General features: G+C 31.5%; 4 protein-coding genes across 5 annotated transcripts in view; 2 read left to right on the top strand and 2 right to left on the bottom strand.

Annotated features, from left to right (window-relative positions):
• The first annotated feature begins 26,086 nt into the window (after positions 1-26,086).
• LOC124844661 (3-hydroxy-3-methylglutaryl-coenzyme A reductase 1-like) lies at positions 26,087-30,351 on the top strand. Its single transcript, XM_047321637.2, has 4 exons — positions 26,087-27,452; positions 28,213-28,394; positions 28,493-28,839; positions 29,664-30,351. The coding sequence occupies exons 1-4, from the start codon at positions 26,224-26,226 to the stop codon at positions 29,904-29,906; spliced, it is 2,001 nt and encodes a 666-aa protein (XP_047177593.2). The 5' UTR covers positions 26,087-26,223; the 3' UTR covers positions 29,907-30,351.
• Positions 30,352-35,622: 5,271 nt separating this feature from the next.
• Positions 35,623-38,285, bottom strand: LOC124844667 (thioredoxin reductase NTRB-like). Its single transcript, XM_047321645.2, has 2 exons — positions 36,823-38,285; positions 35,623-35,876 (listed from the first exon to the last, which is right to left on the bottom strand). The coding sequence occupies exons 1-2, from the start codon at positions 37,991-37,993 to the stop codon at positions 35,806-35,808; spliced, it is 1,242 nt and encodes a 413-aa protein (XP_047177601.1). The 5' UTR covers positions 37,994-38,285; the 3' UTR covers positions 35,623-35,805.
• A 16,854-nt stretch (positions 38,286-55,139) lies between these two features.
• On the top strand, positions 55,140-61,840 carry PP7 (serine/threonine phosphatase 7). The gene is made up of 5 exons (XM_047321641.2): positions 55,140-55,732; positions 56,639-57,133; positions 60,578-60,724; positions 61,245-61,352; positions 61,516-61,840. Exons 1-5 carry the CDS (start codon positions 55,169-55,171, stop codon positions 61,591-61,593), a joined length of 1,392 nt encoding a protein of 463 aa, XP_047177597.1. The 5' UTR covers positions 55,140-55,168; the 3' UTR covers positions 61,594-61,840.
• Positions 61,841-67,017: 5,177 nt separating this feature from the next.
• Positions 67,018-72,089, bottom strand: part of LOC124844662 (AT-rich interactive domain-containing protein 5-like) — a 9,302-nt gene continuing 4,230 nt past the window's right edge. For both annotated transcript variants that reach the window (XM_047321639.2, XM_047321638.2), the window contains exons 6-13: positions 71,863-71,955; positions 70,254-70,373; positions 70,114-70,165; positions 69,948-70,026; positions 69,698-69,764; positions 69,569-69,619; positions 67,541-67,633; positions 67,018-67,252 (exon numbers count right to left, since the gene is read on the bottom strand). In XM_047321639.2, coding sequence (XP_047177595.1) covers positions 67,151-67,252; positions 67,541-67,633; positions 69,569-69,619; positions 69,698-69,764; positions 69,948-70,026; positions 70,114-70,165; positions 70,254-70,373; positions 71,863-71,955 — 657 coding nt within the window. In that variant the 3' untranslated portion in view covers positions 67,018-67,150. The remainder of the gene's footprint in view (positions 67,253-67,540; positions 67,634-69,568; positions 69,620-69,697; positions 69,765-69,947; positions 70,027-70,113; positions 70,166-70,253; positions 70,374-71,862; positions 71,956-72,089) is intronic.

The following is a 72,089-nucleotide window of genomic DNA, read 5'->3' as shown; positions in this document are numbered from 1 at the left end:
AATGATCATCCGTGTGGATGTGAGCAGAAGGAGACGAGCTGCTAGAAGAGGCGCTAGAAGAAGAAAATTTGGTAGAAGTAGAAGTGAAGACCGAACAATAGGACGTTCGGTCAGTAGTTTAGTTTGAATGTAAGGTGGTCACCTTTCTCTTTGAGTAATTTGTCCGATCGGTAATTCATTTTGTAAACCGTTCGGTCATGTTTGCTGATTTTGTACATTTTAAGTGTGTTACTATTTTGTAAAGGCCGTTCGGCCAAGAACCGTACGCTCTTTTTAAATTTGAAGACTGATCTGAATTATGATTAATTGTAATTATTCTATCATATGGTTATACTGTATTTTTGGGATGTTACATCTATATTTTAACAAAAAATAAATAGTAGTATTAATATAGATATATAAGTATGATAATACTCAATTTTTTAACATGAAAATGTTTAATTATCAATTTGAAATATTTAATAGAATAAATCTTTACTTATTGACGAGTTCTTCTCTTTACAACATATTATATCATTCTTCCAATTCTTCTACCCTATCAATATCCACTAACATCATACACTTTTTTAACTTTCATGGGAAATTGAATTGTTTATAGAGTTGCTCCCTCCACCATCACGACATGCTTTCTGCACCTCAAATTTTTTTATTTTCAAAATTATCCCTAGGTTAAATGTTAAAACTTTTTACTTTTACCATGAATTTTTAATTTATTTCTCAAAACCCTAATTTTACCTCATTCATATTCCCTGAACCCTCAGCTGCACCCCCATTCCATGTCAACTCAATCCTCTTCTACCTAGTTGTACTTAATTTGACAGATCCGTTAGTTACTATGTTATCGGTTGAATATCTGAAAAAATATTATAGTATATTTTTTTATATCACTAGATATTCACATATATATTTTATATTTTTAATTTAAAAAAAATATAAACTTATATTAGATTAGAAAAACTTAAGTATAATTCAAATAAAATTATATGAAATATTAGTGCAAATAAATTTAACTTTTTTAGAAATTAAATTTAAATGAATTGCAACAAAATATAAATTCTAAAAATTTAATCTCTTACAAAATAAATTCAATTTTATAGGTCTACATAAAAAAATAGAAATACATGAACATAAATTTTAAATTATTCTTAAATGATTAATAGGTTTTCATTATTAATTTTATTTTCATCATTCAAATTTAAAAGATTAAACTAAAATTCAATAATAATTATTTGGTATAATCGAATATACGATAGTTTTATGTACTTCATCAACAAAAAGATAATTAAAAATCCATATTTGATATGGATACAACTAGGTAGAAGAAGATTGAGTTGACATGGGAGTAGGGTGTAGCTACTGCGTTCAGGGGATATGAATGAGGTAAAATTATGGTTTGAAAAATAAATTAAAAATTCGTGATAAAAGTAAAGAAGTTTTAACCTTTAACCTAACGATAGTTTTGGGAGGGAGCAACGCTCTTGTTTCCATTTGTCAAACTTTAAATCGTTTTGATTATCAAAGTTTACTAATAAATGAATTTCGTCTTCATGATTAGATAATGTTAAAGATTGTTAACGTGGCAAAAATATATATATTCATATGTTGTCATGCGTGTATTTCTATATTGTCACGTCTCTATTCCCATGTTGACACATGTATGTTCTTATGTTGACACATGTATGTTCTCATGTTGACACGTGTATGTCTCTGTGTTGACAAGTGTCTACGCGTCAACTCGTGTTAACACGTGACATCAGTGTTTGTCACATAAATAAATTTTTAATATCGTTTGGTTATGAAGACTGAATTCATTCATTAATAAAATTTATGAATAAAAATAATTAAAAGATTGATAAAGGAATGGATAAAATCCAATTTTGCAAAAATTAAAAGACAAGAAACATATTTAATATTTTAAACTTTTAAACAAAATATGTCTATTAATTAATATTAGATGAATTTTACTTCACCATCAAAATATTTTACATATTTTACATATGAAATATTAAATCATAAATCGAAAAGATTTAATATATCTATATTATATATATATATATATATATATATATATATATATATATATATATATTATAAGTTTAACTTTTTAATATATAAGAAAACGTCTTACTTTTTTCGAAGTAATTATAAAACTTGTTTTCAATGAGCATAATTTAAGTTTAAATATATTAAGTAATAATTAAAATTTGTATAAAATAATAAGTAAAATAATAAAAAAATTACCAAAAGTAAATTAAATTTAATAATATATATATGAGTATTAATGGAGTTGGTTAATTGTAAAATGAGGTAATTACCTATATTTTAGTTAGTTAATTATAAAATAATTTTTATATTAATTAATATTATAATCAATTAAATGTAGTAGAAGCATTTAGATTATATAACAATATAAAAGAAATAAAAAATAATTTAAAAAATATACAAAATTATAAGTAAATGAACTAAAATTTTAAATAGTTATATTTTTATTTTTATTTTATGTTTATAAACAACAAACTATTGATTACAACTTTTTTTAGTTTATATTTTTATAGCTTATATATATATATATATATATATATATATATATATATATATATATATATATATATATTCTATACTTTTATATTCTACGTGTATAATATTTTTGTTAGTTATGAAGATCTTTTAAAATAAAAAACATATTTAATTTTAAACTTTTTGTAGTCCTTTAAATTTTAAGAAACTTGATTTTGTTCCTATTTTAAATTTTTAATCATTTTCTTTCCAAAACTTTATTTATGAATGAATTTAATTATCTTAATTATATTACAATAAAGATTTAATAATGTGGTAAAGGACATTGTCACCTGTCATGTGTTGTATCACATAATACAATATACATTCAATGTACTTTTACTCTCTCAAACACAACAAAAACACACTTAATTCAGATTCATACAATTTTGGTCCTTAACTCAGATAAATCATTCTAAACAACAAAGAACTCACTACACAGAATCTAACCTATTGTTTCAACTTATTCATCCAAGAAAGAACATCAACTATCATTATTAAGAAAAAATGTCATTTTTCATTATTAAGAAAGAACGTCAATTTTCATCATAAAAATTACAACACTTTATTTGGTTCGGAGATTTTGAAAGACTGCCCCTTTCAAAATAAAGGTATGATAAAATGCAAAATACCTCATAGATCTAAGAAACTTTTTAAATATCAAACTAGTCAAACGGTTAAGAGATAATGAAAATTAAGGGTCAAATAGTATAAAGAAAATAAGTTTTTTACCTTACCTAGTAAATGAAGGGTCTATGTCATTAAACACTTGAGAATGAGAGTCAAACATTCTTGTGTAAATATATAAACAATAAATAAAAATATTGAAAAGGAGTAGAAAAATATTCAAATAAAAGACACAAAAACTATTTGAGTAGAAATATTCACTATAAATATAGAACAAAACAAACTAGATTTCGTAAATATAGAACAAGCCAAACAATTAAAAGAGAAAAGGAAAATGTGTGTAGTGAAAGAAAAAAAGAGTTACCTAATAAACTATGGTTACTTTAGTAGTAACTTGAGGACATAAATAACGGCAAAAATAGGTATTAAGGTGGGTATGAGAGTGAGAACTGAACAAATATATATATATATATATATATATATATATATATATAAATCATATATTACCTATATTCTTATGATGAATTTTCCGTCTAAATAGAAACATGTTCACACAATATTCAGAAAGAAAAATTTTATTTGTCATCCTAATTCAGTTTGACTTTAGGGATAAAGTGATGAGCTAATTTGCAAGGCCGAAAATATACCCTGTATTTATTAAAAAGTAGTAAAATGTTTGGGTTAGCCAGTAGGCCCAAAACATTTGGTTATTTTCAATAATCACTCTTATGGGAATCCTTTTTAATACTCGAATGACAAAGGAAAGCAAATAAAACATTTTAGGAAATCATTTGTGTACGAGGCTTTGTTCTCTAGCGTTTTTTTTATGACACCTATTAACGAAATGACGCATTCAATATATAATTGTCTGCCACCTTTTTGTTTCAAAATCCCAATTCTTTTTGTAAATTTACTCCAAATCATAACTCACGTTTAATGAACCCTTTTTCAAATAACTTAGGTACACATTTTTATAGGTTGATTTAGTCCATTATTTTATTCTTCAAGTTAAAATAGGTAATTGATAAATTTGAGCTTCAATCTTCAAGACATAAATATGTTACAAATTAATGTTTCAATTGTGAAATCTTTTCAATAAGCATTGATATACCAATTCTTTGTATTGTTTTCATGTCAATCTCGTCAAATTCATCTGCTCATCATCTCTTATAGAACACTATCTCTTATAGTCACTTCTGAGTCCACTCTTTTAAGTTTCTCTAACTCTAATGTTGATAATAGTATTATATCTTTTATAAATTACAACAACTAAATTGATTAAAACATACAGAGGTAATTGCACATATTGGTATTTGCTATTGTGATCGCTGTTCCATTATATCAATATTTTATTAATTGTCAAGGTTAAAATTTTAGAAGCAACGGTCAATTTCTTTTATTAAGAGCTGCAACATTCAATTTCTTCCATTGTAAGGTGTTTTACATGTTCTATAAATAGAACAACCTTTTTTCTTTCTAAAATACATCAAAAACTATTTCTCTCATCTTCTCATTTTCTCATTTTCTTCTCTCTCTTTCCTTCTAAAAATACTTTAGGTCCTCCTCATAAATATTCTAGGAAGTTCCTGTTGTATTCTAGGGGACTTGCACAATACATCACGGACACGCCTCAAAAAAAATTTATTCATATTTCTAAATAAGCTTTTATACAACATGTAAAAATTTATATCAATTAATCTTCGATATCTTTGTGTGTATTCCGTCACATCTTTTGGGATAACATCAAATGAAATATGTCTATATAAGTATGTTTCTTACATTTCTATGATTTCAGGTACACTTCTATACCTCTAATAACTACAAATACATATGTCAAATATGAAATTTGTAGTTATGATTTTCGGTATACCCATATATGGGTTAACCTTTGATAGATAAATACATATATGAGACATGTAATTTGCAAATAAATATAAATATATGCTTTCTAATCCAATGCATATATGATGAGCTTTATACCTAAAAACTTATTTGATTTTTAATTTCATTAGCTAGTTACTTATTTATTTAATTAGTTAATTACATTTTTATCCCATAAAATCGAAGTTGAGGGTAACATATATAAATGTTCAAACTTGTAAAATTGAGAGGTTTTGATAGATATAACAATGTAGGGGTGGACCTTATGGGTCAGCTTGTTAGTCTGTAAGAAAAAATGCTGAGAAAAAGTGTATGGAGGGTTGAGTACTTTAGGAGGGTTACTCCCTACACCACCCCACTTTGTTCCATGCACCACCACATTTTTTTAAAATTTTTAAACTATCATTTGTATTTTAAAATATCCTACACCCCCACCTCTTTTCTTCAATGGATGTCAACATATATGCCATATCCGTTGAGTTTTTTTTTTTTTTTTAGTTTTTAATTTATTGTATTTTAAATTAATATATAAATTATTTTTTTAAAAATTATTACTTAATTATTTATAAATTAATTTTATTTTATTTAATAAAATAATTATTATTAATTTAATTTATGTATTATTATTTAAATAATAATTAAAATATTTTTTATAAATATATTAAAACGGATGTCTCACGACATCCGTTGAATTTGTTTTTTTTTTCTTAGTTTTTAGTTTTTTAATTTTTTGTATTTTAAATTAATATATAAATATTATTTAATTATTTAAAAATATTACTTAATTATTTATAAATTAATTTTATTTTATTTAATAAAATAATTATTATTAATTTAATTTACATATTATTATTTAAATAATAAATAAATTTTTTTTATAAATCTACTAAACAGATTGCCATATCCGGAGGTGGCGACATCCGTTGAATTAATTTTTTTTTTTATTTCTTTTTTAAATTTTTTTTATTTTAAATTAATATATAAATATTATTTAATTTTTTTAAAATTAATACTTAATTATTTAATAAAATAATTATTATTAATTTAATTTATATATTATTATTTAAATAGTAAATAAAATATTATTATTAATTTATATATCTATTAATATTTTTTTAAAATAAAAACAATAAACTAAAATATAAAATATGTAACGGATGTCAACATCCGTTGAAGGTGAAACAGATGTTGACATCCATTTTATAGCAAGGACAAATTAGATATAGGATAATGCAGTCAACATCCATTTTATAACAAGGATAAATTAGATATGGGATAATACAGGGAGGGATTGGTGATGGTGGAGGGAGCAACTCTCGTACTTTAGCTCATTAATCCACTTAAACTCATTCTGCACAACTCAGAGCTTTAGCTCATTAATCCACTTAAACTCATTCTGCACAACTCACATCCCTGCAGGCCAATGATGAGGCGGGGCAAACTAACCCTGATAACTAACAAAAAAAGTACTATATTTTAAGCTTTAAGTAAGATATAACGCTTTTATTTTATTTTAATTTTATTTTGTTATTCCTTCACTCCATATTTAAATCTTTAAGCCAATTGCGTTACCTATATTTAAAATTGATTAATGGTTATACTTTTTTTAGGTTAGACAATAATTTATTTTTATTTTTTATTTATGAAAAGTTTAACTTTGACATATTTATTTGATGTGAGTCTTAATCTTATGCTTACTTAGTTTATTTCAATTTTATTGTCCATATTCATGCCATGCAACAAAGACGTGAAACATGAAAGCAAGATTATTATTACTATAAATTTTTTAACATTTTGTTTATATGGAGCTTGGAAGCTTGTTGGTCAATCATTATGCCGATGGGTCAACAAAACTAGTCCACAATTCTTACGTGGAATGAATTAACTCAACCAAATTTTTACAAGCCAAATGCGAGATAAACCAAATGCAAGACTAATAAGTCTGCATTGTCATCCCTAGATTCAGACATGTTGTTGACACAACTCACAACTTGAAAAAGACAACTTACAAAATTGAAATAGAATATGTAAATTAGAACACAACTCAAACGAACCACAAAATGAAAAAAATGTAAAAATCAACACAACCTATAAAACCTAGACTACAACCTACAAAATTCAAATAGAATATTCAAAACTAAACACAACTCACACACAACAAAAAAAAAACATAAAACATAATGAAGGAGGGGGGTTGAATAGTGTTTTAAACTCTTTTGCAAATCAACACTTAATGACTATTATAAGAGTTAGACAATTTGCAATAGTTGTTAGACGTATGTATTTTCAGTAAAGCGTTTAGGAAAACGTTCTAAAAAATATAAGCAAAAACACAAGTATTTTTATACTAGTCCACTCAACCTAAGCTACGTCTAGTATCCCTTAAGACCTCTTAAGGGGTTCCACTAATCTTTTTCAAAGATTACAAACGAGTACAAATCACTCCTAGTATACAAGTATTATCAACCACTTTTGATTTCCCTAGTCAACCTTATTAGTTTGAGTTTAACCAACCTTTGTCTAGACCATTTAACTCAATCGAGTTAAACAGTACAAGTGTTTTAATTCACTTATGAATTTACAAAAACAATGAGTGTTTTGAATAAAAGTACAGATTCAAATAACTCTCAAAGAGATGATAAATTCAATGCAATGAGATCCAAGAACTTGTAAAGTTAATTCTCTTATAATGAAGAGGTTTAGACGATATGAACTTTGAGGTAGAGCAGTAGAGTAAGTATTCAATGATCTATTATGTTCTCTTTTCTTTCTTCTCTTTTGCGAGTCCTCTTTACATAGCCTTCTTCGTGAGATTATCGTTGGGCACAAAGTTGACTTCCGGATAAACTTTATAGCCTTTTTAGGTAGTTAGTTAGACTTAGGTATATGTTGTAAAGTGATAATGCTTTATCAGTGCTTTCTTTCATAAGTAGTTTGTACGGTCTTTCAGAGCTAAAAGCTTTGAGGAAATATTGTAGGAATGTCTTCCTATCTCTCAACGTCTTTTTGTTCTTGTGCAGAGCTTCTGAATAAAACTTGGTGTTGTCATTACCTGCACAAACAAAGAAAGCAAAACATGCAAGAAAAGAAGAACTTTTTTGCACAACATTAAATGTTTTAAACGTTGATGATCGTTACGCACGTTGAATGTTTAAACCATTATGGCACATGTAAGCATCGTTTGATAAAAGCATCGCTTGAAGGAAAAACGTTTAATGTCTTACATTTAGATGATATGATTTTTAAACGCTTGTTTCATAAAGCTATCTAAGCTTCAATACGTCATTTAGTTAGGCTTAGCAAAGTTATTGTTCAGACGATTTATCATTTTGCTCAGACATTATATCTTTTATTCGAGCGATATGGTGATTAAACACTTTGTTAGGAGTTCTATAGCGTTCGGCGCTTTTTATGTCTATGCATTAGATGCGTTTGAGATATTAGATATTCAATATATCATTTGATACCATTTAGTGCGTTATACTGATATCTTAGATTATTTATTCTGTCAGACGATTAAAGACTCAACATGTTTGGATGTTAAATCTTAAGAATCCATATTTAGCTCAGCATTTACATAGACGTTTTCATTAGGTCAGATGTTGTTTGTTGTTGGACATACTATACTTAAAACATTACATTCATTATAAATGTTTATCTCGTTGAATAATTTTGATAGACAATTATACGATAAACACTTATTTCATTCAACATTATTCTTTAGCACATACAATTGTTAAACTCTACGTTCTATAAACAATATTTCGTTGAATATTGTTTGTTAAACTTCAAAATATGAGTTACTAGATAGTTTAATCTCTCTAGAAAATCTTATCTTAACACATAATACAACTCAGAAAACCATATTCACAACCTAAACATAATATGAAAAATAGATCAAATTTACACAAAACTAAATCCTATAAAGGCAAAACAAAACACAATACATAAAAGCTACAGTGCAACCTAAATGACCTAAATAGTGCAATAAATAATAAACAATATTTAGTGAAATTGAAAACAATGAAGGAAATGATACTCAATAACTATTTGGAATTGAAAAATATTTAAATAAGTTAAAAAATCCATAAAAAGTAAGACCACAACCTACAAACACATGAAAAAATTCAACTCACCCACACACAAAATAAAGAACATGAAAAACAATTCATCAGTGCAATCTAAAAGAAAATGGGAAACACAAAGTTGGAAACATGAAAATAGTCAAAGGAAATAACAAAGACATTACATATTTATGATGATCGCAATTGACACACATTCAAATAATATGACAGGGAAGAGCACAAAAGGAAACGAGAGTGAAGGAAACGAAAGTGAAGAAAAAGATAATAAGCTATCAACATAGAAAAAGAAGAAGGAAGGATAATATATTCAGGTAGTTAAGAAAGAAAACTTAAAATAGAGAACAATTGACCAAGTAATAGATGAAGCGAAAAAAGTTAATATATTATATCTATTTCAAAAGAAATTGTTCAAAAGTTTGACACATGCTAAAGTGTAATGATTTTTTTAAGTAGTAGTAATATATTATTAAAAGAAAAAAGATAATTTACTTGAGCGAAAATCCAATTCAAAGAATGTTGAACAATGTCAAACAAAACTCAACAACATTCAACATTCAAACTTCTTCTCAACCAACAACCGTTCATGCATACGAACCAAAATATTGTAGTAGTCAAATCACCTTTTATATAGAAATAATTTATCCTATGATTCTATGAAAATCATAAATAGTTTCCTTGTCTGAAATGTTTATCTCCAAAGCAATTTTCAAAACTATGATCAAATAAATTATTCAAAAATCTAAAGAACCTAGAATAAAGTATCCAAATATAGCAAAATTTCACTGTATAATCAAATAAGTTGAAATAATTATTTTTCTTAACTAATCTACCAAAATTGAGGACAAAAACATTTTAGTATGCTTTTTTGGAATTAACGCAATGTGTATTCGGATAGAAGATATATGTTAAACTCTTCATGGATTTTTAGTGCGAAGCACGTGAAATATCATTTAATAAATATATTGTTAAAATAAAGTATATTCTAATAAAAAAAGAAGATATATGCAAACTAAAAGAACGTTGAAAATATGGACATACAAGAACATGTTATTCCAAGGAACTTCAAGTTATAATAATATGATAATACATTTACTTTTGCCACGTGGCATATATTAAACTGTCTTCTTTTTATTAAAAAGTGGGTTTAAAGCTTAACTCATCCCCACAAACCGGCTTGTAGGCCTCATCTAGGATAAACTTTAACCATGACTCTGATACCATATTAGAAAGTGAGCTTTTAGCCTAACTCAACCCCACAAAACCGGCTTGTAAGGTGAGGTTTGCACCCACTTATAAAGTATGAATTGGTCTTATCTCTAGTCGATGTGGAACTTCCAACACATCCCCTTCACGTCGAGGTATAGACATCTCGTGCGTGATAGTAGAAATTGGGTGCTCTGATAACGGTCCGATAACGGGTGGAATAGAAGAATAGAATGCCCACTTAGAACTCGTTAGGATAGACTCTATGGCTCTGATACCATATTAGAAGGTCGGTTAAAGCCTAACTCAACTCCACAAAACCGGCTTGTAAACACTTATATATTATAATTTGGTCTTATCTCTAATAGACGTGAGACTTCCAACACTTTTTATACTATTTATCATTTAAATGTGACTAATTTTAGGTCACTATGTCGTTTAAATTATATATAATCACATGGATATTAGAGTGTTGATTAAGCTTATAATTTTTTTACTAAGTTACATCGGACGGAACTCCGTTGTTTTTGTGTTTAGTCAAACGTTGTATCATTCAATTTTGTGTTAAAATTTTTAATAATATTTTTTAACTCGATTTCCATGAGGTTGCGTTGACATATTATAAAATATGTCCCTTGCTGTTCACGAGTGAAACATGGAATTGAATAAACTAGTGACGTTTAAAACACTAACCTACCATTATTATAACATATTTACGCCTAAACTATTTTTTTTTCTATCTAATTGATGTCCTTATTCCCAGCTAAGTATACGGAAATAGATTGAAAAAAATGTTATAATAAGTTGTACAAGGAAAGATATCATAGTAAAACACTTTGTTTTCCCGAGATTTATTAGATAATAGATCAAGTATTAGCTTATAATTTACATTATTAGATTAAATAATTAGACATAATATCGATACTATACAATCTTATGTAATAATGACGAGTAAACAATCATAAAAGATGATACTCTTTTAATCATATTACTAATCATAGAAAAAGTAAACGATGTTGGACTTGATTTGAAAACACTTGAATAAAAACGTGATTTTTTACACATAAATAAACACTAACTTTACAATTACAAATAATAATACTTTTATTTTTTAAAGTTCAAATTCTAATATATATATATATATATATATATATATATATATATATATATACACACACACATACAAATGTGATGATGCTCAGTGAAAATATGTATACAAAATAACATTTGAGTCTCCATTAATATAACAAATTTAACAGATATTCAATTGCTTTTTTTTTAAGCTCGTGCTCAACCAAGTGAATAGTCATAGATACATAAGTTTTTGCCAACAAGAATTAGTTGTATTTGAGATATTTAACTATATTTTGCACGTTTTTTTGAGGAAAAACGGACCAAAATAAATTATATAGTATTCTTAAATGTTTGAAAGTGTGCCATTAAAATAACCTTCCAACTTGTGGTTTAAGTGTAATGTGCAATCTATGGATAGGGTAATTTTTAACTAAAAGGTTTTTATTTTATTTTTTAAATTGTACATTTTGAAATCACAATTATCAAGCCATGCAAATAACAGTTTGTTTCTTTAATCTATGAATATTTGAAAAAATATGTATATATTGAGAAAAAAATGGATGAAGTTACTTATAGAGTAACTTAAATAGACATGTTAAGAGTCTTCACTATTTTCTATAAATTTAATTGTTCATGTAACTACTATAATATTAACTATTAAAATTTCAAAATAAATAATTAATATTGGTATTAACTCTCTTCAAATTATTGAAGAAATAACTCGATCCCTCGTTTTAAGTGTGTGAGTATGTAAGGCTCACAATGGATGACCTATTCCAATGAATTGAATGAAAATATATGTGTGGGTCTGACTAGAATTATATTATAAATTGACCTAAAATGTTACTATATATCATACCAAGAGGTTATTTTAGTTTAATTTAAGAAAACTAAAATTTTCTATATTTGAAAAATAAAAAAGTGTGTATTTTTTAAATAAATCATATATAGAAATTAATTTCAAAAGTTAATCAAAGTTTTAGTATATAAATTCTAATATAAGAAAAAAATTGCAACAAAAAACATTTTTTACTTTTTTTAAATAATTATAATCAATATTTTTAAATTACAACTTACTAACCCAACCTATGTAACATCCTAATTTCTCACATTTGATAATTCATAGTTGATATATTGTAGTATTATACCATCCTTCATAAGGAATATAAAGCATTTCACACATGATACATATTTTAAATTTCAAATTTCAAATACAACACTTAAAAGATAACTCGAACTCTTCTCTACTATTCTTCTGTCTCTCTCTTCACTTGTACTAGATTAGACAACATTCTCTCATCTACTCCCGTATAACACACACGTTATACGATCATTGCACAATATATATATATATATATATATATATATATATATATATATATATATATATATATCAAGACAAACACAAACAAGTAGGAGTTATCTAACATGCAACAAATCATTTATAAAACATGCATAATTATATTACTACACATAACAATAATCATATTATCATGTACTAATTATACTAGACTTAATCATCACAACATATAATAATCATGTCAGACACACTCATCACATCATACAATAATCATGTTAGACGCGACCATCTCATCATATAATAATCATATCAGACATCATACAATAATCATGCTAGACGCGACCATCTCATCATACAATAATCATATTAGACACACTCATTCGGATGAGACGTTGCACGATCACGGGAGGTTGTGCACTTCTGGTGGCCTCTACTGCTCTTTACAGGTATAATTCCAATACAACACTCCATGTCATCCACAAGGTTGGTCTGTTAACACCTATGCCTAAAATCGACACATAGGCTAAGACCTCTTGCCCCTCTCACCACATAACTCATCATTCTCTACTTGAGACTGAATGATTATTAGAGTATCAGGATAACCTCCAATAAAAGGACCCTCAACATCAACGTGTACACTAATTAATTACAACCATAGAGTCTCTTTGCGAGACCCTTAACCAATCTCATATCATATTCATATTCATCAACCCATTCATCATACAATACATTTTTTATTCAAAATCATGTTCATAGCTTAACATAGAATAAATTTCAAGTTAATGATGCAATCATACATAAGAATCAATAAATACAATTACTCAAATATGATCGAATATTATTAACAATTTAACTAGTTATAGTATTATGTGGGGTGATTATTCTCATTGCAGCCTCTAATTAAATATCTGACCAATCAAAGTAAATAACAATATGTTTAGAACCTATTGTAAAAGTTTTAGTTCGATCAAACGGTTAATGAAGTAGAAATCTTAATTTTACCTAGCTAACTCAAAAATAGAATTTAAAATGGGATTGAGTTTTCTAATAAAAATCCGAGTGGTCAATGTGGCTAAATATGTTGTAGGAACTACATATTAAAATTTTAGGTTAATCTAACGGTTAACTAGGTTGAAATTGAAGTTTTACCCAAGTAACTTAAAATTTGAAATTTAAGTGGTTTTCAGATCTATCCAAAATGAAAAATTAATTACTCTAAGCACAACCATCCAATTGAAAATCCAAGAGGTCAAGATTATTTTATATGTCTTATGGGCCATATATTAAATTATCAAGTCAATCTATTGGTAAACAAAGCGAGGATTAAAGTTTTTACTGAGGTAACTTAAGGACATAATTATAGTGTTAATCAGGTTATTCAAAAGTGCGAAATTTATTTCTCTAAGTACAGATCTTTAATTAAAAATCTGAACGCTCAAAAGGGAGTAAGATGCTTCGAGAATCATATATAAAATGTTCAGTTTAATCTAACAATAAACCAAGTGGAGATTAAAACTTTATTGAAATAACTGAGACACAAATAAAGTTGTGGTGAATTTAGTCTAAATTGCGAAATTCATTTCTTTAATTAAAGACATTAAATTAAAATTTTGAACGGTCAAAGTGGATTAACATATCTCAGGAATCATATATTAAAATTTAGGCTTAATCAAATGGTAAGCGAAGTGAGAATTAAGGTTTTACTCGGTTAACTCCAAAAATGAAAAACACAAAAAACATAGTCAACGACAATCAAAACCTAAAACCTATGTAGGTAGACTAACAGGACATTTCCTCTCGCTCGAAAATTGCTCCCAAAGAGCCTTTCGACAACTCTCCTCTTCTTACTATGAAATTAACAACTAAAATTTTCTTAACTTTGGTTTCTTATTGTCATTTTCTGAAAAACAACCCTTCCTTATTTATAGGCTAAAAAAGGTCTATCTTTTTTTTAATATTATTATTTTAATTCACCATCATTATTATGTTTTCAATCCACCTTATTTATAGGCTAAAAAAGGTCTATCTTTTTCTAATATTATTATTTTAATTCACCATCATTATTATGTTTTCAATTCACTAAAAACGGTCTATCTTTTTTTTAATATTATTATTTTAATTCACCATCATTATTATGTTTTCAATCCACGACCTAAATTTTGTCCTTTGTTTTTTATTTTTTTTAATTAATTAATTAATTTATTTTATAAAAATATATTTTGAAGAAATGTATTCCACTATATTTTTCCATTCCTGCTTATTACATTGCTCCTTCTACACTCTCTTGCTTAGGTTAGGTTCTCCCCATTCACCTAAGCTACTATAACTTTGTTTGCTTTGCATAACCTATCCACCAAAATCCCTTATGTAAGACCATTTCATGTCAGTTTGCATTCTGGCATTAATGTAGCAAGTTTTGTCAATCTCTTCATCCTTACAATGACAATATCTTAAATTCGTTTAATAACTTTTTTAATATATTAATGACTCACTATTATTTTATATGGTAGATATATGATTAAGAAAGCGTACCAAATAATGAAGATAAACAAAATTGATAATTGTTATTTTGAACATGTTTATTTTAATTTTTAGGATTGAACAAATAATTGCATTTCTAACATTTTTTATATAACAATATTTAATTTTGGGTTTCAGATTATTTAATTTTAGTTTATTATTAAAATATTTTTTATGATCATTAAATCATTTAAATAATAATAAAAACTAAATTTTTTACATTATTGATGGTTCTGAAAATGCTAACTACGTAAAGTCAGTAAAGTCAATAATTATCAATGATTTTAGAAAAGTACTGGTGGTTTTGTTCAACTCGCACCGGCGATTTTTCATAAACCCCGTAAGTAGCAGAGATTTTAAAAAAAGCCAGTAAGAAACAACAGTTTTCAAGAACTCCTACAAAATGATTACACACAAAAACCATAAAAAATTATTTGTCGACGATACTTTTTTCTGTGATTTTTCAACCGTAAGAAATGTATTTATTAGAGGTTATAATCGTCGATAATAATAAAAACAAAAACCCTCTTAAAATCTTATATTTTTGTTATGATGGATCACACAATGCTAACACTACTTAGAAAAATTAGGGTTAGTTATATAATATAAAGTCTATTTAGAGAAATTTCTCTAAAGTAATTTATATAAGAAAAAATTATTTACAAAATTTTCTCTCTAACTAAAATTATTTTATACAACATTAAAAAAATAAAAATTTGAAATATTTTATATAAGATAATTTCTATAAATTAAAATTATGTACGAGCTAATTTTAAATTATATATATATATATATATATATATATATATATATATATATATATATATATATATATATATATATATATAACTAATTGAGAAAAAGTGGACAAAGCTAAATTATTATGAATATGAAAGAAGTTATGATATTTGGTTCGATGCTAGACATAGACCCGCAAATGTTTCTAAAATTGAAACATTTCCCATCCAATTGAAAGAAACTAAATTAACATCACAAAATCGTGTATGTCTAAAACTGTCACTACTGAAGTTTTATTTTATTAAATTAAAAAAAAATATTTGTTTAAAAAATATTGACGAGTTACTGTCACTGCAAAATTTTATTTCTAAAGGTAAAAAAATAGTAATGGTATACAATTTAAAAATAGATATTTTAGCATAATAATGATTTTTAAGCACTACCACAAGATTTTATTTTTCAAATACTTAAAGAAATACAACATTATAATACAAAGTATAATTTAATAAATGTACTTATATATAAGAATTTTAAAGTTATGATAATTTTCATTGCATTAAATTAAAATACCGCAATAAAATAATAATTTAATATATTTTTATAAAATGATTTTAAAATATAATAAATATTTCAATAAATTTAGAAACTACAATTTAAAATTTATTTATTAAGTTAGATTTAATGTTTAAAATGTTAAAATCAGGAATACAAACTCACTTAAAGTTTTCAAAAGAACAATCTTCTCAAATAGATGAAAAAGAAAGTCACATGTCTAAATATTTATATGCATTTGCAATAAGAAGCTTATGTATGCTAAGATTTGTACCAAATCTAACATAACATGTGTAATGAGAGTTGTGAGTAAGTTTCTATCAAATCTCATAAAGGAGAGTATTGGGAAGGTGTGAATTGGATGTTGAGATATTTGAAGAACACTTTAAAGATGCATTTGTCTTTTAGAAGAAGTAAAATCATTTACAATGATTTTCTGATGCAGACTTGGATATGGATGGTAGAAAAAGCAAGATGACACTCATTTGTTCAGTGACAGTTAGAGTGATGTATGTCTTTCTAAAAATTCAATTCTTCATTCTAAATGCAAGCACGTTAAATTGAAATATCATTATATCATAAACCTGATAAATGATGAAGACTTGTCTTTGTGAAAGATTGAAAGAGGAAGTTCACTAAAGAGACACAACATCAATGAGACCTAAATCGAACCACATAAGAAATTGGCATTACTCTCAATCTTAAAATAATGAGTTTATGAGTCTTCATCCTTATGTAGTGCTTCACTTTTTTATTTCTAGCCAATGTAAAACTTAGACTCGCACTTAAATTTCCAACACTATTAAAATATTTTTCTATTAAATTCGTTTAACAAGTTGAATGAAATTACCTTATTTTCAAATACATTATTAATTGTTTTCTATGTTAAAATGCCAATGCTTATTAATACGTTTTATAGGTTAATATTGTTATTTCATATTAAAAATCTAATTGAAATTTTGATATCTTGGTTCGAATAGTTTTTGAAATCACATATAAGATAATAATAATACTTTGGTCATTTAAAGCATTAATCATAAAAGTTATTCGAAGAAGATATTATTATTTTAGTGAAAGGTTAAATCATATAAATTGAGATATAGGTAAAGAAAAGTTGTCACATCACTTAAACACAATATTAATACAGAATATAAATTTATATACACTTGAGATTTGAAGACATAAAATACTTAGATTGAGTATTCAAGAATACATCTATTTTATTATTTCTGTATTTAATATTCATTTCAAATTTAAAATCTACTTCTAGATCTAAAATTTTGAAAATTAAGTCAAATGAAATTTGCTAAATTGTTAATGTATTCTCAAATATGACTACTTGTATAAAATTATATATTTTAATCTTATTCTTAATAACTTTTTATTGTGTCGTTACATATTTGACATATATGGACATATAATGTTATAAATCTAAAAAAATGACTTTAGATAATTACAATCATTTTAGGTAAACATGTACATATGTATATTTGATTTGGAAAAACTTTTATTTTATAAACTCTTTGTTGGGTTTGTATGAATGATTATTAAAATAATATGGTGCCCAATGAATAATTATATGTTTTTGTTAAATTAATCACTTTCATAACTTAATCAATTTTAATAAATATTAACTAAGAATAAAAAAAATATACTAGATAACTCTTTTGTACGTTCGCCGTAACTAAATCTTCACGTAATCTTATTGAATAATGAGAATTATATAGATATTATACTTAATTGATGAACTGTTATCCCCCATTTAGTTTCATTTGAAATTCACTATCAATTCTTTTATCTCTAAGTTGTAATAACATTCTTCCATATAATATATCAAACATATATTTCATAATTAATAAAAAAAATGTCATGTAAAAATAAATATATCAGAAAAAGAATTAATTAATTAAAAAAATTACCATATTTTGAATCTAAGTTTGGTATTCAACCAATAAAATTAATTAATATATTTAAATTTAGTATTCATGACTACCATAATGTACTTCAAATTTGAGTATCTCCGATATTCAAAACAGCATTCATTTATAGGTTGGTGGTCTGGGTTAATCATATGAACATGTGACTTCAATTACTTTCTTTTATTAATAGGGAATTTTTTTTATAATAAAAAATAATAAAATTATTACATTATTTATTATTATAATTATAAAATTAAATATAAATAAATTTTCAACTTTACTGTAATAATTTATATTTATTGTATGGATAGTTTTATAATTAAAAAATAATTAAGTTAAACAAAAATGATTAAATATAAAGAAATAATTAATTAAGCAAAATTGATAAAATCGATATTTTAGTTAAAAAAATAAACTTTTATTTAAAGAGAAAAATGAAAAAAAGAAAGTAGATAAAAAAAAGGAAAATATGTTCATATATAGATATAGATACCAATACAATAATAGAGACAAATCAATATAATTTAATTAACTCACAAATAGAAATACGTAACTTTTATATCACATCATTTTTTTCAAACACATAGTTAAGGTCGATCAATTACATCTCAACTTAATTAAAATATATCGAAATTGAGTGAATTACTCATAATCCAATAATTTTTAAAAGGTATTTAACCATTGGTTGGTTGAGGTTTGACTTTTTCAAAGATAAATAGAACGCTAAAAAATAGATCCAAATTCTATAAGTCTAATTGGACCAAAGTCTTGTAAGAAGTTTTGATTTAATTAATAGATTTTGTAATTAAAGATATATTTTAACAAAAAAATATTTTATATTTTATTATTGTTTTTTATTTTGTAACTAAAATATATTCTTATTTCAAATATATATATATATATATATATATATATATATATATATATATATATATATATATATATATTTCGTAACTATTTTATTTATAAATAGAAATACATACTTAGAAATAAGGAACTTCGATGTCTTGACTTAAAGTATTGTTGATTTTGAATTAGATTATTTTTTCTCTATTTATTTTCATGTTTAAGGTACTAGGTTATCAGAACAAATTGACACTCAATGTAGTGCTCGATAAAACTTGATCATAGTTCACTTGTTATTCAAATTTGTAACAACAACGAGGAACAATGCAAATCATTAAGTTGATGATAGAAACGACAATGGTCTAACAATATAATAGATCTTGCAAACCATTCAAGAGTTGAGGCTCAAGCTCGGTCTAATACTGCCCAAGCTGAACATGATTCATTGCATAAAGAAGCAGGAGTAGTAAGAAAGGAGGAGGATGCCTTACATGAGAAAGAACAGTTGTGGAAAGCAAACGAGGAGTTGAGACAATGGATTGAAACCTATGGGAGCTCGAAGAAAGGATCGAGGGTTAATCAAATGAGAAGAGCTTGCTCCTAGAGACGCTCCTCGGGTTCCGGTTCAATGCAACAAACTGGAAGAGAAGCTCCATAAAGGGGACTACATCAACATTTGTACTCATCTTAAGAGGATGAAACTTCTAAACAAGCAAAGCGACAAATATGTCATAAGCTAGGGCAATTTCGAACTCGATGATAACATATGTTTTATGAAACCTAAATATTGATATATTTAATATAGTTTTATTTTAACCCACTCTGTAGTAATATTTTATTTTAAATGACTTAAATATTTTATGATAAAATTTAGGTTTAATCATACGGTAGGTTCCTATTTTTGGTGGCTTTTCTCAAATTGGTTCTTCACTTATTTTTTGTCACAATTGGGTCCTAATTGTGCAAAATTGATGCAATTAGATATTTGTCGTTAAATTGGCTGAACGACTATAAATTTATGCTAACATGGCACATTGACGTGACTTATTTAAATGACATGGCAAAGTGTTGGGACTTTGACAAGTATACCAAATCGTTTCAAGTAATAAAACCGGTAAGACTGAATATCGTTTTTCGAGAGACTCGTGTCACCAAACAATCGTATAATTTCCAACTAACTTAGACTAAAGAATGCTTCATAATTTAGGTTTTAGTGCAATTAAAGTAAACATGAACACATAAATGATAAAAGTGATCTTAGATACTCAAACACTTGGAAATGGAAAGATTAGAAATGATATGGAATGGTATTGTTGGGGGTATGATTTCACCTACTTCACTCTTATGTATAGAAAATCACTTCCTCTTCATTAATATGCCAATGTCAATCTACTAAATTACTCAAATCCAATCTCTTGGTAGAGAGAGCCTAGACTTCCTTATTAGGCTCCAATCCCTTGGAAGACCTAACAATTATTTCCGCATTAAGAATTGAGATCTAAGACAACCAAATGTCCTAGTTCTATCCCTAGATACTATTTCCTTTAGGTGTTTAATCCAAGTCCAGATTTACTCAACATTTCCCAATATCAAGCAAACCCTAAAATCATGTCATGGGTAGCAACTTCACAACAAGCATTAAGAAAAGGAATTAAACACTAACAATCAATGAAAGAGGCATATATTCATTCAAAACATAGTAGTTTACATAAGAGTTCAGTGGCTACATCAATCCCCCAACAACAATGAAACTAGCCCTCCATGAATGGAAAGCTCAAGCTTACAACAATGGTGGAAATGGAAGAAGGAAGAAGACCCAAGGGTGAAGAAGGATTGTTCCCACAGCTCCTAGCTCGCCTCTAGGAGCTCCAAATGAGAGAAATCGTGTTTGGGCAGCAAAAGATGTAGATCCCCTTGCGTTTCAGCCCTAAATAGACCAAATTTGCCACATCAGCGTCGCCACCGCTCAGCTGCACGCCAGCTACACGCCAACTACACCCAGCGGCAACATTCCAGAGAGTTGGCGCTCAGCTGCACGTCAGTTGCACCCTAGTGGCAGCATTCCAGAGAGCTAGTGCTCAACTGCACGCCAGCTGCACCTCAGCTACAGCAAGTCTGGACGACTGCACGCCAACCGCACCCCAGCTTCAACGTTTATCTTTGCTCTCAAAACTTCTTCTTTTACCTTCATTCTTTCTTATATGGTTCTTCAGTTCTTCAGTTTGACATACAAGCTTGGATGTAAATGACCAAAACATACTAAACAATGGGGATTAATGATGAAATTGAATCATTAAAGTTTAAGATGCAATCACTTAAGAAACTAAAAGAAAACTAGGATTTACAAGGCAAAAAGCTAAGAAAGAGTTGAAATTTTCTCTCAATTCGACACTGAAATCATGGTAAAATATGTCATTATCACAAAGTAAGGACATTTTAGGTGCGACATATGATGACATTTCAAGTGGGACACATGATGACACATTAACAACATCTTCATCTCCATCTTCTCTGTCAAAACAAAAACCTTAGGCAACCATTGAAACCACTGCAGTTTCGTCAACCACGAAAAACCTCCACATACAGACCTACCTGTAGTAAAACACATCTTCATCACATCGCAAAACGCGAAGCAACCCTGCACCATAGAGATGATCATCGCGATGCATACCCGGAACATAACCCTAATATTTAACCAACTTATTTTTTTTATTATGATGCTTTATAAAATACAAATTATTTATTTTAACCAACTTAAAAATTTTATAGTAATATTTTATTTTAGCCATTTAAATATTTTATATTAACCAACATAAATATTTCAGTGATATTTTGAAAAAATTATTTTTTATTTACTTTTTTTATTTATTATGATTTTGACATATAAAACTTATATGATTAAAGTTAAAATATTTATAATATTTTTTAAATATAAAAAAAATAATTATAAATAAATTTATTTCAACAAAAAATATCAATGTATACTTTAAATTATATATATATATATATATATATATATATATTATAATATAATATAATATGTAGATCTCTAACTTTGAGATTATATTTAAAGATAAATTCCAATTCACCAGAAAGCAAGTTATTGTCCAACTAAAAGTAAGATAATTTTCAACTTGTTTAAGAGCAAGTAGACTACAAACAAGATGAATTCCAATTCACTTGGAAGTGGGTCATTGCTTGAGTAAAAGTAAGATAAATTTCAATTTAGTTGGGAGCGGGTTATTGCATGAATAAAAATAAGATAAATTTTAGCTCGATTATGAGTAGGTCATTGTCCAATTAAAACAAGATAAATTTAAGTTCGCCTAAGAGCGAGTTATCCCCTAACTATAAACAAGATAAATTCTAGTTAGGAGGGTCCTTGCCTAACTAAAACACAAGATAGCTTTTAGTTCAACTAGGAGTGAGTCATTGCCCAACTGAAAACACAAGATAAATTCCAACTTGGCTAGGAGTGAGTCATTGTTCGACTAAAAAGAAGATAAATTCCAACTTGACTAGGAGCGGTTCATCGCCTGACCAAAAGCAAGATAAATTCTAGTTCACTTGGGAGTGGTTCATTGCCCAACTAAAATAAGACAAATTTTAGCTCGGTTAGGAGTGAGTCATAGCCCGACTAAAAGTAAGATAAATTCTAGTTCACCGAGGAACATGTCATTGTCCGACTAAAAACAAGATAAATTCTAGCTTTGTTGGGAACGGGTCATCACCGATTATAAACAAGTTAAATTGTAGCTCGGTTGGGAGTAGGTCATCGCTCAACTAAATAAGATAAACTCCAGTTCACCTGGGAGAAAGTGATCGATAGACTAAAAACAAGATAAATTCCAACTCGATTGGGAGCGAGTCATCGCCTGACTAAATCCAACATGTGCTTTCGGAGGAGAGCAACAATCAAACCTACTCGTTTGGGCCAACTTTGCTAGCAAAATTGTCGAGGTAAAATAAATCAGACCATAAATTATTATGCAACTACAAACAAATGTCGAATTTAACAAAAAGGGAGATAGTTACCTAAAGATAAAGTGAGAGAAAATGGAGTATTAGAATGGAAACTAAAGTGACTATGTGCAAAAAGAAGACACCAAATTTAAAACTCACATGACAAAAGAACCAGTTAAAACAAAACAAGTGAAAAAGCTTAGCAAGAAAATATCCATAATGAGCTTAATAGATTTTTTCAGCCTTTATGTCTCACACACTTCGACTTACAAGTGAGAGACGATATATTATCTTAGTTGTCCAGAACCTTTTATATCTCATACACTTTGACTCACAAGTGAAAGACTGTATATTATCTTAGTTGTCCAAGGCCTGACCATATGAAAAAATAGATAAAAGATCGAAAGGTGAATCCAAAATCTATAATTCTAAAAATTGGAGCTAAGTCTTACAAAAAATTTTAATTTATCTTACAAATCTTGTATTCTAGAAAATATTTTAGCAAAAAATAAATAAATATATATTTTATTATTATCTTTGTATTTTGTAACATTATCTTTTTATTATCTTATTATTAACTTTAAATCAAATTATTCACTTCTTATATTTATTTATTTTTACAATCAGTTTTATACTAAAACATGTATGTATATTAAACACTTGTATCATAATTTGTTTTATCAGCAATACACTGCTACCACATAATAACATCTAACTCTATTTTAGAACATGTTAGCTAAAAAGAGGCTCGTACCGTAACTCCACTTTGTATAACAAGCATTAGTGTTGAGTTCTCTCAAATATCTTTATCTGTATGACTTTAAAATTGGCTAATCTTGGATACCACATATGTTTGAAAAATTAAGAAAGTTTCTTACCACTCTTACACCTACACTATAATAAATCCAGTAATATTCGACTAATTTAGTTCTATATTTTGAGTCTGGTCATCTAATACCGCCTCTATTAAGAGATTATGTTTCCTGATAAAATTTTAGCATGTGATATTAGTATATCGAGTTAAATATGTTTTTCGTTCCTTAAGTATCACACGATTTTGGATTTAGTCTTTACTCGAAATTTTGATGGTTTTTAGTCTTCATAGTTTTAAAACTCTTAATATTAGTCCTTAAAATTGGACGGCGTTAACTTTTAGTAGATATGGCAAACAGAGGCCACGTCTTATGCCAGCTTGTCACTTCACTCTCTGCCATGTTGCTTGTGTCGTTCGTCTTCTCCGGCAGAGCAGAGCCTCCATCGGACCAGCCGCTCAGTCCAACGTCCCAGCCCCAACGGTCATTATCCAGGGTGCAACATTTGCAAGTGAGGCCTTCTCGGGGCCGCTGTTCCCGGCGGATCAGGAGACGAAGATCCCCTTTGCCACCGCTACGAACGTGCCTATAGCAATGGTGTCGTGAAAGTACGGCGCGGAGCCGCCGCCGAGGGAGAGTGAGAGCACATCGACGCCGTCCTGAATGGCGTGGTCCATCCCGACGAGAATGTCTGACGCAAAGCAGCCGTTGGTCCAGCAGGAATCTCAAGCATACTGGCGTCAGTAAAGCTTGGAGATTCAGGCCACACTCCTGTGTCCAGCACCCCCACGATAACGTCGTGCGACGCTTGGTTGAGGTCCTGCGCGGTGTGACCCTCCCACAGCCCCGTCTCTCTCTCTCGAGCCCCAGAAACTGCGGCGTGCGCGTGGTGTGTAGTTGGTAGACTGTCTCCTCGTACACTCCAAGAACATCCTCGGATCTGAGAAGCTCCTGTGCCTGGTCCTCGGCCAGCGACGCCGCAAAGCCGTTGTAGGCATGAGTATAAGAGTAAAGCAAGGGATCAGAATCAGTGGTTAAAGATTGAAGATTTGCGGTGTACCGGTCGGTGTGAGTGGGGTAGATTGAAGGTTTGTTGTTCTGTTTCATGTGAACTATGTATGTCTTCTTGGGCGACGTTAGACACCAGCAGCATTGTGCCACAAGCAAGAGGGACAAAACGAAGGTGAAAAAGGAAGCCATTTCATGAAGAGAGTGAAGGTTTCTAATTTAGTGAATGAATTGTGCAGGGAAGAAAACAGAGAAAAGGAAGTACATATTAAAGATTAAAGTTTGTGGCTCGCGAAGGCTCGGCTCTCTCAGGCGGCGATTGGCGGAGGAACGAGAGAGCTTCTCTCGCGCGGAGAAACGACAAGGAGGGAGAAATCGACGCCGCGACCGGCAATGGTCCCGGGTGGCGATTGGTGTCGCCGGCGACGCCTTGGATTGAGCGACTGGTCTGATGGAGGCTCTGCTCTACCGGAGAAGACGAACGACACAAGCAACGTGACAGAGAGTGAAGAGGCAAGCTGGCATAAGACATGGCCTCGCTGTTTGCCACATCTACTAAAAGTTATCGCCGTCTAATTTTAAGGACTAATATTAAGAGTTTTAAAACTGAGGACTAAAAACCATCAAAGTTTCGAGTAGGGACTAAACCAAAAATTGTGTGATACTTAATGAACGAAAAACATATTTAACCCTATATTTAGTGAATGTGAAGAAAATGTGTAAAATAAACATTGAATTTACCACAATCAAGCTTCATTGGGATATATTTATTTGAGGTATTGAGAGAATATCCTTTGAATAAATTTCCAACCTAATTTTAAAGGTAAATTACCAATTACATGTGAACCAACTTAGGTACTAAAATAAGGTGAGGTTTCATTTACTGGATTGAAAATTAACCATAAGATTTGGGACAGCCAAACAAGACAGCGATGGTATAATTTAGATAATGAATATTGCATAAGGAGAAGAGTATATTCTGAAAGATTATTTGGTGATTTAAAAATTGAGGGATGGAGGGAGAGAGAAAAGTGAAAGTGAAACAGAGAAGAAGAAGAAGGTGGAATTGGAACATGTGAATATTGGAGAGATAGGAGGAGGGATATAATAAAAAAGAGAAAAAATGGGAGAAAGAAGGGATGCACGCTGTCCGCGTGGGCAACGGTGGAGCGCGGCAAGCTCAGAGTTTCTATAAAAAACCTTCTAAAGTCTCGCTCTTCCTTTCAACTACAATTCCATTTCTAGCACTCTCGCTCTTCCTCCTCCATCCATCCATCCATCCAGCTTCTGGGTTTCACATTTCCCTCTGCATCTGCATTCCCTCCGTCACTTCCACTCGGGAAATGGACGTTCGTCGTCGATCCCTTCCCGCCTCCGGTGACCGCGTCAAAACCCAGAAGCTCAATAACAACGATAGCCTCACCGCCCCATCCACTCACTCCCACGCCCCATCGCAAACGCTCCTCCCTCTCTACCTTACCAACGCCCTCTTCTTCGGTGTATTCTTCTCCGTCGCATACTTCCTCCTCCACCGCTGGCGCGACAAGATCCGCACCGCCACTCCCCTCCATGCAGTCACCCCCTCCGAAACAGCCGCCATAGTCTCCCTCGTCGCCTCTGCTGTCTACCTCCTCGGCTTCTTCGGGTTCGCCTCCCGTGCCTCCCTCGACGAGCTCTCTGATGAGGAGACTATCCTCCGCGAAGACTCTCGCACCCCTGGCCCCTGCCCCGCCGCGCTCCACGACTCCCCTGCCTCCAAGATAAAACACAATCAAATTCCTCTCCCACGCTCCAAATCCGTCGACAAATCGGTGGAGTTATCAAATCCTCCACCTCTAAAATCTTCTCACGAGGCAGCACTAGCACCATCACCGATTTCGTTGTCTCCCGAGGACGAAGAGGTCGTTGAGGCGGTGGTTTCGGGGTCGGTCCCGTCGTACGCCTTGGAGTCGCGCCTTGGGGATTGCGGTCGGGCAGCTGCGATCCGGCGTGCGGCAGTGCAGAGGCTGACGGGTCGGTCGCTGGAGGGTTTACCCGTGCAGGGGTTCGACTACGATTCGATATTGGGGCAGTGCTGCGAGATGCCGATAGGGTTCGTGCAGATTCCCGTTGGAGTGGCGGGGCCGTTGTTGTTGGATGGGAAGGAATACACTGTGCCTATGGCCACCACTGAAGGGTGTCTGGTTGCCAGCACCAACAGAGGGTGCAAAGCTATTTACGTCTCTGGTGGTGCTTCTTCTGTGCTTCTCAGGGATGGCATGACCAGAGCACCCGTTGTCAGGTTGCCCTCTGCTCAGCGCGCTGCGCAGTTGAAGTTCTTCTTGGAGGATCCTCTCAACTACGATTCCCTTGCTGTCGTTTTCAACAAGTATTCTCTTTTTCTATCTCTTTCTCCTTCTCTTTTTTCTTTCTTTTCCAAGTTTCTTTCCCCACTTTTTTATGTTCCGATTGCGACGCTTTACGTTGCTATTTCCGAAACCACGGCGTAATGTCTCTTTCACGAATGCATATGACCATCTATGATTGCCGTGTGCTTCAGGATTTCTCTAAAACGTCATGCGATGTTAGTGTTTATAAATCTTATGCCTTCATATTTCATTGAAAGTTCTTTTGTATTTTTTTTGTCCGTTATGTTTTGCTACCAAACTTTCACTCTGACGTGTGAAAACTAAGGAAAATATAGTAAGAAAGCAACATTCTTCTCTATTTTTATTTGAAGAACATATATTTTATGGACAACCTTAGTTCGTTAATTGACCGGATCGATTTGTATTTGTTTTCACAACGAGATAAATTGGAATCCCACCGTGAATGGTTTTGTTGATGGGTAAATCTGGGAGTACTTTTGTAAGGCTTGTTTTGATAATTGTAAGAAACGGGACCTAGATTATCCAAATAAAAACGTAGAAAACAATTGACTGAAATCAAGCTGGGGAATTGGTAATTTTGGCTGATGTATGTTACGGTTATCTTTTTATTTCATTTTTTTATGTTGATCGATCAAAGTCTTAGGAATACCTATGTGGATCTGTCGTCATCGCTTTTTGTCTTCTAGAACTATTAAAGCCATAATTACTGCGGGTTTCTTATAACAAATGATGAGTAATATGTAATGGATATATGCGCAGGTCGAGCAGATTTGCCAGGTTGCAGAGTATTCAGTGTGCTATTGCGGGCAAGAATCTGTACATGAGATTCCGATGCAGCACTGGTGATGCCATGGGGATGAACATGGTGTCTAAAGGTGTTCAGAATGTCCTTGATTTTCTTCAGACAGACTTCCCTGACATGGATGTTATTGGAATCTCTGGTAAACATGATCTTCTTTATGTGTTTTTACTGCACTTTCCTTTGCCATGTTTAAAGGCAGTAGCTGAAATTGTGGCATACCCTGTTGCTTTGCTCCAGGAAATTTCTGTTCGGACAAGAAAGCAGCAGCTGTGAACTGGATTGAAGGACGTGGGAAGTCGGTGGTGTGTGAGGCCATAATTAAGGAGGAGGTGGTGAATAAGGTGTTGAAGACCAGCGTAGAGGCCCTAGTGGAGCTTAACATGCTAAAAAACCTTACTGGGTCAGCCGTGGCTGGTGCTCTTGGTGGGTTCAATGCCCATGCCAGCAATATCGTGTCTGCTATCTACATTGCCACTGGTCAGGATCCTGCCCAGAATGTGGAGAGTTCTCACTGCATCACCATGATGGAAGCTGTCAATGGTGGCAAGGACCTTCACGTTTCTGTGACCATGCCCTCAATTGAGGTACAACGCTTCTCTCATCTTCTACTGCTTCTCTGTTCTTTTAGAGCCTCTTTGATTCTAAACTGGGAAAAACGATAATTTGATTATGTAGAAAGAAATGAATTGAAAATATAGTAAACGAAACCAACTAATCACATAAAACAAGAAAAAAAATTGCTTTTAAATTCTCACATCTATAAGACAATTTCAAATGAAAGTTATATATAACAATGTTTTTTATTCATAATTAAATTTTTTAGGTAAATAATTAAATTTAAGTTAAATTTGAATATTTTTAAGTAATTTATTTTAATATATTATTATTTAAAAAATATTTATTGAATTTTGTAATAATTTTAATTTTCAAAATTATTTTAACTTCAATTTACTTTTAAAATTATTGTTACATCAAAACATTAGGTAGTGTCATTTTCGCCAAGTTAACGTAGGTGGACGTTGACCATTTCTAATATTTTAGAGAAAGAATACAGTCTTGTGTAGTGGAATATTAGTCTCTATTAATAGATGCATTTGGTGTTCCCATTACACATATAAGCATGCGATGCACGTTTTTGTATTGGCCTATGATTTAGGCCCGCCTAGCGCTGGCGTCCTTTACCTACGTCTGTGTCTTGCTCTTTGACTCCCAAAAGAAGATATCATGAAAATCCAAGATTGAGTGCCCTGGTTTTACCTTTTTCATTGTCATTGTTTTATGTTTGCCTTTTGTTTTAATCTCCTTGGACATGGTGAAATACTCATCCAACATGTGTAGATAGATATTTCTTTCTTTAATTCCTTAGACAGCTTGAGTATAAGAGATCCTTTTCTGTTGTGGTTGTCAGGTTGGTACTGTAGGAGGGGGCACACAACTCGCATCTCAGTCTGCATGTCTTAATTTACTTGGTGTGAAGGGTGCCAGTACAGAATCTCCCGGTGCAAATTCTAGGCTACTGGCCACCATTGTAGCCGGTTCAGTCCTGGCGGGGGAGCTATCACTCATGTCGGCAATTGCAGCTGGACAACTTGTTAAGAGCCATATGAAATACAACAGATCAAACCGGGATATGTCTAAAATTGTCCCATAAGCTGCTCACGTTAAAATTCACTTGTCTTAAGAGACTAATAAGAAAACCATCACATAAAGACAAAAGTGATGGTTGGCATCTTCCACCAGTGAATCCAGCTCCCCAAAAGTGTCTATGTTTGGCATTCATTGAATATTTGGTTGGTGCGACTCTTACGGAGATTGTATAGAGGGAGTTGGATTAGAGGGTGGAGGAAAACAAGAGCCATACTTTTGGGATTAGAGTTGTATTTGTTTTACAGAAAGAAATCATCTGTGTCGTGTGCTGTTATTCTCTTGTTTAAAGCTACTACTGCTTTAGATGATGATGGTACTTTAGTCTGCAGTTTTTTGATGTCTTGTAAGATCCATATGGTTAATTTGTAATTTTAGCAAGAGCACAGATGATGTCTCCAAATGGGATGTAGAGATGTTTATAGTAATAGTCACTGGTTGTTCAAGGTTTATTGGTTCTGTTGGGTGGTATATATTATTCTGTGGTTCTTCTTCCCTTCCTCATTCTTATATTTCTCCTTTTAATGGTTGGATCCTGTCCCTTCCTCCCATTTTACAACCTATTTTTCTTCTGAAACGGAACATGAATGAAAAACCTATTTTACTTTATATTAGGTTTCAGATCCCTTAGATGGATATTTAATAATCAGAGTGTAATTTTTTATATTTAAGATATAGTATTTTAATTTAAATAATTGATGCATCCTCTGCAACATGTTTGAGTTTTTTATTAAATAATAGACTCACGATCCCACGATCCCACAATTCATTAATTTAAATATTTTCAATTAAATTTTTATTAATTGATTTTTATCTATAAAATATTTAAATTTTTTATGTTTTTAATATTGAATCCTAATCATTTAATTTTTTTTCATTAAGTGACAAGGAACGTATCTTTTGATTATCAAGGAACATATCCTTTGATTGTTACAGGTAATCACATGAAAGTTATCAAGAAGCACGGTGATCACCTTAGTTAATAAATTTTCAATTAAAATAATAAAAATCAATTATCACTTTATATTATCCATAATATATTTTATATTAATCATATATTCTCAAGGAAATTAACATCAGATATTTAATAGAAAAACATAAAAATTTGAAGATTCAACAATTCAAAAATATTGATATAAAATCACATGGAAATAACAAAATTTATGAGAGACTTGAAATTTAATTAAGTCTCAGATTTTTCTTCTAATTTTTATGTATTATTGTTAAATTTTAATTGTTTTTTTTTAACATTTTAAAAAAAGTTAATTTTGTTAATTTTATTTTTATTTTCTCCTGTTAAAAAAATATTTTGTGAAATGATAGTATAAATAAATTTCTTAATTGTAAAAGTGTTTAAGTTGAAAAGAGTAAAAGTGAGTGATTATTACAAATGCAACTCACTTAAACACGAAGCTCACTCATTTTTTATTTCAAAATTTAATCAGGTTATTTGAGAGATAAAGAAGAAATTAGCTGTTTTAAATTGAGTTTTACGCTTTTTCATACTCTTGGATTAGAAAACAAGAGTATCAAACTGCATTTTAGTTTCTTTATTTATGTTAATTTCTTTATTTACGTATAATATAACCGTTGGATCAACTTAAGAAATAGATGATTTGAGTCTATAAATCTAAAGGAACTAATCACATGGTCGACCGTTCGGACTAAATTGGAATTAACGATGATTATTGTTATTATGGGCTTATAGGCTATCGATCGGTCTCGACCAGCTTCACATCCCGTTCGATCTCGACAACTATTGAGCAGAGTTAACGCACAAAGATAGATTCAACTCATACTACAGTACGCCCTATTTACGTCCTATTAGGACTTCAATATTTAACTGTAACAAACAGTTCATAAAACCGCTCCTAACTTGAGCGTCGGAGTGCCTTTTGCAGGTACCTCCCCTCTTTTACAACTGAGCAATCAAGATTGAAGTTCACCGAGCGGGCAATATTGAAGGTGACCGATCGGTCCAAACTGGAAGCAGACAAGCGAAGCGCACAAGTCGAAGGTTAGTGTCTCGGTCTCAATCTCTACTGAAACATTTTGGCGCCCACCGTGGGGCCGAGAGCAAGCTGAAGACACCCAATGGTGACCACAAGAAATATGGAGGAGCAGAGCACCAGAGATTTAATAAGAGAGTTACAAGCCCAGATTGAGGCACAGGCGCAGACTATACAAGCGGAGGAGCATGCGCAGCAAGAGATGCGGCAGAGGCATGAGGAGGAGATGAGGGCGCTAAGGGCCGAACGGAACCTCCTGAGCGGTCCGCCTCAAATCGAGAGAATGCTAATGAGGCAAGCCATAATCACGCCAACCCGAACGGTCATGCTAGAAGGGAACCAACACCCCTGTAGACCGCTCGGCCTACCAGTTTATTGCCCTTCACGGCGACCATCATGCAAACCCCAATGCCAGAAAAGACTCCCCCCGTATTGGATAAGTATGATGGTTCGGCTGATCCGGATAATCACTTAAGGACGTTCGGTAATGCAATGGCATTCTATACAAACAGCGACCCGATCATGTGCAGATCCTTCGCATTATCACTTAAGGAAGAGGCATTGGAATGATATAACACTCTCCCTCCCAACACAGTGGATTGCTTCGCTACTGTGGAAAACCTCTTTAGGAGACAATACGCATCCAATCGGAAACAGGAGGTAACACCGTCAAATTTGGTAAATACTAAGCAGGAGAAAGGAGAAACCTCCAAAACTCTATTAATGTCATGGTTAAATTTAGTTTCATTTGATTTAGACTTTTGTTATTATCCTACGCTTTCATTATGGAATAAATAAGGCCAGGTAATTGATGTCCAATCAATCGTTCCTAAACGTTGCTAAAGAAGTGCATATCCAGCGAAAAAAGTCTCTCGAAGAGTCTGAAGAAAAAGACCGAGCGGTAAATCCCGCTCGGCCGAAAGGTAAATCCCTCTGTAAAGATTTGAAGACCGAGCGGGAAAACCCACTCATCCAAGAGGTAAATCCCTCTATAAAGATTTGAAGACCGAGCGGTAAATCCCACTCGGTGAAGAGGTAAATCCCACTCGGTGAAGAGGTAAATTCCTCTATAAAGATTGAAGACCTAACGATCTTATTTGATTGGCCGATCGGTCTTATAACAACCTATTCTGACATTAATGCATTGGTTTGTTTGGCTACTCTCTTTCTCACCATATCAAATTTCGAGTTGTTATATTTCTTCAGTACAGGTAACAGGATACTGCAAATCACAACTGAGAGGTAAATCCCTCTCGTCAAAGTGGAAAACAAAGACCGAGCGGTAAATCCCACTCGGCCGAGAGGTAAAACCCTCGTCAAGGTCGAAGCGAAAAACCGAGCGATAAATCCCACTCGGCCAAGAGGTAAAACCCTCTCGTCAAAGTTGAAGCCAAAGATCGGGAAGAAAATCCCTCTCAACCGAACGGTTCTCACTCTCATCAATCAGGAAGCTCTGATAACAAGGACTGTCAAGCATGCGGCCAAATTCAATACATGGAACTGTTCGGCACAAATAGGATATAACGACTTGAAGCACACGGAGAGCAAACTCCTTAATACAACGAGAACAACCTCCCTCAAACTCATAAGTCCTATAGTTAACCGTTTGGCTAAAGCCGAACAATTAACTTAGACTTGGGGGGCTTATGTTACTATGGGCTCATAGGCTACCGATCGGTCTCGACCAGCTTCACATCCGTTCGGTCTCGATAACTATTGAGTAGAGTTAACGCACAATGAATGTGATAACGGCTACCGTTAAACAATTAAGGTTTGCATTAATGACTATTAAGAGGTAAATTAATTTAGATTCCTTTAAACACTATAAATAAGGGTTTAGGTTTGAGGTAAAGACAGATTCAACTCATACTACAGTACGCCCTATTTACATCCTATTAGGACTTCAATATTTAACTGTAACAAACAGTTCATAAAACCGCTCCTAACTTGAGCGTCGGAGTGTCTTTTGCAGGTACCTCCCCTCTTTTACAACTGAGCGGTCAAGATTGAAGTTCACCGAGCGGGCAATATTGAAGGTGACCGATCGGTCCAAACTGGAAGCAGACAAGCGAAGCGCACAAGTCGAAGGTTAGTGTCTTGGTCTCAATCCCTACTGAAACAATTATATTAAACCTAAATCAAATTATTATCAATTAGTTTGTAATTAGATTAACATATTTCAAAATCTATAAACATATGTTTGTGATACTGTGATAGTTGTATATTTATTGCTAGCATAATCGAACACTTGTGAACTCTAGTAATAGAAATGCCTTCTGGCAAGTAATTCAAACGAACGTAATAAGTGTGAAATGAAAGAAAAAACACTGATGAAAGGAGAAGACTTGATCTCCACTTCCACAAATCGAAACAATTTAAATTAATTACTTATTATAATTAGGTTGAGTAACTTAAACCTCGGTTTTTTAACTACTGAAGTATTCTTTTCATCCTGGGGTTAGAACGGTGTTGAAAATGAACTCTAAACGGATTTTATGCATATAAACTTTCTTTTTTCCATATTTTATTTATGCAATTTTGAAATTTATGAATATTCATAGTGGTTTTTATTAATATAAGACCTGTAAAATCTTTGTTTAAAGACCAAAAATAAAATTACTCATAAATTTTGGAGACTAAAAACATTTTGTTTTATTGATGGAAATAAGAAACAAAAAAAAGATAATCTCTTTTAGTTAATGAAAATAAAATAAAAAGTATTTCCCAAAAGAATTCTAAAGAAATTAAAATTACTGAAGAACCAAGAGATCACTTTAGTCTGCTCTATATGCCAATTCCAGGCAAAATATATACCATTTTTAGTGAATCCCACACTTTTTTTTTCATCTTCCTATTCAACAAATAAATGGTATTTCAATACTTTTTCCTTATTATTATATATATTTATTAGGTAATAATTTTTCTTTTATTCCATGGCAATTTAACGAAAAAGTATCATAAAATTTATTTCTCTTCTCACCAAAAAAAAATATGATAGAAATTTGATATTCCAATTCATTTTGTTAAAAACAAAGAGTAACACATAAAAACTCTAGAAAAGAAGGATTTGAATATATTTTAAAATTTTTTGTAAAACCGTGTTTAATTTCCTTTGCGGATTAGACGGAATCAATAGTTAAATACTTGAGTTTATAAAACCTTTAAAAAGTTAAAACAATAAAATACATATTCCTTCCAAACTGAATTCCGTTTAGCTCTTCCTTAAATATTTATAAGAGATTCCACTAATCATAACTAATTACAATAAATTTAACCACTCATGATTCACAACTAACCCACTGGAATCATAAATAAACAAAAAAGAATTTAATGAAAGTAGAAATCTACACAAAAGAAGAAAACACAAACAACACAACCGCCAAAGAAACACTATAACATACATGTTTTAAAACATTAGACGATCTAAAACATTTATGCATAACACGTGTACTATTGTTTAGAAACTCTCTGTTTGAGTAACTTACATTGTTCTAAACCGTTTAGCAACTATCTTAGATGGTTAACCTTGTGTTATATGCTCTCTAGATTAGACGGTCGGTTAAAGTTTCTTATAACATTTAGTATAGTTAAGTTGTAGTGTCTAATGCTTCTTATCCTAGATGTTTCAAAACGTTTTAACATTATTTCGTTTAAACATCATGTTAAACTTCAAAATAGAATTTACTTAAACGATCTTATCTAAACAAATAAAACTTGCATTACACGCTTAAATTTTATTATATTTGTCATGAAGTCACAACAGAGACGCAATAGCTTAGAAAATCATGTTAGTCTGCTTGTCTCTGCAATCAATTGATGAGTATCATACGTACAGATAAAGATGTTAACTTATCAGGAGAAAGAAAAGCCTTCACTTTCTGAACTCCAGCTACAACGTTAAACTCTCCTACCATCCTGCAAACCTATCTCTTGCAAGAAATGTTCTGCATCCAACGCTGCCATACACCCTGCATCAATAATAACATTTCCGTTATCCTTTCGCATAGTATAACTTTTGCTGGATTATATCTGATTCTGATTGTGTTATGCGCCATACTGTAATTGTGACACTTTTTACGTTCTATGACCAACAAACAGTCAAAACCATAAACAGTGCAATCACTTTTATGACACTTCTAGTTCAAAAAAATCAAATATAAAGGTGAAATACGTTCCCTTCAGTTTTTTTCTATCAGAATAGATCAATGACTAATCCCAAACTGAGTTCAGAACCAAATATAAGTCAACGACTACTCAAATTTAAGCTTCAGTTGCTTTGTCCAAATAGTAAGCGTACTCTTTCTGTAACTTATTTTAATTCTGTATTCTGTCTTACATCAAGTACTAACTCCCAATTCAGAAATGGAAGAAAATAAAACTGAAGAATTTATTTACAATCAATACGACTTAAAGTTCTAGCAGAACATTGTTGATAGAAATACTACTATTATCATATAGTCTATATAACTGAAGTGAAGGTGAGCATACTAAAGAATATAACAACACCTAAATTGTCAGGCCTCTCTATTGGATCTCTCTAATAAATTACAAAAGGTGGGAAAACGAGGATTACAAGAAGGTGGGAACACTGAATAATCAGAAAGTATGTCGAAAAATATTCAAAATGTGGTGATTCTACCAAATGCCATTTCCAAATAAAATTAGAAAATGTTGAGAACATGGAGAAAACGTGAAATCCATGACAGTTTCAAAACCAAGAAAATATAACCCTAATAATAACATAACCTGTTCATACTCTAATTTGCTTGAAAAGGATGTTTAATGGAACTGATAGAGAACATGGCCACCAAATTCAAAAAAGCCAGTTTCAAAACAAGGAATCTGACAACACATTAATCCATATCTATCACAGAACAAAACAATCTAATATATTTGAAAATACACAAGAATTACCTGTTCCAGCTGCAGTAATAGCTTGCCTATACTTTTTATCCTGCACATCACCAGCAGCAAAAACCCCATCAACACTAGTCTTTGTGGTGCCAGGTTTGGTCACAATGTACCCATCAGAGTCTAATTCAAGTTGACCATCCAAGAATTTCGTGGCAGGCTCATGCCCAATTGCAAAGAACAAACCAGAAACTTTCAAATCAGACACAACCCCAGTCACCACGTTCTTCACCTTAACCCCACCAAGAACCCTACCCTTATTATCCCCATAAGCCCCAACCACTATTGAATTCCATAACACCTCAACTTTGGGATTATTCATCAGCTTCCCCTGCATGATCTTAGAAGCCTTAAACTTGTCCCTTCTATGAATTACATACACCTTGGAACCAAACTTGGTGAGGAAGCTAGCTTCCTCCATAGCAGAATCTCCGCCACCGATAACCGCCAGAGGTCTGGCCCGGAATATCGGCGCGGCACCGTCACACACGGCGCACGCCGATATCCCACGGTTCCAGAACCCGTCGGGTCCGTCACCCGCGCCATCGAAATTCAGCCGCTTAGCGACTGCGCCTGTGGCGATGATGACGGATTCAGCTTCCACGGTGGTGGAGTCGGCGAAAACCCTAAGCGGCCGTTCGGAGAAGTCCACTGTCGTCACGGTCTCCGTGACGATCTCGGCGCCGAAGCGCTGCGACTGCTCGCGACAGCGGTCCATGAGCTCGGCGCCGAGGATGCCAGCCGGAAATCCCGGAAAGTTCTCAACGTCGGTGGTGGTGGTTAGCTGGCCGCCAGGAGCGACGCCGTTCGCCATCCATCCTTCGAAGAGGACCGGCTTCAGCTCCGCTCGAGCAGCGTAAATGGCGGCTGTGTGCGCCGCCGGCCCGCTTCCGATGATGCAAAGCTTCGTTTTCAGTATTTTCCGGGGGACGATTTCGCCATCGGAGGAGGAAGAAGTATCGCCGGCAATGGACGAAGAGGCGGAAGAGGCGGTAGATGAAGGAGAAGAAGAAGCAGAAGAAGAAGATGAAGTAAAAGAAGAAGAGGACGAAGAAGAAGAAGAAGAGACGTTGGAATTGGAGGCCGCGATTGTGGCTGCGGCAGCGGTGGAAGCGAGCCCAAAGCCTATGATGTTGCGGGCTTTGGTGAAGAACGTGTTTGGGAAAATACCCATTACTGTCCTTGATTGATTTTCGCGAATCGCGTTTTTCTCTTTTCCTTAGTGTAGAGAGGTCATTCCTGTATACAGATACGTTTCGTAATTTGAACAATGTGGCAACTCAAACAAATGCAAGAGCTCGGAAAGGGTAACAAACTACGTTTCTTTAGAAAATCTGTAACGATAACGAAAAGAATGTGTGTTGGTTTGGTTGTCCTTTGTTTGGCATTTCACGTATGGGAAGCCTTACTTGTTCTTTTTTTCTAGTTGGGTCTGTAAGCTATTCCGTTATTCCAAATGAAGCACTGCTGGGGTGTTGCTACCTTCACCACCGTACTTTTCTTCCTTGACTTCTTTTTTACTATTTTGTTTCAGTAAAATTTTATTTTTAAGATTATTATTTTTTAATTTTACTCGTTCACAACCTATTTCATTAATAACCTATTATAGTCCCATGAGTAAAATATTTTTCTTTTTCATTTTAACCTTATATTTCTTCCTCTCTTTCTTTCGTTGTTGTGAGATATTATAAGTTGCAAAGGTTAGTGGTGGTGGAAAGAATTATCAAGCAGTCTCCCTCTCGTGGTACAGTGTCGTTCTCGTGGTGCAGTGCGTGGAGTGGTGCAGTGCGTGGAATGGTGCAGTGTGTGTCGTGCTTCTCGTATTCGAATAAACCTTGAAATAAAACCCTAAAATAAAAAACGTAAACGGAGGTGACATCCTTCCACGGATGTTGACATCCGTTGAAGGATGTCACCTCCGTTTAAAGGTTACGTTTTTTATTTTATAGTTTGTTTTATTTGGGGACATCCGTTGATGTATACTTCCTCATGCTGGTTGATGCTCTGGATGCTCCTCGATGTTCCTTCACACCACAGCGACGACGCTTCTTCACACCACGGCGGCAATGGAAGCTATCAAACCAAAAAAAACTGGAAAGAAAAAGGAATGGAAGTGCGGGAGGTGGGGAGGTGAAACGTAAATGGAAAGTAAAATTAGGGTTCAAATTATTTAAAATAGGGTAAAAGTAAAAATCTTTTTAACTTAAGGATATAATTATATTTAAAATAATGTGGGGAGGTGAAGAAGTATAGGGTGGTGGTGGAAGGAGCAACAGCCAGCAGTGCTTCCATGGTTTTCATTCTACACAAGCTCCATTGGGCCACAAAATATTTTGTTCTGAACAACTATTACTCTTTGTATCCATTACAAATTCTATTTGCACCACCTTGTTTTATTACGGCTCAACTCAGCACTTTCTGTTCCGTAGCTCATCCACCAAACATGAATGCATACAAATAAACAATTATTTTTTATTTGAATAAATAGTTAATACAACAAAGAGATACAATTCTAAATAGGTGAAAATATGGTTGTTAAATATAGTCAAGATAGCATCATCAAAATAAGTATGCATTTATATACACTAGTATTACGTTTCAACGTTGTGTACTATTAACACGGGAGATTGGGATTGCATATCAAAATCAGTGCTTAAAATCAGACTTTATTAATTTTTGTCCATGTTATGTAATTACAGAGGTTTAAAACCATTGTTTTGAAGCTGACATATGATGTTGGTCGTATAAATAGGTGAAGCCTGACACATGTTCCCTCCTCACAAACCAGTTGGCCACCCTTGTTTTCTGGTGGAGGAACTAACATTAAACCCACCTGCCTCGTCGCAACCCCCTCCTGTTCTCACCCACGCCTAAGTTAAATCTACAAAAATAATGGATTTTCTTTTAAGTTTAATAATATCTGTGCGAAATTTCATATTCATTAAAAATTAGATTAAGTTGTAATAAATAAACAACAACAAATTTTACTTTATTAATCTAGTTTAGAAATTAATGGATTTTTTTTATAAATGTAATAATGAAAGATCTCACGTTAACTAAATATTATATTAAATTATAGTAAATAAAAGTAAATTTTACCTTATTAACCTAGTTTACTAAAATTGAGCTAAACTTATTTTTTTCTATTTTAATATGATATTAGAATATATTATAATTCACTAGTTAAAACACATACTTAACTCATGTGCATGTGGATTTTTTTTATGATAATAAAAAATAATATTTATAAGTTTATTATAAATATGAATAATTTTTATAAATTTTTTGTAAATATTTTTTATTTATTTTATAGGTAATTTTATAATTAAAATGGTTAAATTTTAAAAAATAATAAAATTGAAAAAATAGTTAAATTAAAAAAAATAGTTACTTAAAGGATAAAATTGATAAAGTGATTACTCTTTAATTTGATTCTTTTATAGAATAAAATTGCATAACAAATGTGGATACCCAAAAATAAATCATTTACATGAAGGTATAAATATTTCAAGTTAGATTTAATTATTCATTTCATCATTGTATTTGTCCTACACCATTTATTGCTATAGATACTTAAAATCTTTTTATATAAAGGTATAAATATTTCAAGTAATTAATTATTTAAAATCTAATAAGGTTTATGATATCAGTTGGGCTTAGAACTTGTGTTAAAAGCCCAGTTTTCTTTTGCGGTTTAGCATTTGATCTTTTTTAACCAGAAAAATGTAAATCTTTTTGTTTCGGTTCATAGCTGATGTTAAAAATCCTCATCTTTTATCTCATCTTAATACATCTTTGTTCAGAAATCGTTGTCAATTATCAAAAATAATTGTTGTCTTATCTCTTTGTTAACTAGTGAGGTTGGTCTTCTAATTTTTTTCGTGTCAATTAGGTTTTGATTTGTAAAAAATGGTGTAATTTGATTATTTTCATTAGTACGATATAAACGATGTTATTTTTTTATAATTTTTGTCCTTTTCAAAAATTATCTCCTAGTTTCACTTTGGTATAAATTTTAAAGTTAGTTTAAAAATATTTTTAGAAATATTTAATAAAAATGTTAATTTTAGAAAAAAATCAACATAATATAAAAAAAGAATAATTTTTGTTCTAACTTGATGAGAAACAATATTACTCCATTTTAACCAAAATTAAAACTAAATTAAATAAGAAAACAAATATAAACACAAAATTGATATTTTATCAGGTCACATTACATTACAGTGTTAGTGTCACTCACATTTATAGGGTCACTGACAACTTTGAAATGACATGAAAAAAATTTCAAAAAATAAAATAAAATAAAAATCCAAAGAAAAAATCACAAATTGATGGTTTTAATATCGTTTATACAACACTAACGTAAAAGATCAAATTGTATCATTTTTTTTTCATAAATAAGGAACAAATTAACACACACAAAAACTGAAAAAACTAATTTAACATTTTAGGTCAAAAATAATAATTAAATAAATACTTAGACCTTAAGCTTATTATATTTTTCAGATATGTTGAGAAGTGTGTTAAAAATTTCAAATTTACTAAAAATAATATGAAACTCCCTCAGTAATACAACTTATCTCCCATTTGGTTATTAAAAATGCAAGATAATTAGATTTGTAGTCTTCCATGTTGAGACAAATATGACAGTCATTTCAAATTGATTGATGTGATAGATTTTAAAAATTAGTTTAATTGATATAAATTAAAGATTACCAAAATGTCCCTAGTTATAAAATGTTATTTATAAATGTTATATTTAATTGTAAAAATGTTTATAAAGAAAAAAAATTATGAATAATTTATAAAATTAATGTTTAAAAATTAAAAAAACTAAATAATCAATTTTTTTTAATAAATTAGAAAATATAATAATCAATTTATTAAAAAAAATTAGAAAATATAATAATCAATTTATTAAAAATAAATTAAAAAATATAATATATCTAATTTTATTAATATTAAAATAATTATAAAAAAAACTTGAAAAAAAAAAGGAAATCGCATAACGGTTATGCGAACGCGTAACCGGTTACACGAACGCGTAACCTGTTACGTGAACTCGTAACCGGTTACGCGAACTCGTAACCGGTTACGCGAACGGGTAACCAGTTACGCGAACGCGTAACCTGTTACGCAAACGCGTAACCGGTTACGCGAACATGTAACCGGTTACGCGTTTCCAGCGTTTCTTAACCGAGGGCACACTCGACATTTCGCTCACAATCCGCGCAAATCTCTTCACAACCGCGGGTGACTGAACAGTACAACCATCCCGCGTTTCATTGCAAATCCGTCCGCGCATTTCACTCTAACCGAACGCATAACGAGCTGAATTCTTCGCTCGCAAATTCGCATGAACAGTAAATTCGGTTCATGCGAACACAGCCTAAGTTTTCTTAGTGCAATTAATCGTTTTGGGATCTGAGATAAGAAATTAAGAACATTAAAATCCCCTTAATCAAGGTTAATATTGAAGTGTAGGTAAGTTTCGTAAGATTTAGATGATTTTTTAAAGAATAAATCAACTTATATCTAATTCTAACCTAGTTTTAGCGATCCATTATATTTTTCCTTTGTCGTGATATACTGTGACATCATGTCATGTCCCCAGCGCCAACACAGCATAGAGGGATGTATTGTTTTTAAGTTTTGTATTTTCTTTTACATTTATGTAATGATATTCAATATTAAAATATGAAAACCAGACTTACCGGTGTGGGGGAAACAAAAACTAGACAGTACATAATATATTTCCAATATTTATTTATATCGTAAAATATACGTTCTTTTTACAAAAACTGTAAAATGTGTTAAAATTAAAATGTTTAATTGATAGTTCACTGATTATTAAATTATATTGGATTTGTATCGTAAACTATTCAATGAGAAAATTAGATTAAAGAACTAATTAATTTTTTCTGTATGGTTGAAATCATATACAACATTCATGAAAAATGTTTTCTTTTTTCTAAACGGTCAAGTAAAATTAACTTCACAAAACCAGCCACTTATAATTATAATTTGGTAACGTGGACTTCCAACCGTATACATAGAATAATAACAATGAAACAATTTATAAATTCAAAGATATGATTATTCCCCTCTCCATCGTCAACAACACTTTCCCTTTAATTACTTTATGCTTAATTAGTCAAAAAATTAATGTCGTGTTAGGTAGTAATCCAAACTCAGGAATCTCCCCTGCAATTTGCCACCACAAAGAAGAAAATTCAACACGCTTGCATTCAACAAGGTTTCCAAATTAAACTACACATTAAACTTTCTGACATTTCTCAAACATTTGTACAGAGAATGATCCATTTCGGATGCAAAACTAGAGATGAAATATTCACAGGGAGTGCAATGGCTCTATTTTTCATGCAATCCTACAGAGATGCAAAAGAAAAAAAAATAAACAAACAAAGGAATGCATAAAAATCTTAATAAACACCAACAAATCAGGAAGCAAAGCCGATAATTCCGCAGATGAACTAACTAATATAAAGATATATAATATAGATATATATTCTGTCTACGAAAAAAGCAGTGATGAGTTTCTACTTTCTATCTTGAACGTGGTTCATAGGGTCTTGACTTTGGTCCATAGATGAAATAGATGTTCGTTTGATGAACTCCAAGCAATCTGCAATGGCTTCTGCATAGAAAGAATTGGACCTACCACAAGATCCCATCCGACAGTCATTGAGTTTTTCCTGCCTTACCAAACATGTGCTACTGTTGTTTCTTTTGAAGCAACCTTTTCTGCAAACCACTTTCTTCAGCAGCTGAATAACCTCACCGTAAGACAGTTTGCAACTATCAAAGAGCCTGAGAAAGAAGTTGAACCTTTTGCGTAGTCTGAGAACGTAAAGCTTTCTGGGGTTCAATCTAAATCCTCTACACCTGGATACCTTCCTGCCACTGCTGACTCTGTTGTAGCTCATGTGACCCATGTTTTTATTGTTGGAAAGCAGCTACAACAGACACATACGATACATACAAGTATATAAGGTTGAAGGGTGCCTTTATGAAAATGGTGAGGTAATGATGGGTGTGGTGTGAAGACAAGAAGAAAATGAGATAGCTTTGGACTGTTATGGAACTTGTGCTGCAAAGACAAAGGTTTTTTGGGGTGTGAGTGAATAACGGGTGGCATATATGACCGTGACTAAACTAGAGATAATTTGTATGTATTCAGATATAGAAGGGGACGATGAACATCACGGTGTTGAATCATTGATTGGTGTGGTAGGACCAGAGGGGACAAGGGGAGCAAGAAAGGAGAAAATGTCCCCAATTCTTTTTCAAAGTTGGTGACTAAAGAGGATAGCAGTGGTTGTTGATGAACTAGTGAAAATCCAAAACTGAGTTACTGTGAACTTTTTCTATTTTTAATTGTGACAGTTTTAGCTTTGTCAGTGTAGCAAAGTTTGACTTGTTTGTTGGGTTTTTATGATTATAGGGTGGCTACTTGGTAGCTTTTTCGCACTAGGGATTCGTGAACTTCCAAGGCTTTCTCTGTATTCCATGGAAAACTTACTTAATAACGAACTTCACTCAGATGTTTGATAGCTTTAATCACTCACTACAGTGTCCTGACAAAAGATGCACTAATCATTCTGAAGGGATAGCAGCGTCCCACAGTTCTCGTTCAAAATTTATCTCTTTAATTTTCTCCCTCCTACCAACCTCAATAACTTTAGGTTTAATAATCTCTACCACAGCACACTCAGGACTGGAATTGCCTGCTCCAATCACATCTATTTGATTTTTTTTTTCTGATAATATATATATCTTTTTAGTTCATAAAAGTAACAAAATTACTAAAAAGTTTCTTAGGTAAAAGAAGTTACTTTGTTTTTTCTTTTTTCTATTAAAAGAAGTTTGTTAAAATTAAAATATATATTTCTGTGGTATATGGCTTCTCGGTGTCCGGTAGCTCAAGTTGTAACATGTGACATTCTTAACTAAAAGTTTATTTTCTTAAAAGAAACCATGACATTATAATACGTTATCCCAGTGCTATTTTCAATTTGGTTTACAAACTTTTTTATTTAGTGTCCTTTTGTGGAAGTATTTTCAAATTTTCAATTAAATTCTTGCATGGTATGTAAATTATTAGTAATGAATATAACTATTATGTCTCATATTTTTTTGTTTTCCTTTCACATAATATTTAGGATCTATATATCTTAATCTTATTTCATCCATTTTTATATCAAATTTATCTTTTAAAATTTAACACTTACAACTTTAAAGTGTGTTAAGCCTTTTCTCAATGCTTAATATTGAGTTCGAATTAATTTAGTACATGATTTTTGTTTAAATTTTTTTTAACCAGATAATATATGAAATTGAATGTAACTTTACAACAAACATGGTGTATAAACCTCTAGTTTCTTATTATCTTTTATCTTAATCTTTCGATAATAACCATGTATCTCTTTTATATAGTGATTTTTTGTACTTAATATTATGACTTTTGATATTACAATAACATTTCAAACATCCCTTATCACATTACATACTCATAAAAGGGTCTTACTGTACTAGATACCAACATATACAGGTCACATTAGACCATAATATCATTCAACTATTCACACATAATATGTCTTAATAAATATAACATTATCCATCTCATAATTATCATGTATATGCACACACATAATAAATTACACATGCATCTCATTAATTAAACATATCATAATATGCCTATTATTTCACCCAATTTATCTCATTCGAGTGAATTTATCTCATTTGAGTGACCTTGTTCCCTTCAATAGATAAATTAAGAAACATTACATTGTTTAAGCAAAACTAGCTTAAGAGAAAAGAGATTAATATATTTTCTCTCTCACACACCCTCTCCTTGATTTAGCGATCATCCTCTCTTGTATTCCTAAAGTGTCAGATAAACTCTTAAATAAGTAGACTTGTTATATAATCCAATAGATTCCAAAAATATCATATATCATGATAATTTTCATTATCATTATTTTTATTATGTTTATTTTTATCTTTTATTTTTATTATTATTTCTTAAATAATTAAAGATTTATTAGTTTTTTTTGGAAAAGACAAGTATTTGAATTTTATTTGTGAAATATTGTGTAGATAAGTGAAAATCATAGAAGATTGAAGAATATATCAAGGATTACTAGTTACAATGCATTCAAATACAAATTTTCAAGCCAAGTCAATTTGGGCCAATTCGCCTAGTGAGGCAGCCCAATTCGCTCAATGAGAAGGATCATGTCGCCCAACGACTCCAACTTTCTCAACGACCTACGCATTGTAAACATCATTAAATAGAATGTGCCACAAATTAGAAAAAGAATCTTTTGGAGAATAGGAAACTAACCTTAAGGGAGAGACAACAGAGGCACATTCTGGAGACTAGAGTCACTCATCATCACCATTATTTTCATCATCTATCCCTTTTCTAGTGCTTAGAATGTCTAAGAATAACTAATTCCCTTATTCAATGGGATTTGATATCTTCACTTTTTTTATTTCTACTATTCAATATATTTTTTCCATTAAGTTTTTGTTATGTTCTTGTTCTTAATTGCATGGTTATTGATTGCTTATTTGTTGGTTTTTTATTATTGGAAAATCATTTAGAACCTTTATTGGGATAAAATATCTAATAGATTTTGCCTTTAGACATAGATTTTAATTAACTAGTCATTATAAACATATGAATTTAATGCGAACTTTTGGTAAAAACAAGGGATTAAGGTTTTATTATTAAGGTTTTTATTAATAAGGTTTAGACTTACCTCTAAGGAATTAGGGCTTTTTAGCTTATGACAGAAATGTTAGAGTAAAAGTTTGGTTTATATTGTTTAGTGTTTTAACATTGAATTGGAACATGAAATCCAACCTCGATAAAGTCTCTACTGCATAGTTAATTTCATAAATTTAATTTATTTCTAAAATTTTGAATTATTTTATTAAAAATCAATATTTTGAATTATTTTAAAGTTTTTAACCTTAATTAGTAAATAATCATAGTTTTTCTAAATAAATGTGAGTCTTTTGGAAAAACGATATATTTTGACTTTTCACTTTACTATTACTTAACATAAAACATCTAATATAAAGCAAAAATTATGAGAGAAAATGTACAATGAAAGTGCAAAACCAAGCTTTTGGTAACAAAATAGAGAAACATTAGCTCACTTCGCCTCAACCCTACAATTGAGTAAAAACACCATCATGGTGCACGTCACCTCCACTACTGTTGGGTGGAAGTACCACCATGGTTCGTGTAAATTAGGAGAAAACACCTTCGTCGTCGTTGTTGTAAGGTGTGAGTTTTGTTAAAAAAAAGCTCATGCGTAGTATTGTGAGGAGTGGAGCATGTTTTATAGGGTTTTAGAGAACTCAATATTATTGTTTGTTGCCTTAGTGGTTAATATAAAAATTAATGTATGTTACTATTGAGCAATTAATTACAAATATGACACCAATCACTTTTTATGTTTGTTTCCTATGGCTCATACATAAATAGGCAAACATAATAGATCAATTTTGTGTTAGTGACATGTTTGATCTTTATCATAAAGTTTACCCTAATAAAGATGAAATTAAAAAAAATACATAAAAAATTCAAATAAAAGAATATTTTTGATACATCTTCATATATATATATATATATATATATATATATATATATATATATATATATATATATATATATATATATATATATATATATTACAGAGTATTAAAAAAAATTCTATTAATTAAGATTAATATCATTTAATGTTGATTAGAAGTATAAATATAAATAATTCACAACGATAGAAAGGACTTATATTGACTATTAAAACAAACTTTGATCGACAGTTATACAGTTATTGTCAATTCAATCGCTATTGTAAGTTAGAATAATCGATAATTATACAAAAAAAACGATTATGGCTATAACCATTGTTAAAAGTGACATTTTGTTAAGAAAAAATAAATGTTCTCAATTTGTACATAATCCACAATCTCGCACAAATTTTCAAAACACAAATACATTTTGTAACTTTAAACAATTCAATAGATATAAAACAAAATGCTAATGTTCTAAACAAAGTATAATAGTTCTATGAACTATTATGTTCTAACTTACCAATTATCTTAAAATGTTATATATGTTAACAAAATGTTTTGCCCATATTGTTTGTACGTAAGCTAATGTATTTGAGTCCAATGGTTGTGTCGTTAAAAACCTACAAGAAATGAATTGAAGTTATGATAACTCCATGTGCAAGTAATAAATTATTTTATAACTATATTAGTGGATTATAACATAGTACATTATCCTAAACTCTATTAATACTACATTGCACAATGGTCCTCATCCATTGCATGATGTAATAGTCACACTAATAACCTCCAGTCACTAGTGCAGAAAGGGCTTTAGACGTCTGTTATTTTGAGCTTTTAACATCTGATCGTTGTCCGACGTTTATATGGGTGACGTTAATGAGACGTCAGACCCTATAGGTCAGACGTCTAAAACATTGTCGTATTTGATTGGATCTTTTTTCGCTTGAGGCCTCTTGAGTTGCTCCAGGCTCATGGTAATTCGAGTTTACAACTTTATATTTTAGTTGAAGAGAATGTATTGTACGTTTTTCTTGTATTGGATGATTTTAAAAACGTAGTGGAGGGAATTAGAGGAGTGCAAAACGCAAGAAATCGTCGCACAAGAACACCGCCCAAGGACACGAGCAAAACTGCACCAAAATCCAATGAAAACACATTTTAATCGGTTCAAATGAAAGATAATGCATCAAAGAGTGATGTAATCGGAGTAAAATTAATTTTAAACGGTGCAAAAGTGAGAAAATGAACTTGGAAAACGTAGCCCGTTGAGAGAAAACGCGAGGAAGATGATTAAAAGTGAGTGCGCGTAACTGCTGCCTCGCATTCGCGGTGTTTTAATACAGCCATATAGAAGTCGATTCCCCCCACATCAGACGTCTAAAGGTCTTTACAAATCGGATTGGCGGGATCGGACGTGTAAATGGAGTTAAAAAGTGATTTTTTAGATTTCAAAATGAGTATATAGAAGTCGATTCTCCCCACATCAAACGTTTAAAGGTCTTTAGGAGTCGGATTGGCGGGATCGGACGTCTAAATGGAGTTAAAAAATGACTTTTTAGATTTCAAAAATGAGTATATAGAAGTCGATTCCCCCACATTAGACGTCTAAAGGTCTTTAGAAGTCGGATTGGCGGAATCGGATGTCTAAATAGAGTTAAAAAATAACTTTAGATTTAAAAAATGAGTACATAGAAGTCGGTTCCCTCCACATCAGACGTCTAAAGGGCTTTAGAAGTCGGATTAGCGGGATCGGACGTCTAAAATTAGTTAAAAAGTGACTTTTTAGATTTCAAAAATGAGTATATAGAAGTCGGTTCCCCCCACATCAGACGTCTATATGGCTTTAGAAGTCGGATTTACGGGATCGGACGTCTAAATATAGTTAAAAAGTGACTTTTTAGATTTCAAAAATGAGTATATAGAAGTCGGTTCCCCCCACATCAGACGTCTAAAGGGCTTTAGAAGTCGGATTGGCGGGATCAGACGTCTAAATGAATTTAAAAAGTGATTTTTTAATTTCAAAAATGAGTATATAGAAGTTTGTTCCCCCACATCAAATGTCTATATGTCTTTAGACGTCTGTTCCCTCCAAAACAAACGTCTATATGGTTGTTTTATTTACAAAAACTGTCATCGGTCATTTTTTAGGATCGAACGTCTAAAGGGTGACGTTAAAGGCCTTTTGTGCACTAGTGAGTTTTATTATTACACTACATACGTTGTAAAGGTGGTTAAATAAATTAAATGATAATATAAAATAAGTGAATGATACAATATAAATACCTTTATATACCACTTAATATATTATAATATACTTCCTTTGTTTCACAATAATAATTGTTTAGCACAAAATATGATATATATATATATATATATATATATAATCTTCAATAAATGTGTTATTTTAATTGAAATAAAAATAATAATTATTGTAACAAAGTAATCAAGAAAAGGCACATATATTATGCATACTGTTTGTTTTTGTTTTTTTTTAATAATAATGGAAAATATCTTTTTGAAATATGAATTAAAATAGATGTAAGAAGCAATTACTTCTTGCACCCTATATTTTTTTTCCTGCATCCTATCATTTTATTTATAATGAAGGATGCAAGAAGCAACACCCTTGACTAATTAGTGTTCAACTAGCTATTAACCACTGGATTGGGGTTAAGGCAATTTGTTTTAGGGTGTTGCTCCCTCCACCCCCACACATCTCTTCCTCCACCTCCCCTTTACTATTTTGCCCCTTCCTCCACCTTTCCTTTACTATTTTGCCCCAGTAAAATTTTATTTTTAAAATTGTTGTTTTTTAATTTTATTCATTTATAACATATTTCACTGATAACCTACGTAGTTCCTTGTATGAGTAAAATATTTTTCTACAAAGCTTGGTGATCGTGAAAAGAATTATCAAACAATCTTCTTCTTGTTCTCGGTGCAGTACGTGGTGCAGTGCGTTTATGGTATAGTGTCCTTGTCGTGGTTCCTCTCCAGGTACGTAGTCATAATCCTTCCAATAATCCTAAACCCTAAATCCTTCCCATACTTCCAATAATCCTTTTAATATCCAAGCCTATAATCCTTGCATGAGCCGCAAAACGTAGTAAAATAAAAACGAAACGTAAAAGGAACACTGCCTATGGACGGATGACATCCTTCAACGGATGTCAACATCCGTTTAAGGCAAAACGGATGTCGACATCCGTTTAAGGCAAACGGATGTCGACATCCGTTTTGCCTTAAACGGATGTTGACATCCGTTGAAGGATGTCATCCGTCCATAGGCAGTGTTCCTTTTACGTTTCGTTTTTATTTTATTTGTTTATTTTATTTACAGTAATTTATATTTAAATTTATAATTTTAAATGTTATATATGGTTAGTTTTTAAACGTAATAATTTTGTTAAAATATGAATTTGTTAAAATATGAATTTGTTATAGGTGGAGAAGAAGCTTAACGGAAGAGAGAAAGGTAAACGAAAATGGAAGAGAGGAAGAGGTGCAGAGGGAAGTAAATCAGAAGTTTTAAATAAATTAAAATATTAAAATAATAAAAATAAAAAATTTTAACTTTTGAGGATATAATTATCATTTTAGAAGGATATAATTGGCATTTTAGAAAATTGGGGAGGTGGAGGAAGAGACGTGTGGGGGTGGAGGGAGTAACACCCTTTGTTTTAATGATTGGGTCATGAAATCAGGCCCAAAAGAATCGGGTCCGAAAGAGACATTCACCATTTTTTCATATTATTATTTAATGCAATCAACAATTACTAAATGCATCCCCACAATAGGAAAGACTCAAATACTCCTTATCATAGTACCACACCACACCATCACCGCCCTGCCACACGGGGAAGAAAAATAGAGGGAAATTGTTACGCAGGAAGAAGAGACAAAATGCAAAAAAAAGGTTATTCCAAAATATTTTTTCTAAAATGTATTTCATGTAATTTAGAAAAATCATTTCATAACATATTTTATGTATGGGTTTAGGAAAGTGCATTCCAAAAGGCATTGTATGAGTTCTGTTCCAAAATATGATTTCAAAACACATCTCGTATGTTCTCAAAATTTGTTCCAAAAATTACATTTTGAAAATTTTGTTTCAGAAATTTCATTTCGAAAATTTTGTTCTGAAAATTATAAAACTTATTTCAAAAGGTTTTCAAAAATATGTAATCTGAACTTTTTAATTGAGCAAAATGGTTATTTTCAAAAAAATGTGAGGGGTGCGCGAATAAATTGTGGAAGTGCAAGAAATAAAAGCTTTGGTTGTATTGTCTTCAGTTTTTTCATGTTTTTGTAAAAAAATTATATCATAGTTTATCCTTTATGTTTATATAAATGTATAGATAATAATATTAACACAGTAACGTATAATTATGCATAAGTAGAGACTGTACAATTACTTATTTCACGTAATAAAATTATTTTAATTTAGTAGATGAAAATAGTCTTACTATTATAAACAGTGACCAAAATCATTTTTAATAGACACAAGTTTTTATTAAGTAAATCAATTCGTCATTCTTTTAGTTTTGCCTAAATACAAATATTCCATCTAACATAATTATGTTACATAGTTTTTAATGTTTGCTTTGAATATTTGTTTAAGCGTTAAGCCATATGACTAAGCATCATATTGTTAGAGGTTAATGCAATTATCTAATTCACATATATTTTTTTTTCTTTTTCAACAAGATTGATTAATCTAGTTTATTGTTTTTTTATATGTTCTTAATGCTTGTGGGAACTCATCAACCAAATTACGATTTCTAAGATCTAGGTGAAAATATTAGTATCCCTTATTCTTAAGGATGAAAGTTAGACCTATTAGTCAATTTTTAAGCCTTTAGCCTTAATGTTTGTTGCTTGACATATTGCACTAAAATAATTTAGTATCTTCTTTAATTAATCTCATATTTATCCATTAAGGGATTAAAGTTAAATTAAATTCATGAATCATCGAATGAATTGATTAATTGAAATTGTTGGATGAGGATGGAAATGTTAGTCAGGAAAGTTAGTGAAATAACCTCCAACATCTCTACACATTTGAATTATCCATATCTCTATCAATATTTTTATTTAAGTTTATTGAATTATTGTCTTTTTGTCTTTATTTTCTAATTCTAAAAATTTGTAATTTATTTTCTCGTTGATTACATAATTATATAATAAGTATATGTAATACTTATATTTCTATCCCTCAAGTACTTATGACAATTTGGTGGTATCCTTTTTAAACATATATCATTATGTTATTTTCATAAATTTCAATATGGATGCCATTGGATTAAAATATTATGAATATACTCGTTTTGAAGAATTATTCAAAAATGTTAAGTTTCATTTTAGTTCATCTCTCAACAACATCATATTTAAATTTAAAAATTTTTCCTTTTGAATTTTTATTAGAAATATGTTCGAAAACGATAACATATTTCTCGAATTAACTGCTTTGTATCATACATTAAAATTTTAAATTATAGGATAAAGTTTGGTTCATCTAAATTTTAACTAAAATATTTTCTTTGTGAACACCACATGCTTGTTGTTAACATATTCCAATATTAAATAAATGATCATACATTATAATAACTAAATATTGCAATACAATTGTACTAGTTATCTACTTGGAATTGCATACAAAGTCTGGACGTATTTGTCTATCTTATTTTCGTTATCTATCTCCACTCTTTTAAAGTGGAGATAGATCGCAGTATCAGAAATGACCCGATTATTATATATACCAGTCGAAAGATCAACCGAGTTGCTTTCTCGCTCGGTTGTCTCGAAGAAGGATAAAGACACGGAGCTCAGAGACGAAGGTCGAGCATCGTTGCCAGTAGCCCCCTGTCACCCTATCCGACGACTTCTCAGCCAAAAAAAGTTGAACGGTAGTCATAATTATTATCTTAGAACGAAAAATAAATTCAAACGATAGGCAGAACATGTACGAAAGAATTGGTGAAAATGACAAGCAGTCCCACCTTTATTTATAGAAAAATCTGGCATAACCGCAATGCTCCTCCACCGTTGATCAGGTCCACGATCAATGGGCCCAATACTACGACCCTGCCACTTTCGCAAGGCACGGGCCATGATGTTGAGACACGTGTTTTCCCGCCACGACCCCTAATTCAAATCTCGTTGAACAGATAAAAACCCAATCAAGATAATAAGGCGATTCCGGACGATCCTAATATCAAATCCCAATGCCATCAAATGTTGGCTAGGACTTGGGAGCCTGTGTACTGTATGACCATACGATCACCTAGAGGGACCAACCGGATAGGACCACCAAGGAGGGGCGATCAACCGAATAGGATGAGGTCAACACCACCACGTGTCAGACAACCAAGATAAATAAACGTTATTTATTAACCGATTGCACGATCATGAAAGAATGAGCGACTGAACAAACAACCTCCAACAACAACTACTCCTAAACATCGCTTCTAATCAAGATTATCGATAAGAACTACTTAGTGGGTAATGTGTCGTGATTAGAATTCCACTAATCACAAACTCATTTTGAAACCTATAAATAGAGGTTAAAGGTAAGAATATATATGATTGCATTTATTGCGAATTTAAGATTTTCCTGTGACCCGATCAGATTAATTACTGACTTGAATATCAGAGTACCTTTGACAGATACATCGAAATACCTTTGAAAGATACAGGGAACGGTTTGGAACGTGAACGAAGAAGGTTTTTGACTAAAAACATTCAAAATTACTTAAGCTGATTTGAAATAAAGTGTGAAAGAATATTTTGTGAAAATTCTCAACCTAACATATAATTTGTATGATGGAGTCATTTCTCTAGTTTTTATAATGTACAACACCCTTGAAACATTAATGATATATATTTTTTTCCAATGTTTGAATTCTTTTTAGTCTGATCTTTGTTGAACTTATTTGTGTAAATATGTTGGAAAACTTAGTTTTTTAAACTACAAAGATCTGAATTTAAGATCTAATGCATGAAAATAATTTTAGGTTTAGTAGTATTTTTTTTATATTTAAATAATAATTCAATAATTTTTCTTTATTTATTTTATACTGATCTTTATATTTTAAAAAATTGAACATTTTAAAGCCTTTTAAAGATAATAATAAGTTGACATATCTATGCATTACCCACTCTTATTATAATAAGTTTATTGTTGAATCTAGAAGTAAAATAAAATAAATAACATTAATACTGATTTAATAAAAAAGATAAAGTTGAACCTTTTTAAAAAGTATAAAGACTATATTACATTAAACATAAATAAAAGGAATTATTAGGACAAATACAAATACTAGCAATGTTATTTAACCAAATGAATTATTGCAAAATTTAATAAACTTATTTTCTAACACTCTTGAATACTTTCTTCAATAATAATTGACAAAGAATGTTATATTTCCTTTCATTTTCTTTTAAGAGAAAGTAACTCTTCAACATCATTCTCATAAGCTTACATACAAAATACAATTTATTATATACTTTATACTTATTTTGATATTTATAAATAAAGAATGAAAGAAATTTAGATTAATAAGTAGTCTATGTAATAAGTAATAAGTAATAAGTAATAGATAACATAAATAAAAACGGAAAGTATTGAGTAAAATGATAGATTTTAAAAAATCTATAAAATAATTTTTTTAGTACGAAAATAAGGTGTATATATAACCCAAGCCGTGGTTTAAAATCTCTGCAACTCCGTTCATCTACCATGACCCTGCAAGCTGATTCAGCAGGAGCAGCAGCACCACCTGATTCCGCAACCACAAACGGCATCGTCCCCAACTTAGAGGAAACGCCACAGCCGCACCCACAGCCACAGTCTCCGCCTAGTCCGCAACCTTCGCATCCCTCTCCGCCGTCAGAACTGCGTTTACCAATATGGTGGCCGGAAGATGGAAATCTCAGCATGGATTGGGTAGAGAACCTGATGCTGTGCTTCGATTGGTGTTCTCGGAATCTTCCTCCGTCAGAGTTACCTTCGGTTTTACCCGTCAAAGTCTTCGACTCGCTCATCCTCATGGCCTCCAAGATGCTTCACAAGGAACCCAATTGCGTCACTATAGACCCCTTTCGCCCTAGTCCCAACGATAGCTCTCCATCGGCCGCATCGGTTGTTGTGGTGGGCGACGTTCATGGACAACTCCATGATCTTCTCTTCCTTCTCCAAGATGCCGGCTTCCCCTCCCGAGATCGAATCTTTGTCTTCAACGGGGATTACGTGGATCGAGGAGCCTGGGGCCTCGAAACCTTCTTGCTGTTGTTGGCTTGGAAGGTAAATCTGTTTGGCAAAAGAAAGCTTTTGTTTTCACCTGATTTATGTAGTTTAAAACCACCTCGTGCATGGTGGAATTTATGCTGCTAATGTACTGTATCAATTCAGATTATCAAATGACTGTAGTTAGTTTTCCAGTTTGTAGATATAGATGATGTTTCTTAATACTTTAAGAGATTAATCTTTGGTCTTGGGCTGAGAATATTTTCACCAACAATATTTTGATACTCCAATCTTATTTTGCTGAAGTAGAAGATTTATTTATTTTTATTGAATTTGATTTAAATGCACTAATAGTGTGAAGGTTTTGTAAGCCGTCATTCAATTACACATAAGTATGTGAAGTAAGTTTGTTGACTTTTATAATAATGATCTTAAGAGTGATCTCAAGGATGATTTCACATTGGTTGACGATGTAAAGATCTTTCCACAAAATGTGTGGAAATATCACTCGTGATTCTCTGTGAATGAATTGGATGGAAGTTTTCAAACTTTTAAATAATATTCTCTGAATTTGAAGTTTCACTTTTGGATTTTGTGCTTTCTGTTTTTACTGCTTTCCTTGAATAGTCTGGCGTGACTCAGTTCAAAAGCTTTTTGTGTATCTGTATTTTGTGGGATCAACCATAACAGTTCAAATGATTAATGTGCAGAGTTTAAGTTGATGTAAATTATGCCTAACATTTTGTTTTACAGTTTAGACAAATAGATGCTAGTATCTTTTATGTTGATTGTCTTAATTGTTTACTGTAATTTGTTGAACTGATATAGCTAACTTCATCTAATGAGATAAGTCTCTTGCTGTTGAAAGATTTAACTAGGGTTATTTCGTTATGATCATTGAGGAATGGGGTAATTCCTGTGTATAATTTTGTGATATTTATGGCACTATAACTATTGTGTCAGGTATTCATGCCACATAACATATATCTGCTACGAGGGAATCATGAATCAAAATACTGTACCTCAGTTTATGGTTTTGAGAAAGAAGTAATGGTAAAGTATGGTGATAAAGGTAAGCATGTGTACCGGAAATGTTTGGGGTGCTTTGAAGGTCTTCCTTTGGCTTCTATTATAGCAGGGTGTGTATACACGGCTCATGGAGGACTTTTCCGCAGTGTAACTGTGATGCCGTCAAAGAGGTTTAAAGGAAAGAAGAACCGTAAGATTAATGTCAATCATGACAGCAAAACTCTATCACTTGGTTCCTTGGAAGAATTGTCTAAGGCTCGACGATCAGTTCTTGATCCTCCTTGGGAAGGTCCAAATTTGATTCCTGGCGATGTTTTGTGGTCTGATCCATCAAAAAATCTGGGTCTTGCCCCAAATAAAGAAAGAGGCATTGGCTTGTTGTGGGGTCCTGATTGTACTGAAGAATTTTTGAAGAAGTACCAACTAAAGGTAACAAATTAAGTTACTTTTTTAATGTTATGGTGATGTGTTTGATTGTCTTTGTGGATTATATCAAATCATTATATTAATTCCTTAAGAAGTTATTTGTAGTAAATTTTATCAGATCATATTTTCTGTGGAAATAATTATTGACATTGATATTTGAGCACGCATCATCATTTACCTACTTCAGAGTTTTGTTTGATTTATAACATGATTGTATTGTTTATCTAGGGAAAAAGGAAAGAAAAATCAATTCGTTAGACACTGATTGCTATTGTTTCAGAAAACTTTCGACAAGTGGGGAGATAAAAGGAGTAAAACCCAAAAAGTAAAAGCAAGTTGTTAGATCAGGATTTGGGACCTTGGTTGGCTGGTCAATTTGCTTTTATTTGCGGTGCTAGCCAACAATGATACTATTACTGATTGAAACCTATGTTGAACTTAGGGTATTTGATGCAGTCCAAGAATTTAATTAGGTTTAGATTACATGGAAAGTTAGAAATTATGAAAAAAGTTAGGTAGGTAGAAGTTCATAGTTAAAATTGTGTTCTGACTCATAAAATTGCATGAGCTTATGCATTTAGCTGTTCAATTGCAATCAAATTTGTTTCTGAGCTAAGGTCAATTCGAGTAGGTGAGGGTGGAAAAATTTAGTCCAAGACAATGTAATGTAGGGTCATTTTAAGTCTCATTCTTTTACAGAACAGAGTTTTAGGGATTGTGGCATTGTCTGATATTAGGGATAGTCTCATTCTTTTAGTCTCATTCAGGTCATTAATATCAGATATGACCAGAACGAATTATAATCTTAATGTGTGCAAAAATCTATTCCTTGGGGGAAAGAACAACAAAAAATAGTCTTTCAATATATTAGTTCTCTCTATTGATATTTTCATTTTGTTGAAGTTACATAGAAAAAATTTATTATATATAGATAAAATATGTAACTAAAACAGGCTGGATCATTAAGTGCTTAGAACTTGTTGGATGAATAACTTCTACACGAGTTAAAATTAGCTTTTTGGAGAAGCTAGCATTATCCAATTTATCCACAAAGTTGATTTGAACTTATGCAACTTATTTCATTTTTCCTTTATATTTTCTTTTTCTATCAGTGTTTATGAAGAAGTTTATGGAAACAGGGTCTTTGTTAATAACTTCTCTAATTGATTTTGAACTTTCTATAACTGTTTGCCTATCCCACTATTTGCAAGATTGCACTTTCCTAGGCTAAGGTGACTTATAACATCTATAGAGTAATTAGTCAAGTAGCTAAATGTCTAGCACTCAACCAATACAAATTTAAGACTCGGCTACATCAATAATGCACCTTTATTCTCCATCCGTTTTACTTGAAATGATGTAAACAATTGGACACATAAGTATGTTATGGTTGTTAGGAACAAGACAATAAAAGAGAAATGAGAGAAATAAACGACACCAAAATATAAATATACTTCCTAGTGTAGTCGTGGACGTAGGCATTTGTTCGTCGAACCACATTAAGGGCTTTTTGGAGTAATACCAAAAGCAAATCCATGAGGACTTAGTCCAAAACGGACAATATCTTACTGTTATGAAAATCTATGTGTGAGTTGTCCCTTTCTACAATTGGTATCAGAGCCGATGGTTTAGGTCTGGTGACTGGGCTCAGACGAGTACGTCCCTCCATGGTAAGGTGAAGCCTTGACAAGTGGTCGGTGGCAGATAACCAGATGAATCATAGGAGGTGGAGAGCAAGAAATGCTCAATAGTGTGACCATGGGTCTGCAGGCCATGGTATACTCATGGATAAAAAAGACTTTCATTGTAGGAGAGGTGGAGAACCATAGTCCTTTGTTTGAGGGGAAGATTTTTAGGATACAAACAAAGTCCCACATCAGATAAAACAAGAGATGGACATGTGTTTATATACACATAAGATATCTCCATTAGTAAGAGGCCTTTTGGAATGATACCAAAAGCAAATTCGTGAGCGCTTAGCCCAAAGCGGACAATATCTTACCATTGTAGAGATCTATGTGTGAGTTGTCCCTCTCTACAATGGTTACCAAGCTTTTATGTGTTTTGTTATTGACTTAGTTACTAAAGCTAAGTAGACCATGGTGGAAAAGTGACAGCTTTGAAGCACTACACTGAAGAAAGTAAATTATGTTTATCTTACATGTATTGCTTTCACTGGTATTGAAACTAACTTTGAACAGAAATTTTCAGATTAAATTACTACATAGTTTGCTTCAGTTGTACACTTTATAAGCATAATGTTAGGACTTAAGCACAGGAGGAGGGTCCACCACAAAAGACTAGTCCATTAGGTGAGAGAGTTTAAGCCTCAGGTTCCATATCAAGTAGTTCATCCTTATAAATATGGAACTCCTAACATTTTTACGCCCTTTAAGGGTCAACATTCACGACATCTATAGGTGGCAAAACAACCGACCTGGTCTGGTAGGACAAATCACCTAATAAATCTGTGCCGACCCTTATATAACTGGATTGCATTTTTTAGGTTTAGCTCGGTCCTAGTCAGTAGACCATTTTGGCCGCTTTAGAAAAAAGTTAAAAATAAATATTATTGTAAAATTTAAGTTATATAATGAAATTAATTTTAATTTTAGATATTATGATTTGATATATAAATTATAATACATGTATATGTTTCAATGAAATATTTTTTTAATATTTTCATAATAACACTTCTTTTTTTAAATATAGCTATTACTTTATAAAATTGGTGAGTCTAAGCCTATAGTCTCACCCAATCGGCTGCAGGCTAAACGTTCCAGCCCAAAGATACAGATCAAATTTAAGCCACAATTGTATTGTTCTGATTTGTTTTTCGGACTTTCATAGCTAGTCCATTCGGCAAACTCATTTTGACAACTTAATGCTAGCTTTCACTCTATCAACATTGACCCAGTGGTTGTTTTTTTCTCTTTGAAACGGTTTCACCCATCTATCATTATTCGGTTTGCACTTTAATCCCAGCTTATAGGTAGTCCTTTCTGTCCGTTCAGTGGAAGAACCTCAAGGCTTAAGTATCACACCAAGTATCTCATCCTACTCAGTATGGGACTCCTAACACAAGCACAAGTTCAATATATATTTGTGTTTGCATATATGTCGATTATTTTATACTTCTATTCATAACTTATTTTATTAATATATAATTATTTGCCCATATTTATTTAGATTTTTATCGTGTTCCATGTCTACATATTTGCTTCAAATTTTAAGCTTTATTCAGTGCCTAGCTAAATTATGATTTAGGCTGCTTGTTTATATGAGCAATCGGGTGTATGTTACTCTGAACCTTAATGTTTAATAAACTTTAAAATAACTAAATGCTGACTGCTTCGACTGTTTTATCGTGGTTCTCTACTTTTTTTTGTTTTATTATTTATAATTATTGCTGATATATGGATGGTCGCTCATATTTTTAATTTTCAGTTGATCATCAGATCACATGAAGGCCCAGATGCTAGGGAGAAAAGGGATGGTCTAGATGGAATGGATGAAGGTTACACCATTGACCATACTGTAGATTCTGGAAAGCTGGTCACTGTGTTTAGTGCTCCAGATTACCCACAGTTTCAGGTTGGTTATTAGTTATCTTGGCTCAGGATTGCTCCAAAATGTTTTCCTTAAATAGCAGAGCATTTTAAATTGTATACTGCAAGCCTACACAGATTTTACTGATTTAAAATCTTTGTTTTGGGTATGGGAGGGTGTATGTGTGAAAGGATAGCACCATTCATGTATCGAGTGGATGAACATATAAAATAACATACGTCACTGGTCAGTTGCCGTTCTGCTTTCTGAATGCTGACTTTGTTTGTAAGATATAGATAAGTAGGGAAAACAACTTGTCTAGAATTCAATTAATAGTTGTGAGTGGGCCTTGATACAATAGTGAGTGTTCACTAGTTGTGGAAGCAACCTTCTTGTCTGTGGGATAAGGCTGCATTCATTTAAGGATCTCTATCTGTCATGAGCTTTGATAATCTCTTGTACTTTCCTGTTTTAATTCTGTCAAGCAATAAGTAATAAACTAAATCAATAAATTTCTTTGTTAAATTTTGGAGTTTCTTTATCGTGAGAATTATCTTTCCTTCAGGCAACAGAGAAGAGGTATAACAACAAAGGTTCCTATGTTGTCCTTGAACCCCCGAATTTTGACAATCCCATATTTCATGGATTTTCAGCTGTTACTCCCAGGCCGAAGGTAAAGAAATCTTAACTCGTCACAATATCATTGAATATATGATCATCCTGACGTCTAATGATCTTAATTCTTGGATTAATGAGTTAAATTTGCATTATAACTCCAGATTGTAATATAAAAGTTGTTCAAAGTTAATAATCGTATCCTTGATCTGTGGGGGCAGGTAAATGCCTATTACGATTACGAAGAGGTGATAGACTCGGATGAAGAATTGGACCTGGCATCCATGGTAACTTCCTGAGGATTTTTTCTACTATGAATGTCAAAAAGTTTTCAATTTGTAAAATTTGTATGGTTATTTTTTGAGATTATCAGGCTTTATCATTAACTTATATAATTGTTAATTATATATCCAATTTATTATGTTTTGTGAAATCAATTGCCCCCAACAGTAGTTACTGGACAGTTCAGTATGACCACTGTAAATTGTCAAAGAAACTCTGCTGGTTTTCAATCCAATGCATGTTTTCAGTTAGTTTTCTTCTGTACCAGTTCTTGTAGAAACTTAGAAGAGTTTCTCTTCTTTGGTTGTTTATACCCATATTGTTTTACTAATATAGTAGTTTAAGGCTCTGTTTTCAGAAACTGGCTAAAAGTTGAAACATTAACTGAAAGTTGATAATTGAAAATTATTAAACTAGTTTATTATATCTGTAGTTTGGTAAAATTGTTTATTAAAGTAATTGATGAATTTTATTTGCAAACCATCGGTTATTGATTAAAAATTTTAAACGTTTGTAATTTTTTATTTGCAAAGAAATGGTTATTGATTAAATCCAATTAAATATATTTTCTCTATCTTAAAATGATTGCAATTTTAGCTTTTAAAAGAATTTCAAATGCGTTACTGTTTCTAATTTTCAATAAAATAACAATTTTATTCCTAGTTAGTTTCTAATTTAAACTACATTAATGTTTGCTGTAACATGAGTGTAATGTTTTTCAAAAATTTTAAAAAGGGGACATATATTAATGTAAGAAAACCCTTCTAAATGTAATCATTTTGGTACAAGCATAGTAATAAATCTAGTTGTATTCAATAAGAATTAAATTGCGCATAATTATATAAATTTATAATAACATTTATGCTTATTTTTAAAAAAAGTTACAGTAAAGTTTATTCACCAACAGTAATAAATAAAAGCAAACAAAAGATTATAAAAATAAAATATTGAAGTTAAAATAATTTAAATAAATAAAATAAGTGATATTGTTATATAAAATTTTAAAGTGAATTGAGATTACAAAATATTAAATTTAATCATTCATTAAGAATGTGGAGAGTTTTTATGGCAATTTTTAAAAATAATGTGGAGTTGGTAGGTTCTAAAAAGTAAAAAATTATGTTAAATTTTCACATCTCAATTATATTAACATTTTAAAACCTATCAATTATTTTTTATTATATAAAAATTTATTAAAAATAAAAAATAAAATGAAATAATATTTATATTAAATTCATGATAAAAATTAGCCTTAAAACACATATACAAACTATAGTTATTATAACCCAAAAATCATGGAAGACTAAAGAAGATTCATTCTTTAACCTAATTCTTTAAAACCTTTTTCCAAATATGCTTCAAAATATAAATGTCTCTCATAAAATTAACATAAATAAAGTATATATCTCTAAGAAAACTAAAAAGATATTTGACATATTCACTGCAACTTCATTTAAAAATACCAACATATAAAACTAAACTAAGAGAACTCTTAAATACAGTATTAATGTTCACCTTAAATTAATTGAAAAATAAAACTTGCAATATTGCATTCATAAATAAAATCACTTCTGATTTACATAATCTATTTACATCTCATGTTGATATAATTTTACACCGCATAATTTTTTTTTTATTTTGTACGTAAATATGTTACTGCTAATGAACATTGTTGTGTTTTATCAAAACTTAAAATATGTATTATGGTTTATTTAATTTAGATTTTTAAGCTTATTTTGAATGTAAAAGATATATGTTTTATATTCATTTTTTAAAGTTAAAATATTATATTTCTTTAGTAATATTTTATACATTATTTAATAGGAAAATGACACTTGAACAACCATTCTTGACAACATTTAGACACGCGCACACGTGTCTAAATTTGAGTGGTCCATTTTCATTTAATTTTTCCAACTGGACCACTCAAATTTAGACACGTGTGCGCGTGTCTAAATGTTGTCAAAAATGGTTGTTCAAGTATCATTTTCCTATTTAATAACTTTTATTATATCATTATTTTAATAGTTAAGGTTTGAATTACATATTTTTAAATAATTTACTTTTGACATTATTACCTATCTAAAACATATCATCTATTAGTTGATTAAGTTTTTAATCACTAGTTTAAAATTCATATGACGGTGTAAAATTCTATAACACAGGCAATAAAAAAATTAAACTGTTTGATAACATTTTTTAGTAATTTGATTTTCAGAATATTATTTTTATCATGATAATATAAATTAAAATTAAATTTATTAAAAGTATTTTGTTTCATTCAATGTAACATCCCAAAAATACAGTATAAACTATATAATAGAATAATTACATTTACCAATAATTCAGATCAGTCTTACACTAAGAAGAGTGTACGGTTATGGCCAAACAACCTTACATAAAGGAGTTACAAAATTAACTGCACAGGATAAGCAAACCTGACCGAACGGTTTACAAAAGTTTATACCGAACAGTCAAATAAAATCAAAAGAGAAGGTAATCAAACGACCACCTTACTATTCTAAACTACTGACCGAATGTCCTATTGTTCGGTCTTCACTTCTACCTCTACCAAATTTTCTTCTTCCAGCGCCTCTTCCAGCAGCTCGTCTCCTTCTGCTCACATCCACACGGATGATCATTGTAATGACAAAGACGGACGTACAAAACCAGACAACACAGGAAAACACAGGATAAGCTTATGTAATTTAATTCAAGTATAAACATACATTTCTCACATTCAAACACATAAGATACATTTCAACATACGTTTCAAGCAAGGCCTACTACTAGACTGACTGTCCGGACTGTATGAAATCTGTGTAGCTACGATGTTCGTGCACCCGGGTGATGTAGTAACTGGAATACCCTCATCAGCTGCCACCCGAGGTTAGTCCTATCTATCCAAAGTAACCCTAAGGACTAGGATCTCCTGCCGTTCCCACACATGACCTACTCCCCTCTACGTGAGGACGAGTACTCACGGAACATCAGGATGAACCGCCAGCTTAGCATAACCACATTCATACTTTACAAATTCCAATATTCATTCATGAGTCGTTCCTTCCCGGAACGCTCGTCCATAACTCAACACATTTTATCCATATCACATTCTCTTCATCTTTCATTATTAATCATCTCAAGTTAACCAGTTGTACAAGGGTTACTAAGGGTACTAAAATACCAAACGTTCAACCGCTAAACTCAGAACGAGACCAACCATTGAAGCGAGACAGAGAGGTCTCCAGGTCCAGAACGGATTAAGATCAAAGAGGGTTACCAACGGGTTGAGAAAGAAACCGAGTAAGATCATATATGACAAGAATTACTAGAACGAGTGTAACTTACGAAGTGAGTCAATTAAATGAACTGACTCTTGGAAGATCAAAATGAACACTTCAAAGATGATGTCAATTGCTAAAACTCTAGGCCGAAATCAATGAATACAGACACTTCAAAGAATAATACTTATAAGAATTTGCATGATGAAACCGAACGTTAATAAATATACTTAGCCTTTGAAGTAGCTAAACACCAATAACCATCTGAATGCCAGTCAAAGACTGAACACTATAGTGAGCGAACCCTATTGGGCTTGAACGAACGCTCTTATTATGAAGTTGGCTTAAGGAACTAGAACGAGTGCATGGTGTAAGACCAAACACTTGCTTAGAACGAACACTTGGTATAAGACCAAGCGCTACTAAGCTTATAGAAAATGGGCTTGATAAATATAATCAGATACTATTTGAGTAATGTTTAAGAATAACTAAGATATACAAATACATATATTTACAAAATTTAAGTTCATCACCAGATGTTCAGATGCAACTACGCTTGGCCGAACGCTCAAGCATAGTATTACCACAAGAAGACGCTCGTCCTCAACTAGGATTCTTTACAAATGAAAGAATCCAATTTAACCCAAGTTTACTAGAAACACTGAATGGTCAAGGACCGTTCAGTATCGAACGTACGATTTCATAGTGGAAATTTCATACCAAAATCATTTATATTCAAACTCATTTCTCAACATATAACTTCACAATTTTATACATTCATATGATAATCAATTTTCATATGTCATACCATCCAAACATAGAAATTTCATATATTTCATGTATCATAACATAGCACAATCATTTTTCACATCCAATCAAGTCAACGAACGTTCATGCAATACAAAATTCATACAAATTAAATTAATAAGCTTCCCTTACCTCTGAGCGTGAACGATCGTCCTAGAGACAAAATACGCTTCGTCTGACTACAGATCTTTCTACCTTACGTTCCACAACTCTTCAAACTAACCAAACAGCCAAAAACCAATAGTGGTTCAGACAAGATAACAACATGCAACCAATACTTGGTTTGTATGTACCAGAGAACGAACGGCTAAGAGCAGGAGAACTTACCGGTTCAGAACTTGAAACTGTTCGGTTCAAACTGAAGCTCTGGACACCGGAAGTGCTTCTACGGTGCCTGAACGGAGATTAGAGTAGAGAAATGGTGAGTTTCGATAGAGAGAAGGGAGAGCTTTTTAGAGAGAAGAAGAAGAAATGAAATATCAGAATTTTGGAGAAGAAGGTGCATGCAGAGGGTGTGACGCGAATTTCAAAAAAATCAGTTTTGTTTAAAACGAACGTCCGCTCCTCTACTGACACCTGCATTCCACTATCTGATTTCTGACTCCCCTCAGCTTGACACCTAACGTCCATTCAGAGGGGTTTTGGGTGCGTTTTTAATGATTCTCACATTCAATCTTTTCGCTTTAGTGCAATAATTTATCGCAACAAAAACTTATGCTTCAAAGAGAGTTTATAATACATTTTTCTATCTTGATGCCTTTTAATTTTATGTAAAATTAACTAAATTCAAATATATATGAATTATATCCAGAACGGCAACTTCGATTTTAAATAGGTCAACGTGTTTAACTATTTAATTTTTAAAATTATTATTTACTAAGTATTAATATTGACTGCAGTTTTTGGTTTCATTGATTATATCAAAGTAAAACTACTAAACTTTGTTATGATATATATATTATAAAACTAATTCAGCATTGATAACTATAGAATTAGGTTAATTTTTTTATTTCTATTTTTTAAAAGTTAATAAATGAGATATATAACCCAAAAAATATATTTAATAAATTATTTCACTAAGCTATAATATTTAACAGTAATTTTTTAAATCACAACCTAGAAAAATCTTTACAATTAATTATTTCAAGTAAATTATAATGATAAAATATACTTAATGCATATTTACAGGGGAAATATTAGTTCGTTTTGGTAGCAAGAAGTTTCAATAATGAAGCAAATTTAGCTGAGTTTAGTTGAGATCCAATGCTGCCACTGCATATTATGGTTTGATTTTCAACAGCTAGGAAACCTTACCAAACTGATATTAACATGGTTAAAATTATAAATCTCAACTTGAGAAAATCGGTGGAAAAATATAAATAAAATATAAACAAAATTCATAGTAGAACTTGACATGAATACATATTCAGGTAAACTATCCTATAAATCATGGAACCTTGGTTCCTTAGGAATCTATGAATCATCTCTATTCGGATTGCTCAAATGGAACTCGAACAAACAATTGTCCATGCAAAGTAACCACAGCAGAAGTCTGATGAGTATCAATTCTTGAAGGCAAACTCACAACCTGAGTTAATTAAAATATTTGGATTAGAAGAATAGAAAAGGCTGAATTAAATGTGCCAACATGGCTGTTTAAATATGGAAATCTCACAAGCTACTTATTGTCAATAAGTGCTAACAGCTTGTTATAAAAGGACAACTTCACAACTTTTGTAGGCAGAAAAAAATAGCAGAAAGTATAATCCATGGACATACAAAGACACTGTTGACAAATTAAGTTTGAAATCAAAGATTGAAACAACAATTTTTGAAAATAAATAAATCCTTCGTATCATAGCAAAAGATAATATACCTTCTTGAAAGGTGTGACCCCCCATGGATTGTCAGAATGTTCAGGCTCACCGCTTATGACCAGGCGTCCAGCTGGGTCTGATTGAACACGCACCTGATTCCATGAAGTGAACAATATTCTCCATTAAAAACAGTTCAAATGCAGTTTGGTAAATTACACTTCTAAATTTATAGCTTATTGCATCACAAGCTAAGAGCACAAAGGAAAAGTTTCACAACTAGTAGATCTTACAAAAAAGGTAATACCAGAAATAGGAAAATGTAAAATGGGTCAATGAAAACACTCTACTGTAATTTCTATAATATTTAATTTGAAAAAAAAAATTTAAACGCAAATGTGATTGAAATATCGTTAGGAAAAAAAAGAAGACTTAAATTAAGTCTTTTCTCTTGACAAATGAGGGTAGTTTGGCTTAATTCTAAATTTTTAGTCCATGACAATTTTTCTTTTAATCGTCTCTGCCGATAATTTGACCTTCATAGTTAATATGAATCACATTATCATAACATTGTCATGTCAATACCATTTATCAAATCAATTCAAATCATAAATGTCACATCATGTAATAATGTATTTATGAAGACCACAAATCTTTATAAAAAATTAAAACAAAAAAAATTGCAGAGTAAACATAAAACAATTTATTACGACCTAAGGAGATAAATAATAATAAACATTAAAGTTTTCGATGAAAATAGACATCATACAACTAAAGTTTAAAAAGTAAATTATGTTAATATTTAATACGACTGATTTAACTAATTTTCAAAATGAGTTCGTGAGATGTTCTGTAAATATAATGTGTCTGTCAAGAGGTGTCCGAGAGGTGTTAAAAACAAACAGCCTGACTAATAGTAGAAAAGTATGTCAAATTAACCATACCTATAGCTGCAACCCAGTTGGCCTATTTTAAAGCTTTATTATCACTCGTCGGAAATTTACATAAATGCCATTAAAGTAATTTACCTTCTTTTTAACCTGGTTCAAATATCACAATGTTTATTATTATTATTATAAAAATTCACAAGTTACAGAAGCTACTTTTTCATCTACTTAAATATGTTTTAGTCATTCTAAACAAGTTACTTCCTACGTCTAGTCCTTACTAATATATTTAATTTCCTTATTCTAATTCTTATAAATTTTATTTTTAACTTTATTCCTTCAAAACTTGTAACTTTTGTTCTTCGTCTCTAGAAATATGTCTTTTTGTTTTTAATTTTGATTTCTATAAATATATTATGTATTTTAATTCCTTATCACATCAGATAGTGACTGACATTTTTTATGATGTCAGCATTGTAGATTAACAATTCTTTTGATGATAGGTTTAATGTCTCAATAGGTCCCTATTTTTGTTCAGAATTTGAAATAGATCCCTTTATTTTTTGGCGTCTCAATTGGGTCCTTATTTTTGTTAATTTGATGCAAATAAATCCTTTCCGTCAATTTCATCAAACGGCGTTAATGAATGTGTGACGTGGCCTTACATGTGTCAATACTGTCCTCAGGCCACGTCACACATTCATTAACTGATGAAATTGACGGAAAAGATTTATTTGCATCAAATTAACAAAAATAAGGACCCAATTGAGACGCCAAAAAATAAAGAGACCTATTTCAAATTCTAAAAAAAATAGAAACCTATTGAGACATTAAACCTTTGATGATATAATCAAAATTTACTTTAGCGGTCAAATTAGACAGGAATGGTTTTCCAAAAATCGTCGAGGACTAAGGTGAAAAAACAAAGTGTAAAGACCAAGACGAAAAGACCACTATTTTTTAAGGAAAAGACAATTAAGAGTAAAAAAATATAGCATGGCATTGTTATACAGTATTTTGTTAAAAAGGGGCATGGTCACCTTTGAATGCATTAAGTTCATATATTTATATATTATATATAAAAAGGAGGATGAGACTACTAGTATCCTTGCCAATTTATCACAAAACAATAAAAATAATACGCCAAGATTTCAACGTATGTGCAGAATTATTACAGAGAAAAAGGAAATAACTCTTTGTTACCTCTTCCCGCAGAAGGCCAGGAACCAAAGCATAGACCTCAAAACAATCTTTCTGTACACAACATTCTCTTGATGAGTAAATTACATAATTAAACAGATTATATTCTATCCAAACACAAGATAAACTTACAGTTTTTTGCACATTGATTTTTACCCAATCAGCAGGAGGTCCAATGTCAACCACAGATGTGTCCAGTCTTAGTCCATCATACACACCGACAGAGGCAAGTATGTCAGCAAATGAACAAGAAAGCAAGTAAACACCTCTATCAAGAATATAAATTAATAGCACACTTTATGGGTTGTCAACTATATAAATAGATTTTGATTAAGTACAAATCGTTCATGATAAAAAGAGAAAGAAAGTAACGTGTCTTAACTGTGGTTTAGATGGTTTATTACTGTGAGGAACTTTGACTGCATTCACCATGTCTGATGATTTCTTGCGTTTAAGTACATCTGAGCAAATAAGTTAGGGGTGGAATCTTTAGAATCATACAGCACTTTAATAAGTTAAAAATATTAGTACTATGATGAAGATCATACTGATGCTTCTAAGCTGCTTTTCACGCTTTTGCATAGACAAAGAGCTCCTGTCCTATGAAAACCAAGTTATTAAACAATTATTTAGCAGTAAAAATAAAATTAAGGAGAATATGAATCATACCAGCACAATTTAACCAGACCTTAATAATAGGATCACTAACTTCACCATTGCCCAGAAGACGTTGTGAATGCCAACCCTGCATAGCCCTAGCCGCAGCATCTCTACGTGCCCTACCTGATGAAGCTAATCCTTGGACACACTTAACAGGCAAGAGGGATTGTAAGACACAAATAAGTGTAATCATCACAGTACTACTGCTTACGACATACATATTCCACTAGCAAAGCCTACTGCAAGTAAACAGATTTAGTGCCTTGCAAAGTAGAAATTCAATTTCAAAAATTAACTCAACACAAAAGACGACTTTGTTAATGATGCCTTAAATCCAATATCCATTCATTACTTTCCTATGCTTAGAAGTCACCGTTTCTAACGTTAAGGGAGTGGAAGAAGATATAATTTGGAAATAGACTGGTAGAACTGGACCAGTGTACGAGAAAATCTGATTAATTTATTATGAAACACATCAAACACTGGACTGGTTAAATAACATATTGAACAAAGATCAAGAGCACATGTACTGCAAAAGAGAGAAATTCCACCCTCCTTAACCCAATTATTTGAGAGACAGTTCTCTCCTTTCCAATTTCCTCGTCCCAATCCTAAGCTGACTCTAACATCCTTCCTATCCTCTTTTTTATTACTGAACATAAGTAGCTATTTCATTATCAACATGATTGAGGGTCCTACTCCCTTATAACACAGTTAACCTTCTTATTCTATCTGACCTACACCAGTTATTGAGGAAATATGCCAGACATAGTCATGACCAGAAGCAAAAAAGAAGCATTTTTTCAAGGGGAGAGGGGACAACTCTCCGTATAATTTAACTTTGCTAAGGAAGCAACTATAAGATAATATTACAAGGTGCATCAATTGTTCTAATGGCGTAGGTCAGATGGAGTAAGTCATAATTGAATAGTGGTACTTGGACTGCTACCCTCATGAGTAGAAAGGGTTAAGGTCTGATTATGACCTATAACATTTGGCCTTATATGCTCAATCCAACAATTGACATCAAATCCAAGGTCATGAGTTTGATTCCCAATGTGGTAATTATTGAGGGGGAAAACCTTTGCAGGTTGCATCAATTGACAATTGCGGAGGAAGATATTAGTGTAGAGTGCATCAACTGTTCAGTGGCGGAGACGAAGTGGGTCAAGTCCCAATTGAAAAGTGATATTTAGAATTTCATGCTTTTATATAGAAAGAGTTGTGTTCAAAGTATAAGTGATAGCTTTTGGCTTTGTGATAAATGCTCAATCCAACAAGTAATAATACTACGTCATTTAATTTTCAACTGATCATTAGAAATGACACATATCAGCAATTAAAAGTACTAGAAAATGTGCAGCAATCTGAACCCATAGGGAGATCATAAAATAGTCCCATCCATAAAAAAGACAAATAACTTTCAAAGAATGTGCATGGGAATTTCATCCTATTACAATATACAGACAGCAGCAGGTTAAATTATAAAAATGGAGATGCCTAATGCGGTTTTCCAACATATCCATATCTTATTTAAGAGAATGGTCTAGCAGTTCATAAAGTCAACATACAAAAGATTGACACAGTTGGCCATTATATTATTGCTCATGAAAATGAAATAAACAAATAATTAGTACCTGATTTTCAATATTCATTGGCTCTGAATTAGAAGTAATAGGCACATTTAGCTCACCACCTTTTGTTTTATGCCTTTCATAGTCAAGAAGAGCCTGGAGTAGCATAAAAAAAGAAACAACAACAGTGAAATAGATTGAGTATAACAAAATTTATAGTTTTACATAATATTTGATATTGTTTTGACAGTTTCGAAATAGACAAGATGCTATTTAAATAAGCCCATATG

Source organism: Vigna umbellata, chromosome 1 (assembly GCF_029865625.1).
Source record: "Vigna umbellata cultivar VRB3 chromosome 1, Vumbellata_1.0, whole genome shotgun sequence".
NCBI classification, from domain to species: Eukaryota; Viridiplantae; Streptophyta; class Magnoliopsida; order Fabales; family Fabaceae; genus Vigna; species Vigna umbellata.
Note: the sequence above shows the minus strand (reverse complement) of the source record. Positions and strands in the feature narration are given on the sequence as shown.

Excerpts from the sequence above, each read along its gene's own strand:
- LOC124844667 (XM_047321645.2), bottom strand. The coding sequence starts at position 37,993 with ATGGGTATTTTCCCAAACACGTTCTTCACCAAAGCCCGCAACATCATA. Across the intron at positions 35,877-36,822 it reads TATTACTGCAGCTGGAACAG|GGTGTATGGCAGCGTTGGAT; the intron begins GTAATTCTTGTG and ends TTATTGATGCAG.
- LOC124844661 (XM_047321637.2), top strand. The coding sequence starts at position 26,224 with ATGCACGCTGTCCGCGTGGGCAACGGTGGAGCGCGGCAAGCTCAGAGT. Across the intron at positions 27,453-28,212 it reads CTTGCTGTCGTTTTCAACAA|GTCGAGCAGATTTGCCAGGT; the intron begins GTATTCTCTTTT and ends ATATATGCGCAG. Across the intron at positions 28,840-29,663 it reads TGACCATGCCCTCAATTGAG|GTTGGTACTGTAGGAGGGGG; the intron begins GTACAACGCTTC and ends TGTGGTTGTCAG.
- PP7 (XM_047321641.2), top strand. The coding sequence starts at position 55,169 with ATGACCCTGCAAGCTGATTCAGCAGGAGCAGCAGCACCACCTGATTCC. Across the intron at positions 57,134-60,577 it reads TGAAGAAGTACCAACTAAAG|TTGATCATCAGATCACATGA; the intron begins GTAACAAATTAA and ends TTTAATTTTCAG. Across the intron at positions 60,725-61,244 it reads CAGATTACCCACAGTTTCAG|GCAACAGAGAAGAGGTATAA; the intron begins GTTGGTTATTAG and ends TCTTTCCTTCAG.